The 72,089-nt window shown below is 50.6% G+C and overlaps 3 protein-coding genes across 3 annotated transcripts; all 3 read left to right on the plus strand.

Moving 5' to 3' along the window:
* The first annotated feature begins 103 nt into the window (after positions 1 to 103).
* LOC149272593 (solute carrier family 22 member 15-like) lies at positions 104 to 7,753 on the plus strand. Its single transcript, XM_089506915.1, has 12 exons — positions 104 to 190; positions 408 to 596; positions 1,720 to 1,852; positions 1,927 to 2,091; positions 2,179 to 2,308; positions 3,123 to 3,335; positions 3,718 to 3,858; positions 3,948 to 4,033; positions 4,492 to 4,612; positions 4,720 to 4,792; positions 4,955 to 5,152; positions 7,673 to 7,753. Exons 1-12 carry the CDS (start codon positions 104 to 106, stop codon positions 7,751 to 7,753), a joined length of 1,617 nt encoding a protein of 538 aa, XP_089363041.1.
* Positions 7,754 to 13,261: 5,508 nt separating this feature from the next.
* On the plus strand, positions 13,262 to 25,559 carry LOC149272594 (protein mab-21-like 3). The gene is made up of 7 exons (XM_089506908.1): positions 13,262 to 13,606; positions 13,792 to 13,932; positions 23,600 to 23,671; positions 23,766 to 24,057; positions 24,229 to 24,410; positions 24,823 to 25,017; positions 25,299 to 25,559. Exons 1-7 carry the CDS (start codon positions 13,262 to 13,264, stop codon positions 25,557 to 25,559), a joined length of 1,488 nt encoding a protein of 495 aa, XP_089363034.1.
* Positions 25,560 to 47,011: 21,452 nt separating this feature from the next.
* LOC149272595 (sodium/potassium-transporting ATPase subunit alpha-1) lies at positions 47,012 to 56,069 on the plus strand. Its single transcript, XM_089506916.1, has 23 exons — positions 47,012 to 47,023; positions 49,794 to 49,907; positions 50,063 to 50,122; positions 50,206 to 50,409; positions 50,487 to 50,600; positions 50,696 to 50,830; positions 50,910 to 51,027; positions 51,199 to 51,467; positions 51,542 to 51,740; positions 51,859 to 51,968; positions 52,070 to 52,204; positions 52,688 to 52,880; positions 52,983 to 53,158; positions 53,253 to 53,389; positions 53,547 to 53,697; positions 53,868 to 54,036; positions 54,115 to 54,269; positions 54,363 to 54,486; positions 54,572 to 54,717; positions 55,383 to 55,513; positions 55,598 to 55,699; positions 55,802 to 55,893; positions 56,041 to 56,069. Exons 1-23 carry the CDS (start codon positions 47,012 to 47,014, stop codon positions 56,067 to 56,069), a joined length of 3,075 nt encoding a protein of 1,024 aa, XP_089363042.1.
* The last annotated feature ends 16,020 nt before the right edge of the window (positions 56,070 to 72,089 follow it).

Here is a 72,089-nt window from a genome sequence, read left to right on the forward strand (position 1 = left end):
ATACCCTCATTATTGTTGTTTCTGCCCCCTTGCGGGGTATGTGGAGGGCAGTTACCTGCAGATTACGTGTTTGCAGGTTGAGTGTCGCTGGAGAGCCGCCATCATGGAGGTGGAGGGAGCCCTGAAACTGGTGGGCGAGATGGGCGTTTACCAAATGTACCTGAGCCTCTTATTGGCTGTCCTGCTGCAGGTGAGCGATCGGAGCTTCCTGATTGGGGGGGGGTTGCCCAGCGGGTGGTGTTACGGTCCATCTGTTGGGGTATTTGAGGGGCTGCGTACTTTAACTGCCCCAATTGTTGAGGTATTTCTAAGGGGGGGTAGTAACTCTGCCCTGCTGTTGGGGTATTTGCCCCCTTGCCCCCCTGTGTTTTGGGAGCTGATCGAGGTTGTTCTGGGTTCCGCCGCAGCTCTACGTTGCCACAGAAGCCATCCTGATCACCATCCTGGGTGTCACCCCACCGTACCGCTGGGAGGAAGACGGCCCGGGGGCCAATTCCAGCCTCTGGACCCCGGCGGAGAAACTCGGCCCCGGGAACCAGAGCCACAGGGGTGGGTACCCGCTCTTTGAAGGAAATTTCACGTCCATCGTGTCGGAGGTGAGGTGGGGCAGATGGGGCATTCGTTACTTCATGTTGGGTGTTTCTGGCACTATCATTTCTTTAGTACGCGGCGTGAGAGACAGACGCGCTGAGAGACTGCCCGAGAGCGCTGCCACCTGATTCTACATCGCCGCGCTTGGCGATGAGTGAGGACCAATTAAACCAGTCCAACCAATTAAACCAGTCCAACCAATTAAACCAGTCCAACCAGTCTCCCTGCCCAGAGCAAACAATCACATCCGCCTTCTACCCTAACTTTACTTAGTCTGTAGCTGCCAACCGTCCCGAACTTGCTGCCAGGACGCTTCGGGCGCCTGCATGGAGTGGCAGAGATGGAGTGGAGTGAAGTGGAGTGTTGACAGACACCCTATGACATCATGATGCTGCCTGTGTAGTATGGGTGGAGCATGGCATTACTGCCATGTGTGACATCACTCTTTCAGGTGATTGTGAGAGTCTCCAGCGTGGGATACACTGAGGGGGAGGGGTGACTGGAGAGGCAGATGGAAACGTCAAAGTAAATCGCCAACCCCCCCCCCCCACCTGGGAATCACAAGACCTAATAATACCCCCTCCCTCCGGAGTAGACACTGTCCCCTACCCCATGTGAGGTGCCGCAAGGTGTGATGGTGCCTATGGACTGGCCGAGAGCACGCACACCGCTGCCTGTCCCGTCCAATCCGCTTACGCACAAAAGGGCTCCCAGAAAGGACCCAGTCATGGGGTAAATTCCACCTGCTGTTCTCTCAACTCCACGCCTCAGGGGCTCCTCATGGGATCTCATACGTAATCCATAACTGGAGCAAAAGCTGCTAGTAAAAGCCCAAATGACATGAGGACAGCCTGGGGGGGCAGTTACCCCATTATCAGCCCTCCCTTATTGTGCACCGTTTGGGGCAACAAGACCTACAGATTTCCCCGAACTGAGATCGGGGGCAGTAGTGAAGCAGGGTAATTCAGCGCAGTCTGAGGCAACATTTTCAGTTACTGCCCCTTAGTAAGGATGCTCTTAATAAATATACCCCAGAGAGCCCCGAGACTAAGCAGGGCAAGCGCTGGTCCAGGAAACGCCAGCGTCATCCTGTGCCTCTTTCTTACCGTTGTCTTTATTCCCCCCCAGTGGCAGCTGGTTGGCGGCGCGGCGTATGAGGTCGGTGCCGCCAGCTCTGTGTATTTCGGAGGGGTCCTTGTTGGGGTGATCACCTTTGGCCAATTATCAGATCGGTTTGGAAGGAAGCCGGTATATGTGACAGGTACCGCGGGGAGCGGGGCAGGAGGGCAGGTTGCCGGGGCCCCTGGAGAGTTCTGATTGGCTGTCCCGTTACAGGTCTGGCTCTGGATATAACCTTCTCTCTGCTGAATGCTCTGTCTCCTTCAATCCAACTGTTCCTGGTCACGCGTTTCGCGGTCGGGGTGATGAATGGAGGGATGTCGCTGGTGGCCTTCGTCCTGCTCAATGAATACATCGGCGCCACCTACTGGGCCCTTGCCGGTAACGTCTCTACACCCTTTCGCCCCCCCCCCCTCACGTGGCCCTTTAATGGGCTCTGTTAATAAATGCGTGTTTCCCGTGTCTCAGGGTCTCTGGCTAACCTGTTCTTTGCTGTGGGAATCGCAAACTTTGCCCTCATCGGGTATTTTATTCGCTCCTGGAGACTCCTGGCGCTGATTGTCAACATTCAAGGCGCAGGCGTGTTCCTGCTGTCGCTGTGAGTATCCGTGTGCCACACATGTAACTCGCTCCAGGATTAGTTATACGGATGGAGAGTATATAATATATAATATGAGGAATATACAGGATATAACGGGTTATAAGGAGGGGATTCATTATACGGCCGGAGAGTATATAATATATAATATGAGGAATATACAGGGATATAACGGGTTATAAGGACCGGATTAGTTATACGGGGGGAGAGTATATAATATATAATATGAGGAATATACAGGGATATAACGGGTTATAAGGACGGGATTAGTTATACGGCTGGAGAGTATATAATATATAATATGAGGAATATACAGGGATATAACGGGTTATAAGGACGGGATTAGTTATACGGCCGGAGAGTATATAATATATAATATGAGGAATATACAGGATATAACGGGTTATAAGGGCGGGATTAGTTATACGGGCCGGAGAGTATATAATATATAATATGAGTAATATACAGGGATATAACGGGTTATAAGGACGGGATTAGTTATATGGCCGGAGAGTATATAATATATAATATGAGGAATATACAGGGATATATAACGGGTTATAAGGACGGGATTAGTTATACGGCCGGAGAGTATATAATATATAATATGAGGAATATACAGGGATATAACGGGTTATAAGGACGGGATTAGTTATACGGCCGGAGAGTATATAATATATAATATGAGGAATATACAGGGACATATAACGGGTTATAAGGACGGGATTAGTTATACGGCCGGAGAGTATATAATATATAATATGAGGAATATACAGGATATAACAGTTTATTAACCCGTGTTTCCCCTGTATAGGTGTATCCCGGAGTCTCCGCGCTGGCTGTATGCGCAGGGCCGGCTCCGAGAGGCGCAGGACTCTCTCATGTTCCTTGGACGCAGAAACTGCAAGAAACCTTGCGCCATTTCCCTCACTCCGCGGAGGAAAGATCCCACTCCAGCGGCTAATGTCCTCACCGTATACCGTCACGCAGTACTGCGGCACCGCACGCTCGTCATGATGTATGCTTGGTATGTTATATGCCCCTTCTGCCCCAGCCTCACAGCGCCATGTGTTAAAGCTCTGAGTGCACATAGGTGTGCGAGTCTTGACGGTCCTCGTCTTGGTGCGGATCGTCCTCCATACCTGCGGCATCCGCCTGCAATAAAACTTTCATTCTAACGTTATAGGGACCCCTGTTTAATATGAGGAATCCATCCTGGGGCCCCTCGGGGCCATACTGTAAGAGGTTGCCTGGGGCAGTTATTGGATGAGGCCAGTGGTTGAGTCTCAGGCGGTGAAAGGATTTCCGCTCTTTCTTGCTGTGAATGGGAATATTTCAGCGAGTCTCCGTGTTACGTGTTGGTATGTTGCACTTTGCGTGTGCGCTGACCCCGTGGTGTCCCCTGGCAGGTTCGTCTGCAGTCTGGTGTATTATGGACTCACTCTCAGCGCCGGAGACCTCGGGGGGAACGTTTACCTGAACCTTGCGCTCTCCGGTTTGGCTGAGATTCCTGCCTACCCCCTGTGCATGTACCTGATCAACCACAGACGGTGAGTGCTGGTGTGAGCGCGCCTCGGCATGCGCGGTCCAACGAGCCATTTCATGCGTCCAGGCAGTAACGTCATGTATTTCCCCTCAGCTGGGGCCGGAGGAAGTCGCTAGCGGGGTTCCTGTGTTTCGGGGGATTATCGTGTTTGGTTGTCATGTTTTTTCCAGAGAAGAAAGGTAATCGCTGCGCAGCCTGATCTACCCCTCTGCACACCATGCATCCTGCGCTAATCCTGCCCACCTTTATATATATATATATATATATATATATTTACAGACACAACTTCCATCCTGCGCTAATCCCGCCGTGTGTGTGTGTGTGTGTATATATATCACCCGCTGTACAGGGCAGCCTTTACACAAAACCCGAGAAGAGGTGCAGCAGCCAGATCACCGCGCATGGATGGCTGTTTTGTCCTTCATGGCTTAGGGAAGCAGGAGAAATACTAACAACATGAGTTATGGTCGGTAAAGGTGATGGAAAACCCTTCCACTTATAATTAAGGGGGTGGTAGAAGTATTATTATATATATAATATATATATACACTCACACATCATGCATCCTGCGCTAATCCCGCCCACCCCTTATATATATATATATAATTATACACCCAGCGTGCTGTTGCCCCTGCAGGTTCCGGGGCGCTCCTGGTACTGAACAGTCAGATGTTGTCTCTTCTCGGTAAACTCAGTATTAGCGCGTCTTTCAACATCGTGTATATCTACACCTCGGAGCTGTACCCCACCTCCGTCAGGTAAATGCCCCCTTTTGTTAACTCTTTGTTATTATGGAGATATTGATTATGTTGCAGAATATTCAGGGTGGATCTAACGGCCCCGCCGGGCCCCTGTGTCTCTCCAGGAACCTGGGAATGGGAGTCTGTTCCATGTTCTCGCGCTTTGGCGGAATTATTGCCCCGTTTGTTCCAAATCTGGTATGTTTGCGGCAGGAGGGGGTCGGGGGTCATGAGGTCACCCCGCAGCAGATACCCCGACGCCTTCGGCTCTGGCCACGTCAGTCTTGCTCTCGTTTGTGCGTCTTGTTGGGCCCTTCCGGGCCGCGTGGCCCCTAACCTGCTGTGTGTTGTCTCGCCTAGCGCTATGTCCAGCCGTCGCTCCCGTTCATCGTGTTCGGAGTTGCCGGCCTCTCCTCGGGATTCCTCAGCCTCCTGTTACCCGAGACCTTGCGGCGTCCTCTCCCCGAGACGCTGTCGGACCTGAGTGTCGGCTCGTACCGCAGGCTGGGAGAGGAGGAGGACGACGAGGTATCTCTGGGCCTCCTCAACGGGGACACGGTGCGTGGAACGGAGACCTTAACCCCCCCCCCCCCTGCGGAGAGACCTTAACCCCCCCCTGCGGAGAGACCTTAACCCCCCCCTGCGGAGAGACCTTAACCCCCCCCTGCGGAGAGACCTTAACCCCCCCCCGCGGAGAGACCTTAACCCCCCCCCGCGGAGAGACCTTAACCCCCCCCCACGGAGAGACCTTAACCCCCCCCCGCGGAGAGACCTTAACCCCCCCCGCGGAGAGACCTTAACCCCCCCCGCGGAGAGACCTTAACCCCCCCGCGGAGAGACCTTAACCCCCCCCCGCGGAGAGACCTTAACCCCCCCCCGCGGAGAGACCTTAACCCCCCCCGCGGAGAGACCTTAACCCCCCCCCCGCGGAGAGACCTTAACCCCCCCCCGCGGAGAGACCTTAACCCCCCCCCCCCGGAGAGACCTTAACCCCCCCCCCCGCGGAGAGACCTTAACCCCCCCCCGCGGAGAGACCTTAACCCCCCCCCGCGGAGAGACCTTAACCCCCCCCCGCGGAGAGACCTTAACCCCCCCCCCCGCGGAGAGACCTTAACCCCCCCCCCGCGGAGAGACCTTAACCCCCCCCCCCGCGGAGAGACCTTAACCCCCCCCCCGCGGAGAGACCTTAACCCCCCCCCCCCGCGGAGAGACCTTAACCCCCCCCCCGCGGAGAGACCTTAACCCCCCCCCCCGCGGAGAGACCTTAACCCCCCCCGCGGAGAGACCTTAACCCCCCCCGCGGAGAGACCTTAACCCCCCCCGCGGAGAGACCTTAACCCCCCCCGCGGAGAGACCTTAACCCCCCCCGCGGAGAGACCTTAACCCCCCCCGCGGAGAGACCTTAACCCCCCCCGCGGAGAGACCTTAACCCCCCCCGCGGAGAGACCTTAACCCCCCCCGCGGAGAGACCTTAACCCCCCCCGCGGAGAGACCTTAACCCCCCCCGCGGAGAGACCTTAACCCCCCCCGCGGAGAGACCTTAACCCCCCCCGCGGAGAGACCTTAACCCCCCCCGCGGAGAGACCTTAACCCCCCCCGCGGAGAGACCTTAACCCCCCCCGCGGAGAGACCTTAACCCCCCCCGCGGAGAGACCTTAACCCCCCCCCCGCGGAGAGACCTTAACCCCCCCCCCGCGGAGAGACCTTAACCCCCCCCCGCGGAGAGACCTTAACCCCCCCCCCCGCGGAGAGACCTTAACCCCCCCCCCCCCCGCGGAGAGACCTTAACCCCCCCCCCCCCCCGCGGAGAGACCTTAACCCCCCCCCGCGGAGAGACCTTAACCCCCCCCGCGGAGAGACCTAGATGTTTCTCTATACATTATACAGGGGCCAGTCACTGATTTAACTCCCCCTGCGGAGAGACCTTAACCCCCCCCCCGCGGAGAGACCTTAACCCCCCCCCCGCGGAGAGACCTTAACCCCCCCCGCAGAGAGACCTTAACCCCCCCCCCCCCGCGGAGAGACCTTAACCCCCCCCCCGCGGAGAGACCTAGATGTTTCTCTATACATTATACAGGGGCCAGTCACTGATTTAACTCCCCCTGCGGAGAGACCTTAAACCCCCCCTCTGCGGAGAGACCTTAACCCCCCCCCCCCGCGCAGAGACCTTAACCCCCCCCCCCGCGCAGAGACCTGCTCCCACGGTGTGTACAGACGAAAGAGGCTTCCTTACAGCACAGAGGAAAGGAGGTTTGTGTGGAAGGTGCTGGAGGAGCAGTTAAGATGTGGAATTGACTCCCTTACGGAGGTGGTTTGGGGTAAATTCCTGGTTAGGAGGCCGGTTCTAGCGGCTTTGAGCTGATTGCTCTCTCTGTTTAGGAGGAACGAATTCAGGAGACCTTAACCCCCCCCCCCCCCCGCGGAGAGACCTTAACCCCCCCCCCCCCCCGCGGAGAGACCTTAACCCCCCCCCGCGGAGAGACCTTAACCCCCCCCCGCGGAGAGACCTTAACCCCCCCCGCGGAGAGACCTAGATGTTTCTCTATACATTATACAGGGGCCAGTCACTGATTTAACTCCCCCTGCGGAGAGACCTTAACCCCCCCCCCCGCGGAGAGACCTTAACCCCCCCCCCCCCACGGAGAGACCTTAAACCCCCCCCCGCGGAGAGACCTTAACCCCCCCCGCAGAGAGACCTTAACCCCCCCCCCCGCAGAGAGACCTTAACCCCCCCCCCCCCCGCGGAGAGACCTTAACCCCCCCCCCGCGGAGAGACCTAGATGTTTCTCTATACATTATACAGGGGCCAGTCACTGATTTAACTCCCCCTGCGGAGAGACCTTAAACCCCCCCTCTGCGGAGAGACCTTAACCCCCCCCCCCGCGCAGAGACCTGCTCCCACGGTGTGTACAGACGAAAGAGGCTTCCTTACAGCACAGAGGAAAGGAGGTTTGTGTGGAAGGTGCTGGAGGAGCAGTTAAGATGTGGAATTGACTCCCTTACGGAGGTGGTTTGGGGTAAATTCCTGGTTAGGAGGCCGGTTCTAGCGGCTTTGAGCTGATTGCTCTCTCTGTTTAGGAGGAACGAATTCACCCCGTGGGGCTGAGCAGCGAGGATGAGGAGGAACTTTTTATCAAGGAAGCTCAGCCTGTGAAGTAACCGCTGAGGAGTCCTGGGGGCCAGTGTGATGGGCCGGAACCCCATGGAGAGCTTCTCAAGGGGCAAAATCATCATCATGACCCCCCAGGATCTGCAAAGATCATAACGGCCAGGAAGAGGTCAGACCACGGCCGTCGCAATCTGCCCCAAAAGAACGGGATCTTGGAATCGATGGGCTGAAGAAAATCTGGAATGCTGGGGGGCCGGGGGAATGGCCGCCGGGCCCCGTCTGATTAGGGTATCCTGGGGGCCCAAAGTAACGCCCGGATCTTGTATGGACTGGACAGCGGCTGGAGGATCGCGGAGGCCGGAAAACGTGTCCTGGATCCCATATAGAAACTTGGGCTCTGACTCGGGCCACAGTGCGCGTTAGCGGCCCCTCTCAGCGCTGAATATTCTGCCCCCGCCGGGGGTTGGAGCAGAGGAAGCGTACAGTTACCGCCCCCCCCCCCCCCAGGGCTGAATATTCTGCCCCCGCCGGGGGTTGGAGCAGAGGAAGCGTACAGTTACCGGCCCCTCTCAGGGCTGAATATTCCGCCCCCGCGGGGGGTGGAGCAGAGGAAGCGTACAGTTACCGCTCCCCCCAGGGCTGAATATTCTGCCCCCGCGGGGGTTGGAGCAGAGGAAGCGTACAGTTACCGGCGCGTTTCCTGCCGACCAAATAGGGGTTTTCTAATGAAATGAATTATTTATTAGTTGTATTTTTTTATCACTAAACTACCCCGGGCTGTGCCTGCCGGGGCATCTCGCTACCTCCTGTACATGAAAGTGCCTCTGGGCTGTGAGTGCGGCCCCCCAAACCCACCAATAAACTGATTTAAAATAAACCTTCAGACTCGCTGCTTTATTGGAGACCGGGAGGACTCGGTGTTACCCCGGAAGGGGTACTATCTATTAATGCGGGGGTGCTCTGTGTTACCTCGGGAGAAGTACTGAGAGTACTATTAATGTGGGGGTATGTAATATTACCCCAGGAGGGGTACTGTATATGAGAAACACGGGGCACTGAATGCTAATGCAGGGTGGGGGTACTAAATATTACCCCGGGAGGGGTATGAGACTCACGGGGCTGTGGCCGGGGCTTCTATAATGATCTCCTGGTTTCCCAGCCAATCCCCATCCTGCAGATCTGATCAATATCCCGGTGGGGGGGGGGGCATGGTACAGATACCCCGAGGGGCTTTATGTCTGGGGCAGTGACTGAATGGGCCGGTTTTGTCAGACCTAGGCACGTCCTGTACGGGGGGGGGGATCTGTCATGTTGGGGGAGGGTATGTCCTGCAGGCGCATTAAACTGGGGCAGAGGAACGGGGTCACCGGCTGCTGTCACGTTGTATCTGTCTGAACGTCTATATACCCCGTATACAGCACACAGGGGGGTTAATGCATCTGCTTGCTAATTAGGGCCCACTGACCCCACGGGGGGGGTACATCACCGTGAAGTATTTGCCCCCCTTCCGGATATCCTCTATTGTGGAATTTCCGTTTAAACTGATTTTAATATAAAACAAAACCCGCAGATTTGAAGTCTTTGATTTACTGAAAGTAAAGAGTTAATTAGAACCTGTAAGCGGGAAAAGTAATTGCCCCATGAACCTGATTGCTGGTTGGCTGGTTGGTTCACCCTTGGGGGCAATAACTGTGATAAGCAGCGCTTCGTTCGCTGGGGACAGAATGGTTTGGATTCCGCCGCGTTGGATCTGCCCACAGACTCGAGTCGGGACATCTGACTGCCCTCTACCGCTTCTGCTGGGAGGCTGTTCCACTTATCTCAACACCCATCACCATCACACCACCGGTCAGCAGCACCCTGTATGTTGATATTCCCTCATTTTATTAGCCTCTACCGCATCACGGTGGGCAGGGTGTGTGTGTTCGGTGTTGTGGGGTGTGTGTGGTGGGCGGCAGGTTGTGTAGGATAGGGTGTGTGTGTGTTCGGCGTGGGGTGTGTGTGGTGGGCGGCAGGTTGTGTGGGGTTGGGTGTGTGTTCGGTGGTGTGGGATGTGTGTGTGGGGTATGTGTGTTCGGTGGTGTGGGGTGTGTGTGTGGTGGGTGGGCAGGTTGTGTAGGGTGGGGTGTGTGTGTTCGGTGGTGTGGGGTGTGTGGGCAGGGTGTTTGGTGGTGTGTGTGTGTGTGTTCAGTGTTGTGTGTGTGTGGGTGTTTGGTGTGTGTGGGGTATGTGTGTTCAGTGTTGTGGGGTGTGTGTGGTGGGCGGCAGGTTGTGTGGGGTAGGGTGTGTGTGTTCGGTCGCGTGTGTGGGGCGTGTTTGTGTGTGTTGTGGGGCAGTTGTGTGTTAAACGTGCAGGGACGAGGCACTTGTTCCGTGTTTACAGTAAACGGCGCCCGGGGACGGCACTCGCGGGCGGGGGAGGTCACGCTGCGGCTCTTTCTCTCTCATATGGGGCCAGGAACGCGCAGGAGCTGCAGTGCAGGCGGGAGCCCCTCAGCAGACAAAGGGTTAAATGCAGGACAGCACTTCACCTGCTGCCAGTGAGATCCGGTGCACCAGGTAGGTGAACCCAGGGGCCCCAGTGGGGTCAGTGATCTGTGTAGGTGAACCCAGGGGCCCCAGGGAGTACATGCGGAGCGAGGTCTACCTGTGGGGTACCTCGGCCGGATAAATGCAAAGTAACGCATCTGGGGCATAAAACCCCCAACGTCAGAGTACAGAATCCCTGATACAGCCCTGAGGAGGGGGGTTTATGGGTAATTATTTCAGAGGATTTAAAGCAGGTAGAGGAGGTAATAGAGCAGCAGGAGACGCTCGCAGAATGCCGGGCTGTACAGCGGGAGGTGTTAGCAGTAGATAGGGATCGTGCCGTTGTACAGAGGACCGCTGAGACCTCACTTGGAGTATTGTGTGCAGCACTGGAGAGCGGATCTCCAGAAGGATATAGAAATGTTGGAGAACGTGCAGAGAAGGGCTACTAAAATGCTTCATAGATTACAAGATAAACCTTACCAGGACAGGTTAAAGGATCTTAACATATACACTGTACTATATACATATACTGTACTATATACACATATACACTGTACCATATACATATACACTGCACTATATACATATATACTGTGCTATATACACATATACATATACACTGTACTACATACATATATACATATACACTGTACTACATACATATATACATATACACTGTACTATATACATATATACATATACACTGTACTATATACATATATACTGTACTATATACACATATACATATACACTGTACTATATACATATATACATATACACTGTACCATATACATATACACTGCACTATATACATATATACTGTGCTATATACACATATACATATACACTGTACTACATACATATATACATATACACTGTACTACATACATATATACATATACACTGTACTATATACATATATACATATACACTGTACTATATACATATATACTGTACTATATACACATATACATATACACTGTACTATATACATATATACTGTACTATATACATATATACATATATACTGTACTATATACATATATACATATACACTGTACTATATACATATATACTGTGCTATATACATATACACTGTACTATATACATATATTCATATATACTGTACTATATACATATACACTGTACTATATACATATATACATATACACTGTACTATATACATATATACATATACACTGTGCTATATATACATATACACTGTGCTATATACATATATACATATATACTGTACTATATACATATATACATATATACTGTACTATATACATATATACTGTGCTATATACATATATACTGTACTATATACATATACACTGTATTATATACATATATACTGTGCTATATACATATATACATATATACTGTGCTATATACATATATACATATACACTGTACTATATACATATACACTGTACTATATACATATATACAGTAGTATATACATATATACTGTGCTATATACATATATACAGTAGTATATACATATACATATATACTGTGCTATATACATATACACTACTATATACACATATATACTGTACTATATACATATATACATATATACTGTACTATATACATATATACTGTGCTATATACATATACACTGTACTATATACATATACATATACACTGTACTATATACATATATACATATACACTGTACTATATACATATATACATATATACTGTACTATATACATATATACTGTGCTATATACATATATACTGTGCTATATACATATACACTGTACTATATACATATATACGGTGCTATATACATATATACAGTAATATATACATATACATATATACTGTGCTATATACATATATACTGTGCTATATACATATATACTGTGCTATATACATATATACATATACACTGTACTATATACATATATACAGTAGTATATACATATATACGGTGCTATATACATATATACAGTAATATATACATATACATATATACTGTGCTATATACATATATACTGTGCTATATACATATATACATATATACTGTAAGGGAATCAACAAGATAAAGGAAGAGAGTTTATTTAAAAGCAGACATAAAACCACAACAAGGGCACAGAGTCATAAGCTAGAGGGGCAAAGGGTTAACGGTAACATCAGGAATATTACTTTAGGGTAATGGACGCGTGGAATAGCCTTCCAGCAGAGGTGGTTGATGCTAATACAGTCAAGACATTTAAGCAAGCATGGGACAGGCATCAGGCTGAGCTGGATATAAGATAAGGGCCGGGACTGAGAGGTCGGGCGGACCGGACGCCGAATGCTTCTTATCTGCCGTCACTTTCTATTTTTCTATGTAAGGCGTAGAGCTGGAACGTTTAGAAGAGAGGAGGGTTGTTCCAGCTGTGTATGTGGAGTGGTATAGCGTACAGCGCTGTGTATGTGGAGTGGTATAGCGTACAGCGCTGTGTATGTGGAGTGGTATAGCGTACAGCGCTGTGTATGTGGAGTGGTATAGTGTACAGCGCTGTGTATGTGCAATGATGTAGTGTACAGTGCTGTGTATGTGCAGTGATGTAGTGTACAGTGCTGTGTATATGCGGTGATATAGTGTACAGTGCTGTGTATATGCGGTGATATAGTGTACAGCTCTGTGTATGTGCAGTGATATAGTGTACAGTGCTGTGTATGTGAGGTGATGCAGTGCACAGTGCTGTGTATGTGAGGTGATGCAGTGTACAGTGCTGTGTATGTGCAGTGATATAGTGTACAGCGCTGCGTATGTGCGGTGCTATTGTGTACAGCGCTGTATATGTGCAGTGATATAGTGTACAGTGCTGTATATGTGCAGTGATATAGTGTACAGCTCTGTGTATGTGCAGTGATATAGTGTACAGCTCTGTGTATGTGCAGTGATATAGTGTACAGTGCTGTGTATTTGCAGGCCGCTTCTACCACTGAATACCCCAGGAATGAAGAATCTCACAGAGGAGGCTCTGCAAGGCTTCCTGCAGCTATCGGTAAGGCTCTGAGTGATGGGAGTGAGGGTCATTCACACAACACCCATCACCACCATCCGCCAACAACACCCATCACCACCATCCGCCAACAACACCCATCACCACCATCCGCCTACAACACCCATCACCACCATCCGCCTACAACACCCATCACCACCATCCGCCTACAACACCCATCACCACCATCCGCCAACAACACCCATCACCACCATCCGCCTACAACACCCATCACCACCATCCGCCTACAACACCCATCACCACCATCCGCCAACAACACCCATCACCACCATCCGCCAACAACACCCATCACCACCATCCGCCAACACCCATCACCATCACACCACCGATCAGCAGCACCCTGTAAACACTACTCATCACCACCGCAATGGCTTTTGCCCAGCCGCCCATCTCAGGACCCCCTCTAGCGGCTATTAATGAAATAACCCTGACGCCACGGTAACGAGTCACCCGATTTCGGGGCCACTTCCTGTAATGTGAGGTACGAGGCGACCGAGCTGGAATGATAATGATTTATGCCCCCCCAGGGTGGCCCTCGGCAGCGCCGCGTCTCCAGGGCGGTGGAGGAGGTCCGGCAGGTGGTCCAGCAGCTGACGGCGGAGATCAGCGCGAGAGACTCGCGATTCCAGACCATCTCCAACTCGGGCGTTCACAGCGACAGTCTGAAGGTGAGACACGGGCAACAAGCAGGGGCAGAAAGCTGGCGGTGGGGGGGCATTGATGTCCCGGCAGATGGTGGCATCTAAAGCTGGTAACCTGCACCAGGGAGTGCCCATTACTTGTAAGGGTGGTCAGCACGTGGCGGGGGCTCTTCCCCGAAGAAAAGGGAGGAGGCTACAAAGATGGCGAAGTTGGGGGACGCAGGCGCTGACTCGGGGGGTAATTAGAGGATGAGCCAATGCATGGAGGGTAACTGCAGGGCTTGGTGGTCTCGGGGGAGGAAGCCGACGCTCTAGTGTCTCCTCACCAGAGAATGAAGATCCAGGGCTATGATGTCATACTCATACATGATGTCATACATAGTGTTATTGGGTATCACCAGCACTTAGGGTCAGTGGCGCTGCGACGGGGCCCATGCCTCTAGGGGGCCCGGGGGACCCCTGGCTCGTGTCGTCTCGTACCGGTTCAAAATTGTTTCGGCACAGGGAGGCATATCTGAGACACATCATGTGACCCCGCGGTGAAACCGAGGCTGCGTAGCCCACACTGTGCCAGCAGCCGGAGAGGCGAGTGGGGGCGGGCCGGATGTTTGTTTGCATATATATGTATAAGTGTGTGAGCATGGATGTGTAGGTGGGGTGAGATGGAGGGTGTGTTAGTGAGTATGAGTGAGTGTGTGCAGTTTGTGTAAGTGTGTTTACATATGTGTGTCAGAGTGTATGTTGGAAGGATGTGCATGGGGCAAAAAAGGCACAGGCAACTTGCTTTGGGCGCAATGATTGTCACGGTCAGGACTACTTGCCAAGCCGTGACTGTGTGGAGGGCGTGGGCATGAAGGGGTTAATAGCACCAGGCCTCTGGATTTACTAACTTGACCCCTTAACAAGGCATAAGCTATACCAAATTAACCCCCAAATCCTGCCTGTATCCCCCCAGGTAGTCTGCCACCACTCACCATTTTGATACCGGATTCGTGAGAAATCCGAATTAGAACCTTTATCTCTATATATATGTCAACCCACCCCGGGCAACTAACATATATATATATATCCTGTAAAACTTAATAACAATATGGTAACGTGTTATCGTCTCTTAGGGTTTGTGGATATCGATACTAGAGCCCAAAGACAGACTTGGATTATGAATATTTTAATAACAAAAAGACAAAGATTACACAGGGCCGGAATTACAAAAAACAAGACATACAAAATAAAAATAAAACAGCAAACAGTTCTTAAAAACAAAGGGACTTAAACACAGGACCCTCACTCACGAGTTTCTCCAATAAGTAGGCCTGTGGGAACTCCTTAAATCCAGATGGTTTCTTATGATGTTGTTCCGATCAGAGTATATCATGGAGTTCTGCTTTGAGGTCGCTGCTTTGTCCCTAAATCAGACTTTTGCAAGCAAACGCCCCTCTGACCACATGACTGATTATATGACACCATCCCCAAGAATCGGGTCCCATCTTTGATGTGCCAATAAGTTATGGTGGGGTAAAGGTGATGGAAACCCCCCACTTAAGATAGGAATGGAATTCCTATAACTCAGGGTCCTTATCTGTTAGGCCATGAATCACCACAGGGGTCCTTTGGGAAGATGACACCTCTAGCCAGAGCAGATACAGAGGGCATTCACAAAGAAACACATTAAATCAACCTCAGATTAACTCATTGAATGCCTAAACAAATAAACTAACCACCTCTGCTGGGTTACCCTTCCATGCATCCACTACGTTATATGAGTTACTCATGACACCTCCCCCTTTAAGATGGTGGACAGAGGAGGTCAGCACACGCTGATCTACTATGTCTGCCTAAATTCTAGTCTCCCCCTGACAAGACAAACAGTCAGCGTTCCCATAGAAGCTGACTTGTCACACCCGCCAGTAGAACAATACTGCTGTAGCACCGGACTCCATCTGAGCAACTTGCTAAACTTCCCCTCTAATCTATCCGCCTGAAGAGAAGGGTTGTGATAGATTATAACAGTGAAGTCACAACCATACAAGCATGGCTGTAACTCCTGCAAAGCACACACCATAGCTAAGCACTCTTTGCCAACCCTTGAATAAGCCTCTTCCTTTGGCGATAAATTACTCGGATGTTTTAAGGCCTCATCCATTTGTTTCTCTGCCCTGCTTAGGATTGCAAAACGCTGCCCATTCCCAAGCAAGACAGCAAACGGGTGTCCATTGTCCTGGGCTTCCTGTGTGGATCCCAGGCTCTGCGCTTCACCTACACTCACAGGGCGAGGGGTTTCTTGCTGACTGGTCAATGCAGCTGTCTTTTGATCAACCCGTACTATATTATCCTCTGTAGCTGTTGCCCCAGCATCTTGCTGGTATGCCACTACAGCTACAGGGGAAATATTCTGCCCCTCACACTGCCCACTCGGTAAACACACAAAAGGGATAACAGGGTGTGAATTTTCCTCCCCCTCCTCCTTATCTCCAGACTTTACAGCTTTAGGGGTCTTAGGCACGGTGGAGAAACTACCCCCTTCCTGCTTCTTAACCTCCAGCACTTTAAGAGTTAAATGAAGCATTTCCTCTGGAGCATGAAAGCAGGGTTTTGGCTGTTGACACACAGATACATCACATTCCATATATCCCTTGTTTTCCCTTTGAGGAAAGTCAGTAACTTTAATATCCTCAGACACCCCTACATCATGCATACTTTCTCCTGCATCCAGATCTAAGTGCTCGGGTGCTGTAGACACGGTTGGGCACACATCCCCAGTCCCCTTTAGTTTTTCAGGGATAATACCTTCTGGGCATACAACTTCTGAAGACACTTTGGCCGAAGTATCCCCAGCATGCCCGAATCCCTTGGCTACCTGATCACCTATAGTAACACTATGCTTTTCCGTATCAGGGGGCATTGAACCAGAAGAGCCACTACAGACTCCCTGTTCCTGAAACTCTGCCCCTCCAAAGGTCAAACCACACTTTTCCCCTAGAGCTTGCTCGCTAGGTGTGGTCCCTTGGTGCACATCCCCCTTCATCCCTTCAGGAGACAGGATCCTGGGTGCTGGTTCAGACAGGCATACCTCTACCTTCTGGGCTCCCTCCCAGCTACCCACTACTCCCAAAGTTTCAGACAGTACCTTAGGTTGGACAGGGCTCTCTACCAGCCCTCCAGGTTTGCAGGTTTCCTCAACTGGTGCATACTGGCAAACAAGCCGACCCAGATCCTTGCCCAGCAAAACATTAACAGGAATATCCTCGGATATACCCACCTCCCGCAAACCCTTGCCCACACCCCAATCAAGGTACACACGTGCCACTGGCACGGCAGGGCGCACCCCGCCAATTCCATGGATGGACATGGTCTTCCCAGGGATAAGATCCTCCAACTTTACCATCTCAGGCCGCACCAGAGTGCAAGCAGCCCCCGTATCCCTGAGTCCCATAGTCACACAGTCACCTACAGTCACTCTTTGTAGGTTCTCATCTTCATTCCCCTGAAACCTGGAAACAAACAAGACAACTGGGTGTTCCCCAACTGTTACACACTGCAAATTGTCTCCTTGTGCCTCCTTTGGTCTAGCCACAAATAAAACAGGTGCAGCTCCCCCAGCTGTACCTCCATTTCCATTTGTCCATGGAGATGGTCTCTTAGAGGGGCAGGTGGCACTCAAGTGCCCAATCTGGTTACACCGATAACACCGGCGGGTATCCCCCTGGCCCGATGTGGCCCCTGCTCTGTTGGCTAGAAAAGGTGTGGGTGATGGTCTCCCTGCTGGCTTAGGAGTTGGTGGCTGGTAGGCTGCTCCTTTCCAGGTAGATGGTCCTTGTGATGCTTGTACCCGCTTGGTTGTTGGAGTACGGTTGTTGGCATAATCGTTAGCCAGATCTGCCACCTCTGCCGTGGTTTTAGGTTTTCTGTCCAGAATCCACTCTCGGGCCTCCGGACTTCGTGTCCTCAGGAACTGCTCCAAAATCATCAGATCCTCCAGGGCCTCATATGTAGTAACTTGTAGGCCTCCAGTCCATTGCCGGAAAATAGTCCGAAGCTGTCCCGCATATTCGGTGCAACTGTCCGATGTAGCTTGCTGCATCTCTCGAAACATTTTTCTGTAGAATTCAGGGGTGAGGTTAAAACTTTTTAACAAGGCAGATTTTATGGCCTCATAGTCCTGATCAACTTCCATTGGTAAGGAAGCAAACACATCCAGGGCTTTCCCCTTCAGACGTGGGGTTAAATACTTTCCCCACTCTTCCTTGGGCAGCTGGTACTGCCGGCACACTTTCTCAAATCCTCTCAAAAACACATCCAAGTCAGTGTCCTTTTCCAGCATTGGAAAGTGTTCCAGGCGAGGTCGGTTAGCATATCCATCTCCGTTAACTATGCTTTGGGGAGACGGACTATATTGCTTTAACCGTAGAAGTTCCAGCTGGTACCTCCGCTCAGCTTCTCGTTCAGCAGCTGCCCGCTCCGCAGCTCTCTCAGCAGCCTCCCTCTCTCTCTCTCTTTCCGCAGCCTCCCTCTCTCTCTCTTTTTCCGCAGCCTCCCTCTCTCTCTCTTTTTCCGCAGCCTCCCTCTCTCTCTCCTTGTACTGCAGAATCAGGTTGAACTTTAGCTGAGGATCCACGCTCCCCAGATCTTTTAGTGCCACTTGTAACTCAGAGTCCATTACACTCAAGGCGTTAACTTTATCAGGAAAACATCCTTGATCCACAGGCTCTTCCAAAATCACATCTGCTCCAATGGCCTGCTCTGCACAAAGTTTATCATATTCCAGGAGATCCAAAATCAGCTGCTCTTTGCTTTTGCCAAAAATTTGTATATTCCTTTCTTGACAAACCAGCTCCAGAGATTCTTTTGGCTGTCGTCGATATGCCTCCATAATGCAGTATGGTAGAGAAAAATAAAAGGGAGAGGAACGAACTGTTTTGCACTGTATGTCTGTAATTAGGCACTGAGTAATGTCTTTGGGAAATTACACAAAACCCATGTAATTTCTTCTAGTACTAAAATCACCAAACCGGGCAATATAAATAGCACTAAAAAACTCTAGATATCCCACCTAGCTGCCAACAAGTTTGTCACGGTCAGGACTACTTGCCAAGCCGTGACTGTGTGGAGGGCGTGGGCATGAAGGGGTTAATAGCACCAGGCCTCTGGATTTACTAACTTGACCCCTTAACAAGGCATAAGCTATACCAAATTAACCCCCAAATCCTGCCTGTATCCCCCCAGGTAGACCTCCCCCGGGTTAGCCCCCCCATATTAAATTTTTTTACAAAAGATCATGGCATTTGTTAGATCAGGTTTGATCAACTGTTTTTTTCGTTAGATCTACTCTAAAATAGGCAATATTAACAATCTTTTTCAGGGGGGGCTAACCCGTAGCCAGCCCCCCCTCAACAAAAATTTCAACAAAATGTTACTGATTATGATAGCTCTACGTTAGATCAGGTTTGATCAGACAAAATTTTTGTTAGATCTAGTCTAATTACTGAGATATTGCATATTTAATGAGGGGGGGCTGGCCCCCCCTCAACTGAAATTTGGATTTTTTTTAATGGATCTTGGTAGATATTCGTTAGATCAGGTTAGATCAACTGTTTTTTTCGTTAGATCTACCACGCAGGAGGCGGTATTCACAATCCTATTTTGTGTGCGGGGGATGGGTACACATACGGTCTGGCCCCCCCTCAACTGAAATTTTGATTTTTTTTAATGGATCTTGGTAGATATTCGTTAGATCAGGTTAGATCAACAGTTTTTTTCGTTAGATCTATCACACAGGAGGCGATATTCACAATCCTATTTTGTGTGCGGGGGATGGGTATACATACGGTCTGGCCCCCCCTCAACTGAAATTTGGATTTTTTTTAATGGATCTTGGTAGATATTCGTTAGATCAGGTTAGATCAACAGTTTTTTTCGTTAGATCTACCACGCAGGAGGCGGTATTCACAATCCTATTTTGTGTGCGGGGGATGGGTACACATACGGTCTGGCCCCCCCTCAACTGAAATTTGGATTTTTTTTAATGGATCTTGGTAGATATTCGTTAGATCAGGTTAGATCAACTGTTTTTTTCGTTAGATCTATCACACAGGAGGCGATATTCACAATCCTATTTTGTGTGCGGGGGATGGGTATACATAGGGGCTGGCCCCCCCTCAACTGAAATTTGGATTTTTTTTAATGGATCTTGGTAGATATTCGTTAGATCAGGTTAGATCAACAGTTTTTTTCGTTAGATCTATCACACAGGAGGCGATATTCACAATCCTATTTTGTGTGCGGGTAATGGGTATACATAGGGGCTGGCCCCCCCTCAACTGAAATTTGGATTTTTTTTAATGGATCTTGGTAGATATTCGTTAGATCAGGTTAGATCAACAGTTTTTTTCGTTAGATCTACCACGCAGGAGGCGGTATTCACAATCCTATTTTGTGTGCGGGGGATGGGTACACATACGGTCTGGCCCCCCCTCAACTGAAATTTTGATTTTTTTTAATGGATCTTGGTAGATATTCGTTAGATCAGGTTAGATCAACAGTTTTTTTCGTTAGATCTATCACACAGGAGGCGATATTCACAATCCTATTTTGTGTGCGGGTAATGGGTATACATAGGGGCTGGCCCCCCCTCAACTGAAATTTGGATTTTTTTTTATGGATCTTGGTAGATATTCGTTAGATCAGGTTAGATCAACAGTTTTTTTCGTTAGATCTACCACGCAGGAGGCGGTATTCACAATCCTATTTTGTGTGCGGGGGATGGGTACACATACGGTCTGGCCCCCCCCTCAACTGAAATTTGGATTTTTTTTAATGGATCTTGGTAGATATTCGTTAGATCAGGTTAGATCAACTGTTTTTTTCGTTAGATCTATCTACTCACAATCTTCTTTTGATTTTACATATCCATGCCTGTTCATTTGCACATCAAGCCACAGGTGCATACCTCTCAACTGTCTCGATTAATGCAGTACAGTCACGATTTGGAGGCTCTGTCCCGCTGAGCTCTACCTCTGTTCCATGGAATTCGGGATTCATAATCCTGCGGGTCCTGATCGTGTTCTCTGGTGCCTGGGTCACCAGAAAACGACTACTGGACATGCTCAGCATTGTACGCATGCGCAGTAACACTGCCAGCTTCAGTGACAGCACTAGCGCGCATGCGCGGTAATGCTGACACTCTGATCTTCACAGTGAGTGATGGCAGCAATGCACATGCGCGCCAGCGTCCCAATTTGCAGAGATGTTGGGAGGTATGAGGTGATGTCATAAATAACAGACTCCACAGACACATTTAAAACACATTTTTCTCCGAATTTAGGCATTTTCTTGCAGTTTGCCTAACACAATGTATAGATAACTTTCAATATTTTTTTATTCTCTGCATTCACAGTATAAGCAATGTTTAGGTGATACAGTTGCTTTAATATTGGTGAACTAACCTGGCTGAGGTCAGCATATGTCCAGCCTGAAGATATTAGTTACATTTGAAAAAAATCAAAATTTCAGTTGAGGGGGGGCCAGACCGTATGTGTACCCATCCCCCGCACACAAAATAGGATTGTGAATACCACCTCCTGCGTGGTAGATCTAACGAAAAAAACAGTTGATCTAACCTGATCTAACGAATATCTACCAAGATCCATTAAAAAAAATCCAAATTTCAGTTGAGGGGGGGCCAGACCGTATGTGTACCCATCCCCCGCACACAAAATACGATTGTGAATACCGCCTCCTGCGTGGTAGATCTAACGAAAAAAACTGTTGATCTAACCTGATCTAACGAATATCTACCAAGATCCATAAAAAAAAATCCAAATTTCAGTTGAGGGGGGGCCAGACCGTATGTGTACCCATCCCCCGCACACAAAATAGGATTGTGAATACCGCCTCCTGCGTGGTAGATCTAACGAAAAAAACTGTTGATCTAACCTGATCTAACGAATATCTACCAAGATCCATAAAAAAAAATCCAAATTTCAGTTGAGGGGGGGCCAGCCCCCCCTCATTAAATATGCAATATCTCAGTAATTAGACTAGATCTAACAAAAATTTTGTCTGATCAAACCTGATGTAACGTAGAGCTATCATAATCAGTAACATTTTGTTGAAATTTTTGTTGAGGGGGGGCTGGCTACGGGTTAGCCCCCCCTGAAAAAGATTGTTAATATTGCCTATTTTAGAGTAGATCTAACGAAAAGAACAGTTGATCAAACCTGATCTAACAAAGATCTAACAAATGCCATGATCTTTTGTAAAAAAATTTAATATGGGGGGGCTAACCCGGGGGAGGTCCCAGGTAGTCTGCCACCACTCACGATTTTGATACCGGATTCGTGAGAAATCCGAATTAGAACCTTTATCTCTATATATATGTCAACCCACCCCGGGCAACTAACATATATATATATATATCCTGTAAAACTTAATAACAATATGGTAACGTGTTATCCTCTCTTAGGGTTTGTGGATATTGATACTAGAGCCCAAAGACAGACTTGGATTATGAATATTTTAATAACAAAAAGACAAAGATTACACAGGGCCGGAATTACAAAAAACAAGACATACAAAATAAAAGTAAAACAGCAAACAGTTCTTAAAAACAAAGGGACTTAAACACAGGACCCTCACTCACGAGTTTCTCCAATACACAGGACCCTCACTCACGAGTTTCTCCAATAAGTAGGCCTGTGGGAACTCCTTAAATCCAGATGGTTTCTTACGATGTTGTTCCGATCAGAGTATATCATGGAGTTCTGCTTTGAGGTCGCTGCTTTGTCCCTAAATCAGACTTTTGCAAGCAAACGCCCCTCTGACCACATGACTGATTATATGACACCATCCCCAAGAATCGGGTCCCATCTTTGATGTGCCAATAAGTTATGGTGGGGTAAAGGTGATGGAAACCCCCCACTTAAGATAGGAATGAAATTCCTATAACTCAGGGTCCTTATCTGTTAGGCCATGAATCACCACAGGGGTCCTTTGGGAAGATGACACCTCTAGCCAGAGCAGATACAGAGGGCATTCACAAAGAAACACATTAAATCAACCTCAGATTAACTCATTGAATGCCTAAACAAATAAACTAACCACCTCTGCTGGGTTACCCTTCCATGCTTCCACTACGTTATATGAGTTAATCATGACAATGATGGCAGCCTGTTTGGGGGTTATCGTGGCACTGATAAGGAGTTTGGGGCAAAGTGGGCGGTCACAAGCTGTTTGGGGTAAAGGTGGCACTGTGGCACATGTTGCTTGGTGAAGTTGGGGGGGCCCGGGGCAAGGGGACCTCTGCTGCCACGGGGCTGAAAGCGGGGGCTCCAATACCCCAAATCATTAACTCTGTAGGGTTTGTTCGCTAAAGAGGGAGCTTGCAGCAGAGTTGCAGCTTCATCTTACTATGAAGGTCTGAACCCAGTGAGCTTCTGCTCCCGTCTGGGATGTATTGCGGCGTTCGGCCTGCAGCTCTCCTACCAGCTGCCACCTCGGTGAATAATCCCCTCTGTGCCGCCGGCGGCCTGTAGCTTGCAGCCTTCTGACACCTTAAAGGCTAACGGAGCGGCGCCGGTTCCAGCAGCCGGAATCCGTGCAATCGCCGCTATCACCAGAGTTTCCTTTCCTCCCTAGACTGTCATTAACCCTTTCCTTTCTCGCCTGTCCTTTCTTTCTCTGCTGCCTGATGAGTCAGGACCAGCCGGATTTAGCGGCTCACTGGATGCTGCTGCTGCGGGGCAGGCGCTCCCTGCACCCCTGTATACAGGTACTTTCTGCCCCGCCTGTCAGGGGTATCACTCGTTGCCATTTATTGGGCTATTTGTTGGCTTTATGGAGACCTGAAGTGCCTCCTTCCCCAGGTTATGGCTCCGTCTCAGTTCCTGGTCACCGTCCCACTCCGGGGCCTGAGTGGTTTCCGCCAGAGGAGCACTCGCCGTTGGCGCTATTATACCCCAAGCGGAGTCCGGCTTCTCACCCCTGTTATGGAGCCGGAGAAGATGCACCAGTGGCTGGAGGTTGAGCAGTTCCAAAAGAGCACCCCCCACTGGCACGAGAGTGATGTCAACATCCAGGGGGACGTGGTGCCGGCCCGCGTGGTCAGCGTCTTCCAAGGTCTCCTCCTGAGGGCCATCTGCACCTGCAACCTGTCTGGTGAGTGAGTATCTACCCCAGGGGCAAAATCTTGCGGTGATTGTCTTTGGCCTGAGTGGTGTCCACTCACCACGAGCTCCTGCCCCCGTATCTCGCTTTAATGTGGGGTATTTTCCCGAGCGGGGGACGCCGGCTGCTATCTCCGGCTGAGTGTTTGTCCTCTGACCGCAGACAAGGTGAGCGTCATGGAGTCCATCGGCCCCGTGATTCGGGTGAATGTGGAGACCTCGGTGCAGCCCGTGGAGGTTGAGCTCGTTCCGATGATCGAGGTGCCCGGCTGCTGGCCCAAGAAAGCTCGATGGCCGCGGTTCCTGAAGCGGTGGCCCTCCAAGGACCGAGCTCAGTGCGTTAAGGTAAAGAGGGGGAGGGGCAACCACGAGAAAGGGGCAACCAAGAGAAAGGGGGCAACCACGAGAAAGGGGACAACACTCGCAACAAAGGCCAGGAGAAAGGTTTTCAGAGGAGACTGAACTGGCACCAACGGATTGCCTGCAGGGTCCGCATGAACATGGAGGCGAGCGCCACGGCTGCAGACCCTCATGACCAAAACGCCGTTAAACTGATAGGGTCTAAGAGACACCCATCAGGTACAATTTTAAATCAGTTTTTGCCCCCGGGGAGTTTAAGGGAGGTAAATCTGCCAGGATGGACCTCTAAATGGGGCAATTTCCATAAATAAATAAATGTGGCCGCGTGGCACTCGTTTGATGCCCCCCGGTTTTGCCCCTGCATCTCTGTTAATTCACCTTCTCTTTATTCTTGAAGTCCTTTGGCTTTGACCTCCTGGCGCGGTCTAATTACCACTGGCAGCTGTCTTTCCTGCGAGCCGAGCGCCTCCTGCTGGACGCCATGGATGAGGACGGCGGCTGTCGGGGGAAATGTCTGCGCGTTCTGCGCCAGATGAAGGAAGACGTTTGGTGTCCAGGAAACCGCCCCGTGATAACGTCCCAGCACCTCCAGGTCCCACCCCTGTCATTATCACTTGTGTCACCCTGCAGTGGGAGGGGCAGACTCTGATCCTCCCATAGCTCCCCTCTGTCACCCTGCAGTGGGAGGGGCAGACTCCTCCCTCTATAGCCCCCTTCTCCCTGTGTCACCCTGCAGTGGGAGGGGCAGACTCCGCCCTCCCATAGCTCCCCTCTTGCTGAGTCACCCTACTGGGAGGGGTAGAACCCACGGCCCATAGTGTTACCCCCGAGTGGGTGGGGAAAGTCTGTCTCACGCTGTTTATTTTCTGACAGATGGTTGTCCTGTGGGCCTGTGAGAGACACCCCGGCTCCAAGTCGTGGCAGGATTTTGTCCGCTGCTTCCTGCGTCTTGTTCGGCGACTTTTGAAGTGTACGAGGCAGCGCTTCCTTCGCCATTTCTTCGTCCGACGCGCCAACCTCCTGAAGTACGCAGACCCCGTGCAGCTCGACGCACTGGCCGACACGCTGAGCCGGTTCCTCCGGCACCCGTCCATAACCACAGCGGCCCAAGAAGGAAACTCCTCGGCCTGTTAGCCTCCTCGCCAACATCATGAGATCACGAACTTTACCAGTGATGTCACCCCACCTGTCTCACCGCTCCTCCTGGGATAGAGCTGGACCCCCACTCACCACGCCTCCGGGGAAGGGCCGGACCCCCACTCACCGCGCCTCCGGGAAGGGCCGGATCCCCACTCACCGCGCCTCCGGGAAGGGCCGGATCCCCACTCACCGCGCATCCGGGGAAGGGCCGGACCCCTGCTCACTGCTCTTCCCGGGGCAGAGCCGGACCCCCGATGAGAGCGTGGATGAGACGGGAGCTCCTGAGCCGTTATGTAGTTCATTTAGAGCTGCCATGTAGACCACAAATTGACTACGGAGGGTGGTACCTGCGCTCTGTGGGGTTAATTCACTGCCTGGATGGGATCATCTGGATAGTCATGTTTTTGTCGGATTGTTTCTCGGCCGCCATCTCCTCAGAAAGACCCCCCGGCAGCTGAATATTAAGCCACGTGTTCCTCGCAGTCACTTTTCACGCATCTCCTGTGAAAACATAGAGAATGGGCTTTTTAGACCGAGTCTCCTGTTCACCGGTCTGTGCCCCGCTTCCTCCACCATGGATCTCCATGCCCGGCCTCCGCTGCCTCCACTATTGGCCTCCATGCCCGGCCTCCGCTGCCTCCACTATTGGCCTCCATGCCCGGTCTCCGCTGCCTCCACTATTGGCCTCCATGCCCGGTCTCCGCTGCCTCCACTATTGGCCTCCATGCACGGCCTCTGCTGCCTCCACTATTGGCCTCCATGCACGGCCTCTGCTGCCTCCACTATTGGCCTCCATGCCCCTGCTGCCTCCACGTGACTGCGCTGTCCCCGATGTGTGCAATGGTGCCAGTCTGAGGGTTCTCCAGCCCCAGGTACCGCGTGTCCTGGCAGCGCCATCCAGTGCCGAAGGTCTAGTACCTGCCACCCCCTTCTGCCCTCCCAAGCTGAGCCCCCCTCCTGCCCCCAGCGTGGCCGGGATAGTTCCTTAGCCTCAGGTCTGGGCTGGAATTACCCCTATCGGGCAGCTTGTGTGCACAGTGAGCACTGACCCCATGTGGCTAATGTGACGTTGTTAGAGCGCTGTTGATGTTTCCTGCCTATCCCCATCTGCCCCACGTGGTGCCCGGGGGCTGTTTGAATTAATTTACAAATAAAATAATGTGATCCCAACTCTTGGGTTATGGATGTTAAAGGTCTGGGGCTCCTGCTGCTCGGCGCCGGGAGCTGCCCCGTGCAAGCAGGGTAATGGCAGCCAGGGGCAGGTAACGCAATGGGGGGCAGACATTGGGTATTTACAGCTTCTGATAAAGGTTCTGATAAGAGAGACGCAGCGGCTTCTGAGACTGAGCCGGGGTCCTGAACACAAGGTAGTGCCATAAAATGTATTTACCCCCGTTGGGGTAATTATACAGATCCTTGCCAGCAAATTTTTACATCTCGCGCTCTGCGTTCCCATCTCTCCGGGACGCCGGTAACTGACATTATGTGACCTCGCGGTAGAAGAGAGACAGCTCACAGAGACCGCGCAAGATGCATGAAGAAAGGGCTCACGTGACGTAAGGGGGAAAGCATCGAGGACACAAGAGCTGTGAGAGAGGGAGAGCTGTGAGAGAGGGAGAGCTGCGCGTCACCATAACTACATGCATCTTATTACTGGGCATCGCCATCACTACTTGCCTCTCATTACTGCTCGTCACCATCACTACCTGTGCATCACCATCACTACCTGCGCGTCACTATCTGTGTCTCATTACTGCGCGTCACCATCACTACCTGCGCATCACTATCACTACCTGCGCATCACCATGACTACCTGCGCGTCACTATCACTACCTGTGCATCACTACCTGCGTCTCATTACTGCGCATCACCATCACTACCTGTGCATCACTACCTGCGCGTCACCATCACTACCTGCGCGTCACCATCACTACCTGCGCGTCACCATCACTACCTGCGCGTCACCATCACTACCTGCGCGTCACCATCACTACCTGCGCGTCACCATCACTACCTGCGCGTCACCATCACTACCTGCGCGTCACCATCACTACCTGTGCATCACCATCACTACCTGCATCTCATTACTGCGCGTCACCATGACTACCTGCGCATCACCATGACTACCTGCGCGTCACCATCACTACCTGTGCATCACTATCACTACCTGCGTCTCATTACTGTGCGTCACCATCACTACCTGTGCATCACTATCGCTACCTGTGCATCACCATCACTACCTGAGTACATGTATGGGCTTTGTCGTTATGGGGTTATATAGTTGATTAGTTTGCCAAGAGATGAAGTATAAAGAGAGAACAGCAGAGGGCCGAGGACTGAACCTTGGGGGACGCCAACCGAAAGTGGAAGGGGTGATGATGTCTCGCCAGAGGAGCTGACAGAGAAGGAACGGTTAGACAGATATGAGGAGATCCAGGAGAGAGCTGTATCTCGAATGCCTGTAGAAGCAAGTGAGTCTAGAAGAAGGTGGCAATCAACAGAATCAAAAGCAGCAGAGAGATCCAGTAGAATTAGAATGGAGAAGAGACCGTTTGCTTTGGCAGAGAGCGAGGCATTGGAGAGCGTCGTTACAGCCGTTTCAGTAGAGTGAATGGGTTTGAGGGTCAAGGAGGGAATTAGAGGAGAGGACGTTAGTGAGGGGATTGTACAGAATCCGTTCAAACAACATGGAGGTAAAAGGAAGCAGAGACGGGCGGTAGTTAGTCAGATGGGATCTGAGGAAGGATTTTTTAGAATGGGTGTGATTAGCGCATGCTTGAAGGCCGTTGGTACAGATCCAGATGATAGAGAAAGATTAAATAGGTGGGTAAGTGACGGACCAAGCGATGGACTTTGTGAGGTGTGATGGGGTCAAGGGGACAGGTTGTTGGGTGAGAGGAAGGAAGAAGAGTGGTGATCTCGTCTTCAGTTGTAGGGAAAAGGCAGTTAGTATGGGAGGAGTGGAGAGAGTGGTGGGTGGTGTAGGAGGGGGTTGTAAAGAAGAGAGGTCTTCACATACCCATAAAATAAGCCGTAGCAGGATTTCTAAGCATTTGCTCAATATAAGCCGTACCCCAAAATAAGACGTAGTGATGGGCGTGGCTATGCAGCGAGGCATAGAGGGAGGAGACATAGAAAGTGAAAGTAAAAGTCTCCTCAGTGAAGTGAGGAGCAGGGGGAAGAAGTAAAGCTGTGGCTGCCGTTTTACTCAGCACTGTGGGTTTCTCTCCCCCAGCACCAACCAGCAACAGTCTGCGGGTCTCTCTCACCCCACAAACACCAGTAAAGCTGCTGCTCCCCAGCACTGACCAGCAACAGTCTGCGGGTCTCTCTCACCCCACAAACACCAGTAAAGCTGCTGCTCCCCAGCACTGACCAGCAACAGTCTGCGGGTCTCTCTCACCCCACAAACACCATGACCTTAGTATCGTCAACTTCGGTCCCATTCCCAATAAGACAAATAAACACAGTGTGTGAAAAAAAATTATTTAATCATTCGATTTTGGATAAAATTTGGCCACGGTCAACATAAAATATTCTCCCAAACCGTGACACTCCTTATATCATATTTCTTCAACGTGTTTATTAAAATCCATACTTAACCACAAACTTGGCTAAAACGCCAACCGTATAACACAGTAGATCTATAAGGCTGGTAAGGGCGTAAATCCTCCACGTCACCTGTAGAGGCTGCCGGCATCCAAAGCCCAGCAACCACACGCCAACCATCGTTTCACCTGAGCACGCGCCCAGGGAGTGTTCTGCACTTCCGCCCTTAGGCATGTGCACCACGAGCACAACCATACCTTAGACAGTTGTCTCAAGCACCGAACCAGCCAACCACATATTAACAATGACCACAACATAATACCAAACGCCACACACACAATAGACAGTAAATAAAAAAGAGGGAAGGGAGGGTGGGAATTTCGCCTACTTATTAAAACCTACGACCTCAACTGAGAATAGGTTCCCAAATTTATTTGCTTTTGACACCCCAGTGCCCTCCCCTTCTTCCTGTTGCTGAATATTCAGGATAGAGGGCAAAAGTTCACTCAGGGGGCAAACAGTTATACAGGATGCTTAAATGTAACAAGCACTTAACCCTTTGTTAGGTCATGGTGTGCTCCTTGTTCCTTACCTGGTCATGGTGCCCCTACACCTATTTCATGCTCCGGGGCTGTTCTGTAAAGCTGCTGCTCCCCAGCACTGACCAGCAACAGTCTGCGGGTCTCTGTCTCCCCGCAAACACCAGGGGATAGGGGAAAAGCTTCAACAAGCAGTCTGTCTTTGAAGTGGGTAGCAAGATCTTGGGCAGTGAGGGAGGTTTGGGGTACGGAGGGACAGAGAAGGTAATAATGTTAATAACGATAATAATAATGAGATTTACTCGTGGCCCCCGGGCTCCCAGCCTTCCCTTTTATTAATTTTCCAGGGATCTGTACGTTTTCGGTCTGATTTACCCCAGGAAGTTTCCCGTTTGGCCCCTACTGAGCGTGTCAGTCCAGGGATGGCCCCCAGAGGGCAGTCTTACCCCAGGAATCCAGCTCCATACTTATTGCCTTTAATGCATTCAGAGCCCCGAGCGATCGGATAAAGACTTTAATAAACACAGTGACTGAGCCCGTGGGCTGCTCATGTGCTTGGTAACTGCGCAGACGGTGTGCTTAGTAACTGCGCAGACGGTGTGCTTGGTAGCAGCGCCGCGCAGACGGTGTGCTTGGTAGCAGCGCCGCGCAGGCAGTGTGCTCAGTCGCCGCACAGACTATGTGCTCGGTAGTTGCACCACGCAGGCAGTGTGCTCGGTAGTCGCGCTGCGCAGACAATGTGCTCGGTTGTCGCACAGACTATGTGCTCGGTTGTCACACAGACTATGTGCTCGGTAGTCGCGCTGTGAAGGCAGTGTGCTCGGTTGTCGCACAGACTATGTGCTTGGTAGTCACTCCGTGCAGGCAGTGTGCTCGGTAGTCACGCTGCGCAGGCAGTGTGCTTGGTAGTCGCGCTGCGCAGGCAGTGTGCTCGGTTGTCGCACAGACTATGTGCTTGGTAGTCGCGCTGCGCAGGCAGTGTGCTCGGTTGTCGCACAGACTATGTGCTTGGTAGTCACTCCGTGCAGGCAGTGTGCTCGATAGCCTCCCAGGCAGTGTTCTCAGTAATTGCGTTGCGCAAACTATGTGCTCCCTAGCTGTGCTGCGTAGGCCATGTGCTTGGTAGCCTCGCAGGTGATGTGCTTGGTTGTCGCACTGTGCAGCTTTTTGCAGCCAGAAGGTACTAATGGCGCCATTTCACCGGGGGAAGGGGAACTGCCGGTTATATTGCAGAAGGAGGGGTAGCTGGCAGTTATATTGCAGAAGGAGGGGGAGCTGGCAGTTATATTGCAGAAGGAGGGGGAGCTGCCGGTTATATATCGCGGGAGGAGGGTGAGCTGCCGGTTTTATCGCGGGAGGAGGGGGAGCTGCCGGTTATATCGAAGAAGGAGGGGAGCTGCCGGTTTTATCCCGGGAGGAGGGGGAAATGCCGGTTATATCGCAGAAGGAGGGGGAGCTGGCGGTTATATCGCGGGAGGAGTGGGAACTGCCGGTTTTATCGCGGGAGGAGGGGGAGCTGCCGGTTATATCGCGGTTGGAGTGGGAACTGCCGGTTTTATCGCAGGAGGAGGGGGAGCTGCCGATTTTATTGCGGGAAGAGGGAGAGCTGCTGGTTATATCGCGGGAGATGGGGGAGCTGCCGGTTTTATCGGGGGAGGAGGGGGAACTGACAGTTTTATTGAGGGAGGAGAGGGAGCTGCCGGTTATTGAGGGCTTCAGTTTGCAATAAGTATAGTTTCATTAAGGTTGGAATTTATACCAATGTAGAGATAGTGGAACAGCACTCCAATATTGTTAGGGATATTAATGAGACAAAATAGGCAAAACCAATATTTCGTCACACACACAAAATAACGACGCTACCAAACATTGTAGGACCACATCCACAATATTAATTTAAGGAGATACCCTATATTTTATCTCCGATCCTAAATTCTTTCAGATCGCCGAAAATTATAATTCAAATTAGATAGATATCGCCACGATAGTCAATAAAAATATTTATTTATTGTGAATACAATTTATAAAATATCTATATGAGTCACACAGTGCATGATATAAAACACAAAGTTCTTAAAACATGTAAAAATTTAATCAATTCAAATACAGTATATTATCTATAGTTATCAATATGAATTAGTACTTTATGAGTCTAACACACAATTAATTTCCAGTCCACTCAGCAACCAAAAATTGATAATAATCCGGGCAGTAATAAAGATATCACTATTTCTCTTATATTAGTTTAACTAATAATGACAAATTAAAAAGTAATTTAATAATGTCTACGAGTATTAGTGAAGTTCCTAATAGATGCAAATAATGTCAAACTTCATCTACAGGTAAAAATACCTTTTCATTATTGTTATTATCACGGGTTATAAGCTGCAGTCTCACAAGCCGTCATATACAATAATGCAATATACTATTTCCCGGAAACAGGGAATTCTATACGAAGAAGACAAAATTCATCTCTATTCAGAATAATAAAACAATTATAATTACCACCACTTGTTGCTGTTGTCCCACCAGTCCTTGTAGAAATTAATCCAGGTTCAGTGGCAAGAAATTAAGTGGAAAAGAATATAACTTTCTACCAGTTATATAGGTTAGAACTCAAAATAACTCCAAGAGTGAAATATGGTGCCAGAATCTTAAGATTCCAATTCTCTGGGGTAAATTTGGTGAATAAGTCCGTCAGGGTCTGTCTGTTTCAGGGTGCGATTTTTTTTTTTTTTTTAATTATCCAAGACATAAGCTTAAAAACAGAGCTTATTATCATAGCCTCCACCTCTTGATTGGAATTCTCCAATCATAACGGTGGGTTTTACCAATTAAAATTAGGATTTCTACTCATATTTACACCGTTGTAATTTCTTAATTTACCTGCGAGAGACGCTCTGGTCTAAGAATTAACTTAAAACCATTACATATGTGTTTGGAATTTATCCTTGGTCACCCTAATCGCCAGGTGTTACTTCCTAGATAGTAACTCAGGCCTTGGTAGTCTTACCATGTATCCCCCATTCCAAGTTACATTTCTAAAGATATGCAGCGTCTACTCCTTAACTTTCTCATGGAAGATAACGTTAATTGGATCATATATACTGAAACATCTATATACATGAATACTCCTTTGTTCTCTATTATAGAGGGAACAAGGACAAAAAGAAATAATCACTACATGATTAAGTAAAATAAAATGGTTCTGACTCCATTTTGTGTTCATGTAAAGTACAGAATATATGGAATACATGTTTTCTATGATAAAATATCTGACAATATTTCGGGTGCTCGAACTGGGGCTCCACCAGCACCCCAAAATATCACAAAGTCACTCAGCACTCCAGTAGTTAAGTGAGGTGTATTTAATTCAGCAACACGGGCAACGATAAAGACCGTAAGGCCTCCGTTCATTCCGGACGCTGCGGCCAACAGGACAAAAACAGCACGTAGTTTGCAGATCTCCATTTCTCGCTCTCCCCTGCACTCTCCTCTGCACACTTCTGCGCGCTCTCCTGCGCACCCTCCTGCACGCTCTCCTGCGCACCCTCCTGCACGCTCTCCTGCGCACCCTCCTGCACGCTCTCCTGCGCACCCTCCTGCACGCTCTCCTGCGCACCCTCCTGCACGCTCTCCTGCGTACCCTCCTGCACGCTCTCCTCCGTACCCTCCTGCACGCTCTCCTCCGCACCCTCCTGCACGCTCTACTCCACACCTCCTGCACGCTCTCCTCCGCACCCTCCTGCACGCTCTCCTCCGCACCCTCCTGCACGCTCTACTCCACACCTCCTGCGCTCTCCTGCATGCGCTCTCCTCTGCACCCTCCTGCGCTCCCCTGCACGCTCTCGCCTGGAGATAATTATTTCCGTCTCTCGCTGCTATCTGTTCTTTGCGTTTCTCTCGTGCCGGATCTCTCTGTCCAGCAGGGTTTTCTATCGTCCTGTGGTCTCGCTCTGAGAGGGTCTCTGTCTCCTGTATGTCTCCGCTGGTGCAGCTGAGTCGGCTTTGCTGGGCCATCTCCCCTCCCCCTCCGCAGTCTCTCGGGCCCCTGCAATGCGCTGTTCTGGGGGGCCGAGTTCTCTGCTGACTCGGCTGAACACGACTGCAGAGTAAGAAATCTTCCAGGATCTGCCATCCAGCCGAGAACATCCAGCAGACATCCAACACAGTGAGAGGGCCGCGCATGCTGATCCAGCTAACCAGTATAACCAGTATCATACAGAGACAGCTAACAAGTATAACCAATATAATACAGCTATAATATACGGTATATAATACAGTACGGGGCAGGGGGTAATACAGCGTATAATATAGTACGGGGGAAAGGTAGGGGCTAATACAGTGTATAAAACAGTACGAGGAGGGGTAATACAGTAAATAATACAGTACGGGGAGGGGTAATACAGTATATAATACAGTATGGGGAGGGGGTAATAAAGTATATAATATAGTACGGGGAGGGGTAATACAGTATATAATACAGTACGGGGAGGGGTAATACAGTATATAATACAGTATGGGGAGGGGGTAATAAAGTATATAATATAGTACGGGGAGGGGTAATACAGTATATAATACAGTATGGGGAGGGGGGTAATAAAGTATATAATACAGTACGGGGAGGGGTAATACAGTATATAATACAGTATGGGGAGGCGGTAATACAGTATATAATACAGTATGGGGAGGAGGTAATACAGTATGGGGCAGGCATAGGGGGTAATACAGTATATAATACAGTACCGGGGAGGGGTAATACAGTATATAATACATTATGGGGAGGGGGTAATAAAGTATATAATACAGTACGGGGAGGGGTAATACAGTATATAATACAGTATGGGGAGGCGGTAATACAGTATATAATACAGTATGGGGAGGAGGTAATACAGTATATAATACAGTATGGGGCAGGCATAGGGGGTAATACAGTATATAATACAGTACCGGGGAGGGGTAATACAGTATATAATACAGTATGGGGAGCGGGTAATACAGTATATAATACAGTATGGGGAGGAGGTAATACAGTATATAATACAGTATGGGGCAGGCATAGGGGGTAATACAGTATATAATACAGTACCGGGGAGGGGTAATACAGTATATAATACAGTATGGGGAGGCGGTAATACAGTATATAATACAGTATGGGGCAGGCATAGGGGGTAATACAGTATATAATACAGTACCGGTGAGGGGTAATACAGTATATAATACAGTATGGGGAGGAGGTAATAAAGTATATAATACAGTACCGGGGAGGGGGGGTAATACAGTATATAATACAGTACCGGGGATGGGTAGGGGGTAATACAGTATATAATACAGTATGGGGCAGGCGTAGGGGGTAATACAGTATATAATACAGTATGGGGAGCGGGTAATACAGTATATAATACAGTACGGGGAGGGGTTAATACAGAATGGCAGATACAGAGTAATAGATTCCATTATACTTTGCCCCCCGTGGCCCACATGCTGCCCCTGCTTCACTTGGTTCCTGCCCCGTGTCATATATGCAGACAGGCCACAGGTTACATGATCCTGCTGCAGTCAGGTGTAGTAAAGCAGGTATAGACCGGCAGCAGCCAGAACAACCTGTACTGATCCGACTCCAACAGGAGGAGGTGGAGGAGCCTCCAGCTGCGGGAGAGCCTGCCGAGCACAGAGACCCACGACAACCGAGAGCCCCTGCCGCCCGTCACCCGAGAGCCCCACGCCGCCCATCACCAGAGAGCCCCACGCCGCCCGTCACCCGAGAGCCCCACACCGCCCGTCAGCCCCACGCCGCCCATCACCCGAGAGCCCCACGCCGCCCATTATCCGAGAGCCCCACGCCCCCCCATCACCCGAGAGCCCCGCGCCACCCATCACCCGAGAGCCCCACACCGCCCGTCACCCGAGAGCCCCACGCCGTCCGTCACCAGAGAGCCCCACGCCGCCCCGTCACCGGAGAGCCCCACGCCCCCCCATCACCCGAGAGCCCCACGCCGCCCATCACCCGAGAGCCCCACGCCGCCCATTATCCGAGAGCCCCACGCCCCCCCATCACCCGAGAGCCCCACGCCGCCCGTCACACACCAGGCAGAACGTCTATTAGGGCCACACCTGGAAACTCTGAGGGTTTGCCCCTGAGTTTTAGGGGTTTTGCCCCTGAGTTTTAGGGGTTTTGCCCCAGTTTCAGGGTGAAGGGGCAGATTCTCGGGGTCACACAGTCTGACGCCTCCCTATTTGGTGGGATCGTTTATAAGACTCCCGGTGAGTGTTTTTGCTCTCAGTATGTTATGGTTGATCTCCCTGCTTGAACTCAGGTGATTCAAATAAGTGTATCTTTAAATAATGAGTTTCCATGACGACCGATATTAGCGCTATTTAACACATTTGGCAAATCAATGCATAGAATCTGCATGACGGGCTATTAAAGGATTATTGTGACAGTTTCCAGGTATGATTAGGGAACCGGGGGTGGGGGGCATCGGCAGATTTCCCTCTGCCCCTCTCCAGGTATTCTGGTGGCATCTTGTGGGATGGGTCATGCGTAGACCACCCCACAGGCCCCAGGAGCCCCCGTATCACAGTGACCCCCATTACCCAGAATCCTCACTGCGCTCTTTACTGCCCATATGTGGGTCACCCGGCAGGCTGGGCGAGAGAGCGAGCGAGAGAGACAGCTCCTCCCTGACAGCCCTCTCTCTGAACCTGCGCCCTGATCAGTGAGGTCTGAACTGGTCTGTTCTGCTTCTATCAGCTCCTAAAACAAACGGGCCAGACAGGGGCCGACGAGAGACAGGGCGTGGGAAACGAGAGCATGAGAGACCTGCTGGGAGACAGCCTCTCTCAGCTTCTTGTGCTCAACAAGAGACTCCAGGGACTGACAGAGGAACAAGAGACAGTCGGCAGAGGGGTAGGGTGGGGGTTAATACAATGGCAGATAGAGATAGAGATAGAGAGAGAGGAGAGAGAGGGCTGCATCACTTGGGCAACCAACTGGGACAAGAGCTTTAATGCAGATAAATGTAAAGTTACGCATTTTGGGGAAATAAATGTGTAGCCCTTTAACGGGAGAAGTGAGAAGGATTTGGGGATAAACCGAGTGACGGAGCTCAATGTCCGGCAAGGGCCTTGAGATATTGCCCCATGTAAAAGGGGTATTGGCTCGGGGGGTATATAACTTTGCCTTTAACACAGGTGAGCCCTGTGCACATGCGCGGAGCCCTGTGGTGTGTTTAGCGCCAGCCGTGTGCAGGTTATGGGGTATTTCATGGACCCCGGCGGGGAGAACCGGCCCCGACTGGTGACAAGGACATTTATCTACTCCATAAATTCCTGTGCTGCGCCCTGGGGTCAGAGAACTGCAATAAAGGTTAATTATTATACCATCTGCCCTCCACGTTGGGCGACGGCGCATCAACCAATCCCGGAGCTCGATCACCCACCCTTTGCTACCTGCCCTCACAGCTACCCCGTTCTATCTGCCATAACCCACCCCATTCTACCCGCGCTAATGACTACTTTCCTACTATCTGCCCCAACCCTGGTGATTCCTCTATGAAGCAAAAGTGTACATTGCTTTTCTCTGAAAGATTTAAAATGCAGTTTAACGGAACCATTTCATGTGTTTGTAAATTTCAGCTTCTATCACGATTCCGGGGGTAGATGCATGGAACAGCCTCCCAGCAGAAGTGGTAGAGGGTAATACAGTGAGGGTATTAAACATGCACGGGGTAGACATACGGCTCCTGAATCTAAGACAAAAACCAATGTTGGGTGTATTACACAGTAGGTAAAAGTGCCGTTGTTAGGGATGGAGCAGCCACGCTATTAGAAGAATCGCAGGAGAGGGACTAGGAAGGGTGAGCTAAAGGAATACGGGAGTATGGGAGGCCGTCAGTGTGCTATGTTGTAAGCATCCTTAAAGAAGTGGGTCTTGAGGGATTTTTTGAAGGAATAAACGCAGGGAGAGAGACGAGGGCCGGATGGGGGCCGATCTGCCGGGAGACTCCATGGTTGAGACTATTGAGGTTTGCACCAATTCACCCAAAACATCCGCCGATCATCACAGAATAATCTACAGGATTATTCAATACAAATGGAAGTTGATGGAAGTTTGGAAAATGTATTAATCTATATTATTAATAATATATATTATTATCTCATCTATATTATAATCTCATCTATATTATAATCGAATCTACCGGTATATTATTATTATTAATCTATATTATTATTATTCAATATGATTAATCTATATTATAACCTAATCTATATTATTCTCTAATCTACCGGTATATTATTATTATTAATCTATATTATTATTATTCAATATGATTAATCTATATTATAACCTAATCTATATTATTCTCTAATCTACCGGTATATTATTATTATTAATCTATATTATTATTATTCAATATGATTAATCTATATTATAACCTAATCTATATTATTCTCTAATCTACCGGTATATTATTATTATTAATCTATATTATTATTATTCAATATGATTAATCTATATTATAACCTAATCTATATTATTCTCTAATCTACCGGTATATTATTATTATTAATCTATATTATTAATTTATATTATAATCTAATCTACCGGTATATTATTATTATTCTATATTATTAATTTATATTATAATCTAATCTACCGGTATATTATTATTATTAATCTATATTATTAATTTATATTATAATCTAATCTACCGGTATATTATTATTAATCTATATTATTAATTTATATTATAATCTAATCTACCGGTATATTATTATTATTAATCTATATTATTAATTTATATTATAATCTAATCTACCGGTATATTATATTATTCTATATTATTATTCTATATGATTAATCTATATTATAACCTAATCTATATTATTCTCTAATCTACCGGTATATTATTATTATTAATCTATATTATTATTATTCTATATGATTAATCTATATTATAACCTAATCTATATTATTCTCTAATCTACCGTTATATTGTTATTATTAATCTATATTATTAATTTATATTATAATCTAATCTACCGGTATATTATTATTATTCTATATTATTATTCTATATGATTAATCCATATTATAACCTAATCTATATTATTATCTAATCTACCGGTATATTATTATTATTAATCTATATTATTAATTTATATTATAATCTAATCTACCGGTATATTATTATCATTAATCTATATTATTAATTTATATTATAATCTAATCTACCGGTATATTATTATTATTCTATATTATTATTATTATTCTATATGTTATAATCTAATCTACTGCTATTATTAATCTATATTATTGTTATTCTATATTATAATCTAATCTATATTATTATTAATCTATATTATGATCTGTATTATAATCCTGTTATTAATATTATTAATCTATGTAGTAAATTAGTTATTAGTCTATATAATCTATGTAGTAAATGCTATATTATTATCAGGGGCTGCCCGAGTTGCTGGATGGTGGATTATCGCAAACACGTGGAATGCGAGGATTATTAGCGATTTGTTGACTCGCGCATGCTTTGAGGTTTTTGCCCCAGCCTCCGACTGATGGGATTTGTAACTCTTATTGTCTGTTAATTATACATCGCACTTCAAAAAGGTTTCACCTGAAAAAGAGACTTCTGAGCCCCAACACCAAATAAAAACTATGGGCTTCATCTACAGACGCTGGGAGCTGATCTCTCGCTTCATTGTTTGCGGGGAGGAGCGGCCGTCCCGGCTGCAGATCATCATCTCGGCGCATTGTCTGGGGCATTTATCACACGGGGATAGAGAATGCCCAGGGCGGGCGCTCGGCTGGGTTGTTTGTAAGAAGGGTAATTAAATAAAAGGATTGCACCTGCGAGAGTTTTAGCACTTTAACCCCGCGTGTTGATCCTCGCATACAATGCATTAAACTCCCGCCCCAGAGAGGTTATTTGCAGCTTTTGTCTTTATGATGCGGTGTCTGCAGACAGAGCAGCCTTAGGCGTTGTGGCGCCCTGTGCGGACTACTCCTCTGCCCCCCCCTCACTACCCCCCCTCTCTGCCCCTTCAAACTACCCGCCCTCTCTGCCCCTTCAAACTACCCCTCCCCTCTACCCCTTCAAACTACCCCTCCCCTCTACCCCTTCAAACTACCCCCCCTCTGCCCCTTCAAACTACACCCCCCCCCTCTGCCCCTTCATACTACCCCTCTGCCCCTTCAAACTACCCCCCCCTCTGCCCCTTCAAACTACCCCTCCCCCTCTGCCCCTTCAAACTACCCCCCCCCCCACACTTACCTTGTTGCCGGAGTCCTGAGGTGAGAGCGGGAGGCATCCGTCTTCTCGCTCTGCCGGAATTTCATGTTGAGCGCCTGAATAGTCCGGCGCTCAACATGAGATGCTGGCACCGCGACGGAGTCACGGAGAGAAAGGGGCGCCGAGCGGTTGTCGAGAACTTCACGAGCAACCGCTCAGCGCCCCTGACCGGGACTTAGATTAAAGCATCGTTGTTTTTTTTTTAAACTTTATTTAACATCAATGATGTTAAATAAAGTTTAAAAAAACAAACAAAAAAAAACCGATGCTTTAATCTAAGTCCCGGTCAGGCGCCCCTGCAACCATGGCGCCCTGTGCGGTCGCACACCCCTAAGGCCGGCCCTGTCTGCAGAACATACAATACTTGCCATGGAGCTGCCCCCAAATACCCTACATGAGTTCTGTCCCGAGATCCATAAAGCGGCAGAACCTGCTCAAACTACATTACACTATATATACTATATCACACGATAACACACTACATTATACTATATATACTATATCACACTACATTATACTATAAATAGTATATAACACTATATTATAGTATATATACTATAATACACTACATTACACTATATATACTATATCACATGATAACACACTACATTATACTATATATACTATATCACACTACATTATACTATAAATACTATATAACACTATATTATACTATATATACTATATCACACTACATTATACTATATATACACTATATCACACTATACCACACTACATTATACTATATATACTATATCACACTACATTATAATATATATACTATATCACACTACATTATACTATATATACCATATCACACTACATTATACTATATGTATATATATATATATATATATATATATACTATATCACACTACATTATACTATATATACCATATCACACTACATTATACTATATATACTATATCACACTACATTATAATATATACACTATATCACACTACATTATACTATATATACTATATCACACTACATTATACTATATATACCATATTACACTACATTATACTATATACTATATCACACTACATTATACTATATATATATATATATATATATATATACTATATCACACTACATTATACTATATATACTATATCACATAATATTACACTACATTATACTATAAATACTATATCGCACTATATCATACTATATATACTATACCACACTAATATATATATATATATATATATATACATATATATATATATATACTATATCACACTACATTATACTATATATACTGCGTGTGACGTGGCTGTGTGTCTTCGCCCGTCACAGTTTTCATGCAGGACTGACTGGGTTGGAATAATCTTTGCCTTTGGTTCTTCCTGAAGGTCGCCAGTGATCATCGCTTTCAGCATCTCCTTTATTGCCCCAAATACCTCTGTAAATGACAGGAGTCCTCCAGTGCCCCCTAGCCACAAGCCTCAGCGCAAGCGAAGCCATAAAGCTGGATACTGCTGAGTATTTAAAGACAATAAACTCTATCAAACTACATTACACTATATATACTATATCACACGATAACACACTACATTATACTATATATACTATATCACACTACATTATACTATAAATAGTATATAACACTATATTATAGTATATATACTATAATACACTACATTACACTATATATACTATATCACATGATAACACACTACATTATACTATATATACTATATCACACTACATTATACTATAAATACTATATAACACTATATTATACTATATATACTATATCACACTACATTATACTATATATACACTATATCACACTATACCACACTACATTATACTATATATACTATATCACACTACATTATACTATAAATACTATATAACACTATATTATAGTATATATACTATAATACACTACATTATACTATATATACACTATATCACACTACATTATACTATATATACTATATCACACTACATTATACTATAAATACTATATAACACTATATTATAGTATATATATACTATAATACACTACATTATACTATATATACACTATATCACACTACATTATACTATATATACTATATCACACTACATTATACTATAAATACTATATAACACTATATTATAGTAAATATACTATAATACACTACATTACACTATATATACTATATCACACGATAACACACTACATTATACTATAAATACTATATCACACTACATTATACTATAAATACTATATAACACTATGTTATACTATATATACTATATCACACTATATTATACTATATATACACTATATCACACTACATTATACTATATTTACTATATCACACTACATTATACTATAAATACTATATAACACTATATTATAGTATATATACTATAATACACTACATTATACTATATATATACTATATCACACTACATTATACTATATATACACCATATCACATTACATTATACTATATATACCATATCACACTACATTATACTATATATATGATATCACACTATATCACACTATATTATACTATAAATACTATATCACACTATATTATAGTATATATAATACACTACATTATACTATATATATATATATATATATATATATATACTATATCACACTACATTATACTATATATACTATGTCACACTATATTATAGTATATATTCTATAATACACATTATACTATATATACTATATCACGCTCCATTATACTATATATACTATATCACACTACATTATACTATAAATACTATATCACACTATATTATACTATATATACACTATATACCACTATACCACACTACATTATACTATATATATACTATATCACACTACATTATACTATATATATATATATATATATATATATATATATATATATATACTATATCACACTACATTATACTATATATACTATGTCACACTATATTATAGTATATATTCTATAATACACATTATACTATATATACTATATCACGCTCCATTATACTATATATACTATATCACACTACATTATACTATAAATAATATATCACACTATATTATACTATATATACACTATATACCACTATACCACACTACATTATACTATATATATACTATATCACACTACATTATACTATATATGCAATATATCACATTACATTATACTATATGTACTATATCACACTACACTATATGTACACTATATCACACTACATTATACTATAAATACTATAGCACACAATATCAATACATTATACTATATATATACTATATCACACTAGTACATTATACTATAAATACTTTACCTCACGATACCACACTATATTATAGTATATATATATATATACTATATTACACTAAATTATACTATAAATACTATATCATACTACATTATACTATATTACACTATAGTATAATATATATATACTATATTATACTAAATATACCATATTACATTATATTATACCATATATACTATATTACACTATATATAATATACTACATTATATTATACTATATTACACTATACTAAACTACATCATACTATATATACACTATATTATACTATATATATATATATATATATGTACTATATTATACTATATAATTATATATACTATATTACATTATATTATACCGTATATATATATATATATATACTATATTACATTATAATATTATATAATAATATACTATATATACTATATAACATTATATTATACTATATTACACTAGATATACTACATCATGCTATATATATATATATATATATATACACACTATATTATATATACAGTCTATTTACAGTATATAACAGCATTAACCCTTTGCTGCACGAGGCGTGCCAAGCCGCACAGTACATCCGCGCTTATGGATACATCCACTAAAAGCTTGTCTAATAATAACGCTCTCCCAGCGCTGCAAGGCTTGGGGCTCAGGATCTGAAGCCCAGGGTTCTCATAAACACGCATTACACGGGTTCTGATGCTCAGGGGTCTCATAAACACGCATCACATGGGTCCTGATGCTCAGGGGTCTCATAAACACGCATCACATGGGTTCTGATACTCAGGGGTCTCATAAACACGCATCACATGGGTTCTGATGCTCAGGGGTCTCATAAACACGCATCACATGGGTTCTGATACTCAGGGGTCTCATACACACGCATCACATGGGTTCTGATGCTCAGGGGTCTTATAAACACGTATCACATGGGTTCTGATGCTCAGGGGTCTCATAAACATGCATTACACGGGTTCTGATGCTCAGGGGTCTCATAAACACGCATCACATGGGTTCTGATGCTCAGGGGTCTCATAAACACGCATCACATGGGTTCTGATGCTCAGGGGTCTCATAAACACGCATTACACGGGTTCTGATGCTCAGGGGTCTCATAAACACGCATCACATGGGTTCTGATGCTCAGGGGTCTTATAAACACGCATCACATGGGTTCTGATGCTCAGGGGTCTTAGAAACACGCATCACATGGGTTCTGATGCTCAGGGGTCTCATAAACATGCATTACACGGGTTCTGATGCTCAGGGGTCTCATAAACACGCATCACATGGGTTCTGATGCTCAGGGGTCTCATAAACACGCATCACATGGGTTCTGATGCTCAGGGGTCTCATAAACATGCATCACACGGGTTCTGATGCTCAGGGGTCTCATAAACACGCATCACATGGGTTCTGATGCTCAGGGGTCTCATAAACATGCATTACACGGGTTCTGATGCTCAGGGGTCTCATAAACACGCATCACATGGGTTCTGATGCTCAGGGATCTCATAAACACGCATCATCTAACCCCTCATCTCACGTTCTGCCCCCATCTCTATCCCACCCTGACCCGTGAGTACTCCCCCTCACCCCCGTCACATCACACCCCACCCTGGCCCTACGGCATTGCTCCGGTGCCCCTAAAACCCCCTTTGCCGCACACCTGGAAGCTTTCAGATTGTTGGTAGAGAGAATATTTGGATTTACCCCACTGCTCTTCCCCCGGGGGGTGGTGGTTTGGGGTTGTTAGTCGGGTATGTGGTATATCCACAGTGTTTGCACCACTGGATGGACAGGTCTGGGGGGGGGTTGATAAATCACTTTAAATACAATGTAAAGATCAAAGTGAGAAGATAAGGGAGATAATGAGAGCTCAGCAGAGAGGGGCAGCCGGGTAGAGTATCTATCCCCCCCCCCCCCCCGCGGCAGCCCCAGCGGTACCGAGTATCTACCCCCCCCCCGCCGCGGTACCGAGTATCTACCCCCCCCCCCCGCGGTACCGAGTATCTGAGTACTGATCCCTCCCTGCGCACCCACAGTATTGTGAGATTGACTACTTGTACATTGTACAGGAGCCCACTTTCTGCCCCGGCTCCTTCCACGCTTCCTGACCCTCCACTTTCTGCCCCGCTGACCAACCCCCGCTTTCTGCCCGGCTGCCCCTCTCTGCTGAGCTCTCATTATCGCCCTTATCTTCTCGCTTTGATCTTTACATTGTATTTAAAATTATTTATCACCCCCCCATGCAGATACACAGGGGGATAGGTGGGGTAATGCTCTGCAGATACACAGGGGGATAGGCTGGGTAATGCTCTGCAGAAACACGGGGTGATAGGTGGGGTAATGCTCTGCAGATAAACGGGGTGATAGTGGGTAATGCTCTGCAGATACACCGGGTGATAGGTGGGGTAATGCTCTGCAGATACATGGGGTGATGGGGGGGGTAATGCTCTGCAAATACATGGGGTGATAGAGGGGTAATGCTCTGCAGATACATGGGGGTGATAGGTGGGGTAATGCTCTGCAGATACACGGGGTGATAGGTGGGGTAATGCTCTGCAGATACACGGGGTGATAGCTGGGGTAATGCTCTGCAGATACACGGGGTGATAGCTGGGGTAATGCTCTGCAGATACACGGGGTGATCAATGCTAACGTCATTTGCAGGTGAGGCTGAAAGTGAATTAACAGAAAACGTAATCCATTTAAATCCCATCAGGACTGAACACCCCCCCCCCCCGCAGCAGCCACAGCAGTACCGAGTATCTACATGTATCTGCAGAGCATTACCCCACCTATCACCCCATGTATCTGCAGAGCATTACCCCACCTATCACCCCATGTATCTGCAGAGCATTACTCCACCTATCCCCCTGTGTATCTGCAGAGCATTAACCCACCTATCACCCCATGTATCTGCAGAGCATTATCCCAGCTACCCCGCTGTGTATCTGCAGAGCAGTACCTCACTTATCCCCCCGTGTATCTGCAGAGCATTACCCCACCTATCACCCCATGTATCTGCAGAGCATTACCCCACATATCACCCCGTGTATCTGCAGAGCATTACCACGCCTATCACCCCGTGTATCTGCAGAGCATTACCCCACCTATCACCCCATGTATCTGCAGAGCATTACTCCACCTATCCCCCTGTGTATCTGCAGAGCATTAACCCACCTATCACCCCATGTATCTGCAGAGCATTATCCCAGCTACCCCGCTGTGTATAACACGTCTTTATTCCCGTGTAGGAAGCGGGGGCAGTAATGCAGGGGGGTCCCTGCGGCGGGGCAGTTTTTATGCCTGTGTAGGAAGCGGGGGCAGTAATGCAGGCCTCCCCATCCTCAGATTATTGGGGTTCTTACACCCCGGTGGGGCAGGTTCAGGACATACATGTTTCCTGAGCTCAGTCACACTACATACATGTCATGTGTTCGGATGGGGGACGTCGGCCCAAGGGCTGCCCCATGTAGGGGGGGTGAGGTGTATAAACCCCCAGAGAATCGCCCCAAGGGGGGGTGGGCAGATACCGTGTATGAGGGTCCTGGGAGACAAGGCCCGCGCCCACTCCACGCGCGTCCACGTAACACACTCTCCGCGGCCCACGCGCGCTACCGGGAGGGGGCGGTATCTGGGATGTGGTCTCCTTGGTGACGGTGACGTCCGAGGCTGGGGACGTCACTGGCTGCGGGTGTATAAATACCCGAGCGGCTCGGCGTTGTCTTAGTGTCAGGCGATCCGTGGAGGGGAACTGGAGATATCGACAGAATGGGCTACGGGGTCAGTATACCGCAACGGGCAGCAGCAGGAAATACCTGCGGCGGGGGGGTGTATTATATTCGCGGGGAGGGTGTACCATGGGGTGCGTGTAATATGCCTGGGGTGCTAACCCCATGAGGGGGTGAGTCTGGGGTAGAAAGGTTCGCGTTTCTCCCGGGCGCGTACAGACCCCGCCGAGCGGGTGGCGGACCCTCTCTGTAGGTGGCTGTAGGTTTGTTCTCTCCAGGGGTAGGTTTTGCTTGGTTAACCCTCTGTTGCCTTCCCTTCTCTCTCTACCCGGTTAACCCTCTGCTGCCCGTGCTCTCCCACCCTCCGCATTGCGGTCTCCGGGAGCTGGCAGGCGCCCAGGCTCTCCAGCTGCTGCCAGTGGCCGGATGCCCTGCCCTATCACCCCGCGCGGCGTCTCTTCAGCTCCTTGGCACAGCAGCTGGCAGCGCCCCCCCCCCCGGCCATTCATTTTGTTTGGGGCTGAGGCTCGCGTCGGGGTATCTGGTGTGTGCCGGGGGTATCTTCTTACCTGGGCAGCCCCTGTCTGTGAGATACGGGCATCGCTGCCGACAGTATACCCCGTTTGTATCTCGCCCCCCCGCATTAACCCTTGTCGTGCCATTTCCTGCATGTTTTCAGCGGTTTGGGGTGAAGGCTGCGTGCTCCGTGTTTCCTCGCATGGTGCCGGCCCGCGTGTGAGCTTAGTGGCCCCCGGCCCAGTTTCTCTCAAGTTATCCTTCGTGGGGCCCATGTCTGTCTGTCTCGCGGCCCCCCTCCCCCCCATCGCAGTTTTTCCCCTCGGACCCCTGGGTTGTCTGTCCCCACGGTGTTTATCCCCCCCGGACCCCCCCCCCATCCGTCTGTCCCCCGCGGTGTTTATCCCTGGACCCCCTGTCTGTGCAGTTGTCCTTGAGGCCGGGGTTGGGGTCTGGAAGCTGTCCGCTCCGTGGGGGGGTGTTTGGGGCAGATGTCGGAGGCTCGCTAGTGCCCCTGATGGAAGCGGCGATGTGGTTTAGGGGCAGATAGAGCAGCGCGCCCCCCTGTCAAAAGAGGGCAGCGAATAAGAGATACCCCCTTAGGTCCTCTGGGGGGTGCTTCTTGGTGCCAATCAGGGCGTTCTGATGAAGCCGGAGACCCCCTGCCTGGAACGCCGGCTGACTGGTGTTGAAGGGTTAACCCCGCGCGGCATGTGGTGAAATGGCGGAACTTTCTCCCGTGTTCCCAGGGTGTATAACCCCACCCCCGTCGTGCGGGGGCTGGGGGCTGCCTGTTCCGGCGCCCCCCCCCCCCGTTACCCCGAGGATGTTGGGAGGGTGAATGATTCGTTGTTCCTGGGTGGGGGTGGCTGGTTGGAATGGCCTCTGATTGGCTGGGGGCCCCAGGGGCCATGTGCTGTTCATATGCAGCTGGGAGTCGCAGGATCTTGTTCTGTGGGTTAGTGGCCCCTGCGTGGTCTTGGCACGTATCCCGTGGCTGCCGCGGGGGGGGGGGCTAGTGTGGGCTGCTGGTTGCTGAAGTTGTTGCCCGCGGGGTGGTCTACGGCTTGTTGCTACCTGCCCGGTAATTGGCTGCTGCCATGTGACATCACCGCGGCGTTACCTCTGGATTATGTTGTAACCGATGTGAAGAAACCTGGCGGCTGCCGTGGGATCTCCGTGGCTGGTGCTGATCTGTGACCTTGGCCCAAGGTCGTGCTCCCAGCGGGTGACCCCCAGTGCCCGTCCTGTAGTAAAACAGGTCACTGGGTTATGAGGGTCTGTGTTGAGCCAGACCTTAATATCACGTCAGCGCGGTGTGTGAACCAAGTGATGCCGTTGGCAAAAACGTTGAACATGTTGTTGGGGGTGGGGGGCACCTGCTGCGTGGCTCAGGGGCCGTTCCATCTTCACCCACAAATTGCCAGCATGCAGCCAATAGGAACACGTTCCCTGTGTCATGTGATGCCATTATAGGACCTGGGGGGGGGTCTGGAGGTGTACACAGGGGGGGTACATTTGGTTGGCTGGAAGTGGTTATCTGGGACAGCTGGCTGCTGTGGTCTCTCCTTAACCCTTCAGTGACACTCTGCACATGGGGTTAATGGTTGCCCCACCTCTCCCCCACCACATCTCTTGTGGGTGCATTTCTCTCACTGTTGCCCCCTTAAGTTTCACCCCTCCTCCGCATGCCTGCTTTATCTGTGGGACACTGTTCCAGTGACTGACTCACAGGAGGGGGTGGGGCACACGGCGTTAACCCTTTAGTGGGTGTTCTTTGAGTGCCGTGACATTCTGAGACTTTGACCTGCTGGGGGGGGTTAACTGTAAGCTCTTGGGGCCGGAGCCAGTGCAGATACCGGGTGGAGGGGCATCTGCCGGAGGTTTCCATGGGAACTATCTGTTGTGTGCGGGGCCGGCTGGGAGTGTGCAGAGTTGGCTCGGTCTCCTGGCACGGGCCCCGGGCTGTTAAACCCCAGCGGTGGCAGCTGCCCAGACTTGGAGTTGTCGCCTTGTCAAGAGACTCGTGTGGCGCGGGGTGACGGATGCTTCTGGCTTCCTGTTTTCTTGGCGTCTGTGTCCCGGCGGCTCGGATCCGTGTGCTCGAGGCGTCTGCAATCCCAGCATGCACCGGGGGTCAGCCGGAGGGCGTGTCTGCGGCTCCCGGGTCCCGCTTGTAGTGGGGGAGTCTGATGCGGACCCTCCACGTCTATGCGCCCCTCGCCGGTGGCGTGGGGGTCTCTGGGGGTGGCTTAGCACTCATAGGGGGTAACGTGCTGTGGTATTAAGTGTCCGTCTCTCCGCAGGCCGGACGCGATAAGTATGAGCCTGCGGCTACCTCCGAACATGGAGCCAAGAAGAAGAAGAATAAGAAGGAGAAGGAGAAGGACATGGACGAGCTCAAGAAGGAAGTCTCCATGGTGAGTGGGGGGCCGAGGGGCCATCTTGCCTCCAGGCCGCGCTGCCTGAAGCCCTTCCGCTCTGGTCGTGGCCCGTTGCGTTGCTCCCCCGGGGGGAGTCTGCCGGACATGGCGCTCTGTTTAACGCTCTATCTCCTCTCATTAACCCCCCGCAGGATGACCACAAGATGAACTTGGACGAGCTCCATCGCAAGTACGGGACAGACCTGCAGCAGGTGAGTGTCCCTCGCGCCATGAGGTTAACACGGGCAGTTCCCAGCCTGCGGCCTGTCCATAACGCGGCGTCCTGTCTCTTTAGGGTCTGACCACGGCTCGGGCGGCCGAGATCCTGGCTCGTGACGGTCCCAACGCGCTGACCCCACCGCCCACCACCCCAGAGTGGGTGAAGTTTTGTCGCCAGCTCTTCGGGGGCTTCTCTATGCTGCTGTGGATTGGAGCCATACTCTGCTTCCTTGCTTACGGTATCCTGGTAGCCACGGAGGGCGAGGCTCAGAATGACAATGTAAGTTCCTGCCGGGTGGCCGGGGTGGCCGGGATGTCTGGTGGCCGGTTGTTCTGATCGTATCTTCTGTCCTCCAGCTCTACCTCGGCGTGGTTTTGTCCGCTGTCGTTATCATCACTGGCTGTTTCTCCTACTACCAAGAAGCTAAAAGCTCCAAGATCATGGAGTCCTTCAAGAACATGGTTCCTCAGGTACGTGTGGCCCCGCGGGCTCCTCTCGTTGGATGGGGGGTCTTTCACGGTCCACTTTTCGATTTCCTGCCCTAAACCCCGTCCTCTTCTCGCAGCAAGCCCTGGTTATCCGTAGCGGCGAGAAGTTGAGCATCAACGCAGAGGGAGTGGTTCTGGGCGACCTCGTGGAGGTGAAGGGTGGTGACAGAATCCCCGCCGATCTGCGGATCATCTCGTCTCACGGCTGCAAGGTGAGGGGCTCGTGCCGCGTGGCGGTCTCACGGTTGGGGTTTAGCGTCGGCGTGGTTTAACGCGGTCTCGCTGTTGCAGGTGGATAACTCTTCCCTGACCGGAGAATCGGAGCCACAGACTCGCTCTCCAGAATTCACCAACGAGAACCCTCTGGAGACCAGGAACATCGCCTTCTTCTCCACCAACTGTGTGGAAGGTAAGATGGCTTCCTGTTACAGAACAAAAAAACCCAAGTCAGGGGGACTCTGGTGTAGTCCTTGGCCAGACCCCACGGGTTGTGTTTTTGCCCTGTTGGGTATACTCCATACGTGGTGGCGGTGCATGTGTTGAGGAGATCTCGCTGACCCCGACTTCTTCCTCCCCGCAGGTACCGCTCGTGGCATTGTTGTGAACACCGGTGACCGCACAGTGATGGGTCGCATCGCCACGCTGGCCTCGGGTCTGGAGGGAGGACGCACTCCCATCGCTGTTGAGATCGAGCACTTTATTCATATCATTACCGGGGTGGCCGTCTTCCTGGGTGTCTCGTTCTTCATCCTGTCTCTCATCCTGCAATACTCTTGGCTTGAGGCCGTCATCTTCCTCATCGGTATCATCGTGGCCAACGTGCCGGAGGGACTGCTGGCCACAGTCACAGTAAGTTGGTGTGCGGGGGGGGGGTCGCCTTGCGATGTGTCTGGGAGTGAGTGTGACCCGTCTGCCCTCCCCAGGTGTGCCTTACACTCACCGCCAAGCGCATGGCCCGCAAGAACTGCCTGGTGAAGAACCTGGAGGCCGTGGAAACGCTTGGATCTACCTCCACCATCTGCTCCGACAAGACCGGGACCCTCACGCAGAACCGCATGACGGTCGCACACATGTGGTTCGATAACCAGATCCACGAGGCCGACACCACCGAGAACCAGAGCGGTAAGCCCCCCCAGGATGCCCGCTGCCCCTCTTCCGTTTCCCTTGCCGGTGCATGCGCGGACGAGCCCCATGTTTGTAAAGGTTTGCATGGCTCAGGCTGTCCTCTTCCCCTCCCCAGGTGCTTCTTTCGATAAAAGCTCCCCTACGTGGGCAGCCCTCTCCCGCGTGGCGGGTCTGTGTAACCGCGCCGTGTTCCAGGCCGGACAGGAGAACACCCCCATTCTGAAGGTGAGTTGCCTGTCGGTGGCCCCGCTGCCCCGGCCGTCCTTGCCCATATTGTACCCGGAACACCGGCTGTGCATGCACCGCTCACGCCTCTTTCTCCGCAGAGAGACGTTGCCGGCGACGCGTCCGAGTCGGCTCTGCTGAAATGCATTGAGCTCTGCTGCGGCTCCGTGAAAGAAATGAGAGCGAAGAACCCCAAAATGGCCGAAATTCCCTTCAACTCGACCAACAAATACCAGGTGAGGGGGCCGGGATCCGCCGGCGGGGGGGGGGGGTAAAGCGCTCTTATAATCTTCCTGTCTGTGTCTGAGTGTCGCTCGGCATGCGCTGTTTGTGCTCCCGCTGTGAGATAACGTGTGACGGGAGGAAGGGCAGGAGGTGCGCGGCCGACGGCTCGGCTTAAAATAGCTGTTAGCCGGGGACGGGAGGCCCCTGTCCCGCCGTGGGGGAAGGGTTAATGGCAGAGTGCGATCGGCTTGCCGGCGGCCGTGGCTCTCCGCAGCAGGGAGGGCTAATCCTGTTAGGCAGCTTTCTCCGCCGCTTTCCAGCCTAAGCCTCTTGCATTCCGGAGGGCTTATCCTCTCCGGCAAATCCCGGTGACGCCGCTGTCCGCTCTCCACTTTATTGCCCCTTCTAACCCCTTGTCGTCCTGGCAGGGGTTGCATGCCTTTGCCTGGGACGCCGGTGCCCGGTGCGAGTCTCACTTATTCTTCTGCCCACAGCTGTCCGTTCACAAGAACGCCGATCCCTCCGAGGGCCGCTACCTGCTGGTGATGAAGGGCGCGCCGGAGCGGATCCTGGACCGCTGCTCCACCATCTTGCTGCAGGGCAAAGAGCAGCCGCTGGACGAGGAGCTGAAGGACGCTTTCCAGAACGCGTATCTGGAGCTGGGCGGCCTGGGAGAGCGAGTGCTCGGTCAGTACACTACCGGTCGGTGCCGGTACACTACCGGTCGGGGCCGGTGGCTCGGGCTGAGACGTGCCGAGGCGACCACTCACTGTCCCTTCCCTGCCCCAGGTTTCTGCCACCTGTCGCTGCCGGACGACCAGTTTCCCGACGGCTTCAACTTCGACACGGAGGAGGTGAACTTCCCCACCGATAACCTGTGCTTTGTCGGCCTGATCTCCATGATTGACCCGCCTCGTGCCGCCGTGCCAGACGCTGTCGGGAAATGCCGCAGTGCCGGAATAAAGGTGCGTGCGCGGTACCCTGCATGTGTGCTGCGTGTTAACCGTTTGGAACCCTTGCCAGGATTGCTGTTTGTTGCAATAACGTTCCTCTCTGTAGGTCATCATGGTGACTGGAGACCACCCGATCACCGCCAAGGCCATCGCAAAGGGCGTGGGCATCATCTCCGAGGGCAACGAGACCGTGGAAGACATCGCTGCCAGACTGAACATCCCCGTCAACCAGGTCAACCCCAGGTACGAGCCGCTGGCCAGGGCGTGGGGAGCGCGTGGCCCCCAGGAGGATGGGCCCTGTACTCGGTGTCGATGGGCTGTGCCGTCTGGCTCTTTGCACATGTGTGTAGTATGCACTACATGTATGTAGTCTGGTAACCTTATCCCGTGTCTCCTGCAGGGATGCCAAGGCTTGTGTGATCCACGGCTCTGACCTGAAAGATATGACCGCCGAGCAAATCGACGACATCCTGAGATATCACACGGAGATCGTGTTTGCCAGAACCTCGCCCCAGCAGAAGCTCATCATTGTGGAGGGCTGCCAGAGACAGGTGCGGCCGGCGCTCGGGGGGGGGGGGGGGGGCACAAAATGTTTAGTGGCGTCTAGACGTGGGATGGGAGGTTCCGGCATAGAGTGGCGATATGGACGGGCAGTGGGAGCCCGTGGCTGTCCTCCCGCTGTGGGGGGGGCTCGTCTCACGGTGACGTTGGATTTTTGCAGGGTGCCATCGTGGCCGTGACGGGCGACGGTGTGAACGATTCTCCGGCTCTGAAGAAGGCCGACATCGGCATCGCCATGGGTATCGCCGGCTCAGACGTGTCCAAACAGGCGGCCGACATGATCCTGCTGGATGATAACTTCGCTTCCATTGTCACCGGTGTGGAAGAAGGTCGGTGTCCCGCCTGCGTCGGCCCCGTTGGCCCCGCGGCCCGTCTCGTGTAAATCTAACGGCTTTTGCCATTCACAGGGCGTCTGATATTTGATAACTTGAAGAAGTCCATCGCCTACACCCTCACCAGCAACATCCCCGAGATCACCCCCTTCCTCATCTTCATCATCGCCAACATTCCCCTGCCCCTGGGCACAGTCACCATCCTGTGTATCGATCTGGGCACAGACATGGTAAGTGGCGCCGGCCGGTGGGGTTTGGGGGTGATGGGCAGTGATGGTTGCCGGCTCTTCCGCTCCGCGCTCTGACGCACGGCTTGTGTTTAGGTTCCCGCGATCTCGCTGGCGTACGAACAGGCGGAGAGCGACATCATGAAGAGACAGCCGCGCAACCCCAAGACTGACAAACTAGTGAATGAGAGGCTGATCAGCATGGCGTACGGGCAGATCGGTGAGTCCCCGGCGTGTGCCCCGGTGGCCGGCGCTCTCCTACCCCGCCGGGCTCTCCGGCTCACAGTCCTCCTTCTCTGTTCCAGGGATGATCCAGGCCCTCGGCGGCTTCTTCTCGTACTTTGTGATCCTGGCGGAGAACGGCTTCCTTCCGTGGACGCTGCTCGGCATCCGGGTGAACTGGGACGACCGCTGGACGAACGACGTCGAGGACAGCTACGGGCAGCAGTGGGTGAGTGGTCCGCCGCCGTCTGTCTGTGGCCCCCTGCGGGCCGCCTGTCTCTGTCTGTGGCCCCCTGCGGGCCGCCTGTCTCTGTCTGTGGCCCCCTGCGGGCCGCCTGTCTCTGTCTGTGGCCCCCTGCGGGCCGCCTGTCTCTGTCTGTGGCCCCCTGCGGGCCGCCTGTCTCTCTGTGGCCCCCTGCGGGCCGCCTGTCTCTGTCTGTGGCCCCCTGCGGGCCGCCTGTCTCTGTCTGTGGCCCCCTGCGGGCCGCCTGTCTCTGTCTGTGGCCCCCTGCGGGCCGCCTGTCTCTGTCTGTGGCCCCCTGCGGGCCGCCTGTCTCTGTCTGTGGCCCCCTGCGGGCCGCCTGTCTCTGTCTGTGGCCCCCTGCGGGCCGCCTGTCTCTGTCTGTGGCCCCCTGCGGGCCGCCTGTCTCTGTCTGTGGCCCCCTGCGGGCCGCCTGTCTCTGTCTGTGGCCCCCTGCGGGCCGCCTGTCTCTGTCTGTGGCCCCCTGCGGGCCGCCTGTCTCTGTCTGTGGCCCCCTGCGGGCCGCCTGTCTCTGTCTGTGGCCCCCTGCGGGCCGCCTGTCTCTGTCTGTGGCCCCCTGCGGGCCGCCTGTCTCTGTCTCTGTCTGTGGCCCCCGCACACAGAGGCTGATCGCCGGCCCACTCTCTCCGCAGACCTACGAGCAGAGGAAGATCGTGGAGTTCACCTGTCACACCGCCTTCTTCGTCAGCATCGTGGTTGTTCAGTGGGCAGATCTGATCATCTGTAAAACCCGAAGGAATTCCGTCTTCCAGCAGGGCATGAAGTGAGTGGGGCGATTAATCGAAGCCGTTCTGTTGCCCCCCCGGGCTGTCGGCGGATCTGCTGACCCTCGCTCTTTGTTTTCCAGGAACAAGATCCTGATCTTCGGTCTGTTTGAAGAAACTGCTCTGGCCGCCTTCCTGTCCTACTGCCCGGGAATGGACGTCGCGCTGCGCATGTACCCACTCAAGTGAGTGAAGCCCCCTATGGTGTAGCAGTTTGTGGGGGGGCCCTCTGATGGCGCTTCAGTGTCTCCCGTTCCGTGGTCTGATCTCTGCTTCTTGTCCCCTAGGCCCACGTGGTGGTTCTGTGCCTTCCCGTACTCCCTGCTCATCTTCATATACGACGAGGTCCGTAAGCTCATCATCCGCCGCAGCCCAGGGGGTGAGTATCGCTGCCGTGGCCCCTGTGCCGTGGCCCCTGTGCCGTGGCCCCTGTGCCGTGGCCCCTGTGCCGTGGCCCCTGTGCCGTGGCCCCTGTGCCGTGGCCCCTGCCTGCAGGTTTGTCTGACTTGTCGTCTTCTCTTTGCAGGTTGGGTGGAGAAGGAGACCTACTACTAAACGCAGCGGCTTTGTCCCAACATTTCATGCCCCCCCCCCCCCCCCATCTGCCTGCTCCCACTCGCCCCCGCTACCCCCCCACACCTGTGTGCACCTGTCTGGCTCGGCCTGTTCCGTGGATGAGATGCATTTTGGCTGCGGCCCCTGCGCGGCCCCTGCGGAGCTCTCATTGTGCCTTCTTTGGTTCTGTTTTTGTAAAGGAGCACGAAGAGATGTTTTATAAATCTGCATTTTTACAAATAAAGGCGAGTTTGAATCGGTCTGCGTCTCTGCAGTGTGTGTCCGGGGGGGGCCGCGTGTGTCTGCTTTGTGCCCGCTTTGTGCCCGGGGGGCATGTGTCTCTGCCGTGTGTCCGGGGGGCCGGCTGTGTTAGGGGTGGCTTAGTCCGGGGCAAGCGTCTGGGTGTTAATGCCACCTTGCTGTGTTTGGGGTAAATCTGGCCTCTTTCCTCCCGGTGCTGTTAATGAAACCCCGGGGGGGGGGGGGGGGGCGACGACTCTGTAAACGAACGGAGGCTTTCTTGTGTGCCCCCCCCCCCCCCCCATCTCATGAATCTCCCCATCACAGGGCGGGCATCTCCTGGTTTATAGCCGCGGCCCCCGGCTCGGAGACGCTCGGCCCCCGGGGCTCCCAGACGTTCTGTCAGCAGATTCTTAGTTAAGTAAACATGGCCCCGGGTCTCACGCCGGCCGCGCTCCATGACGCCGCTGTTTAGAGAGGCGCCTGTGAGAGACTCGCTGTGACTGCTGAGCGAGAGACGTCTCGGGTGTTTAGCACTCTCTAGGGGGGCCGATGCTCCCATCGCTTTTATGGGGCTGTAAAGAGCTTTAATTGGGTTCAAGAAGCAACCGGTGGAGCTGTCAGGTTTGCCCTTTGGACGCGCTGCACCCGGCCCTCGGGGGCCGCAGTGATGTCAACCCTCCGCCCGTTAATTCCCTGAACTCGTGTGCAGCGCGTCGCCCCGTGGAATGATCCCGATGCGGCCCAAGCTCTGCGTTTTGGGGCCCGTCTGGCTGTGGCCCCCGTCGGATATAAGGGGGTCTTCGGTGTTTCCATTATGTGTAGTTACTGCGGCTACCGGGGTGCTTCTACCCCCAGAGTTCAGGGACCGGCATCCTGCCCTGGGGGGGGTGTCTGGGGTTGGGGGGCTGATCTGGGGGTAATGAGGAGTTTGTCTGGACAGTGTTGCCCCGCAAGAAGCCCCCCCCCAGTCTCTGCTCCGGATCCGCTACACAAATCCCATCAGTCTTATCTGGAGCCGAGAGCCAATGAGATTAACCGGGGGTCCGGCCACCAAGACCATGCGAGGGCCCCGTAAACCGCCCGTTACGGCATCTGAGCGGTAATTTGAAAGCTAAACTATAAATCCTGAAGCAAACAGTTATTCCTCCCCAAACGTGCGGTGAAAGCGTCCGGCGTGGCCCCTGCCTGCGCTCACGGAATATCTCCGTGTCGGCAGCTGCTGAACATGCGCAGCAGGAATCCCAAACAATTTACAAGAAAAATCTCCAATTTAAAAAAAAAAAAAAAAAAAAGTCCTCGAATCTCCGCGATCGTCATAGAAACCCGGAGAGCCCCCCAGACGTCTCCCTCTCTCCTCTCTTCCCAGTCTCTCTCTCATCTTTCCCCTTGTGTCTCCTCTCTTTCCCCCTCTCTCTCCTCTCTTCCTCCTCTCTCTCCTCTCTTCCTCCTCTCTCTCTCTCCCCCGTCTCCCCCGTATGATTTGTGACGGTTTGCTGGTTTTTCCGGTTAGAACCGGTCGGCGTCTCCAGTTCTGTTATTTCTCTGAAGTATCATTTAAAATGTAAACTGAAAACATATCAACACACGGAACATGCGCAGATATCGGGGGGGGGCCACCTCGCCCCGGCTACCAACACCCGCTACCGTCTGCCTGCACCGGCTACCAACACCCGCTACCGTCTGCCTGCACCGGCTACCAACACCCGCTACCGTCTGCCTGCACCGGCTACCAACACCCGCTACCGTCTGCCTGCACCGGCTACCAACACCCGCTACCGTCTGCCTGCACCGGCTACCAACACCCGCTACCGTCTGCCTGCACCGGCTACCAACACCCGCTACCGTCTGCCTGCACCGGCTACCAACACCCCCTACCGTCTGCCTGCACCGGCTACCAACACCCGCTACCGGCTGCCTGCACCGGCTACCAACACCCGCTACCGGCTGCCTGCACCGGCTACCAACACCCGCTACCGTCTGCCTGCACCGGCTACCAACACCCGCTACCGTCTGCCTGCACCGGCTACCAACACCCGCTACCGTCTGCCTGCACCGGCTACCAACACCCGCTACCGGCTGCCTGCACCGGCTACCAACACCCGCTACCGGCTGCCTGCACCGGCTACCAACACCCGCTACCGGCTGCCTGCACCGGCTACCAACACCCGCTACCGGCTGCCTGCACCGGCTATCATCACCTTCCGCCGGGAAACCGACTCGTCTGTTATAATAATCACCACGTCGAGAACACAATCCGGGAGCGGCATCAAACGAGATGTGGCCCCCGGGAGCCAGAGAGCCTGGCAGGATTCGGCCCCCGTCTAGTCGCCCGTTTCTCCTGCTGTAACGACTCAAACCTTAATCAGCCGTTGGTTTCATCGTAGATTCAGGAGCCGTATGCCTGCCCCATGCATGTTTAATACCCTCACTGTATTACCTGCTACCACCTCTGCTGGGAGGCTGCTCCACTTATCCACCCCCCTCTCCAGTCCTTGTGGAGGGAGCCAACACAGACGCGCCTGTTACCCCAGCACAGTTTATACTTAGCATACGATGGTGGCCGGCTGGCTGATATTCCGCTGCGGCCCCCGGGTTTAGACGGTTGATCCCAGAATGCTTTGCTGGAAGCGGAGGCCGCAATTATTCACAAATTCCGAGTGTTTTCTGCCCCAATAAACAGCCGTCGGCACCCGATACGGGGCAAAATCACGCCGGTTGCTGTGGCGACAAGACCAATTCTACAACTGCAACTGAATCGCTTCGTATTGATGACGCATGGAGGGAAAGGGTTAACAATACCCTGGGGTAGATTATACTTGAATAAAGCAGCAGGAGGGGCATGGGGTATCAGTTACTCTGGGCCCCTCCATTCGCTGGCCCCATACACCGGTACCGGCTGCACCCCCCCAATGGGGGCGTGACACAGAACCTGGTGAACACGTCACACGCGTGTCTCCAGCATGTAACTCTCCGCGTGGTCTCTGGGTGAGGGGGGCAGATTCTCAGGGCCACGCGGTCTGGAGACGGTCCCTTCCTATTACCCCCCCCCGCGGCTGCGATCATATCTAAGCCCTCGGGAAGTTATGGTTCATATCCCTGCTTGAATGCAGGTGACTTTATTAAGTGTATCAAGTCAAGGTTTCCATGGCGACCAAAATTACAGCCATTTAGCGAATCGCTGCACACGGTATCCACGATGGGCTATTAAGGGGTTAATATTTCAGAACGTTCCGGCTCTGCCATTGGCTGTGTTTGGTTGAGCTGTTTTTTCCTCTGCCTTTTGTGGCTGTCCCCGGGGGCCGCATCATGCTGGAAGAAACGGCGGTCCCCGCGGCCCCCGCAATCATAACAAGGTGCGGCGCTCGGTGCCTGCACGGCCCGAACTTTTCCACCAGACGCCGGAGCCGGAATCTGCTGGCAGAAAGAGCCAGTAACTCTCCACCATAACCTGCCCCCCGGGGGCAAAAGCGCCAGCCGCCCATTAACTCCTCAGGTGCAGGGCCGGAGCACAAACCCCCGCCTGCTAATCCTTATCCAAAGCCACGCAATAACTGGTCCGCGGCTACCACAAGCCACGGAGTACCTGCCCCCCCCACGAAGTACCTGCCCCCCCCACGAAGTACCTGCCCCCCCACGGAGTACCTGCCCCCCCACGAAGTACCTGCCCCCCCACGGAGTACCTTTTTTCTGTCATGAAGTGGTATTTGTCCAGGTGGCCCCTGAGGGCCGCTCCCAGGCTGCGTGCCGGTACCCGGGGAACTGGTTCTGCAATAAATAACATCGCGTCCCAAAGCCCGGCGAGGCCTCAGGTTACAGCGGCCCCGGAGTCTGTGGCCCCGATGCAAATCAGTAGCAGCAGCTGCCAAGGGTGTACCTCCTAACAGTCCCATTCCTCGTCAGACAGTCCTGACACTATTGTCCCGCTCCTGAGCGCTCCAGGGGTCTGTAAAATCAGTGGGTGACTCGGCATGGATTCTGCCGCCCAGCTGAGGTATTAATTAATCTGTGGGAGCCTCCAGTGGCTTCAGCTGCTAAGGGGGCCCTTGTTATTGCTGCTGCCGGGTGGCGCACCAACCCCCCCCACTAACTCACCAACCCCCCCCCGCTAACTCACCAACCCCCCCGCTAACTCACCAAACCCCCCCCGCTAACTCACCAAACCCCCCCGCTAACTCACCAACCCCCCCGCTAACTCACCAAACCCCCCCGCTAACTCACCAACCCCCCCCCTAACTCACCCCCCATCGCTAACTCACCAACCCCCCCCCCGCTAACTCACCAAACCCCCCCCCAACTCACCAAACCCCCCCGCTAACTCACCCCCCATCGGTAACTCACCAACCTCCCGTCCCATAACTGGGAATTATTAGTATTATTTATCTATATGGCGCCACCATGTTCCACGGAGCTGTTGGTCCCGTTTGAAGGGTCTCCGGGTCACGCGTGTTGTATGTTCACGGCTCTGTTGGTCCCGTTTGTTGCGTCTCCGGGTCACGTGTGTTGTATGTTCACGGCCCTGTTGGTCCCGTTTGTTGCGTCTCCGGGTCACGCGTGTTGTGTGTTCACGGCCCTGTTAGTCCCGTTGGTTGCGTCTCCGGGTCACGCGTGTAGTATGTTCACAGCGCTGCGTGTGCTGCTACATGAGCCGGCGGCTGGGATTACACGGAAAATCCTTACATAATACATGAGCGTCACATGCTGCCGTTAACCCCGTTGCTGCCAGAAACCCCAGTCAGAAACCTGGGTGTTTGTGGCGGGCCTCTTCGCTTCACCTGGGGGGGCAACAAGGGCCACGGATCCGTTTTGCTGTCCCATGGGACAAGTCAACAGCGGTGACCGATGCAGGGATATAGCAAAGCTCTGCTTGTGCCGTGGGTCCATGGAACTGACTCCCAGCAGAGACCTCCTCCAATGATAAGTGATTTGGCGGTAGATTTCTTGTTTGTAACAATAAACGTTATCGCTCGTCCATCGCACCGTTACGGTGATACCGTCATACATGCGCGACCCATTATATTTTACCTATTTTACCCTAAATCACGTGTGCGATTTACCCCCATGACACAGATTCCCTCCGTGTCTCCTCACGGGCTGATCTCCTGAGACTGGCACAGAAAGGGTTACCGCCCCCCTTATTATGTAACACGTTCCAGCACCGCAGGGGTTAATGTACAGAAAGTAAATACTCCGGGGGTGGAAAGGCAGATGGCACAGGGGCACCAAACAGGTGTGAGGGAGATAGGGGGGAGAGAAGTAGTGATAAGAGGAGAGGGTGAGATATTAAGGAGAGAGGGGGAGCGATACGGGAGAGAGAGGCACTGATGGGAGGAGAGCGAGAGATATTAGGGAGAGAGGGGGAGCGATATGGGGAGGAGAGGGGGAGCGATACGGGAGAGAGAGGCACTGATGGGAGGAGAGCGAGAGATATTAGGGAGAGAGGGGGAGCGATATGGGGAGGAGAGGGAGAGCGATACGGGAGAGAGAGACACTGATGGGAGGAGATGGAGAGATATTAAGGAGAGAGGGGGAGCGATATGGGAGAGAAAGGCACTGATGGGAGGAGAGCGAGAGATATTAGGGAGAGAGGGGGAGCGATATGGGGAGGAGAGGGAGAGATATAAGACATACTATCAAGACCGGTGATAATCACTGCGGGAACCCAGGGGCCCGACTTTCCCTCTAAGAGCCAATAATTCCCGGCTAACTGCCCCCCGATCTAAGACGGGGCCGACGGAGGCACAGGGGCCGGGGTATCTACAGCAGGAAAGATGGGCAGATGAGACGGCCGATGGCTCTGGTCTGCATTTGCCCCGATCCCCAAGGCCGAGAGGGGTAATTGGGTGTCCTGTTGAACTTGCGGCCCTCAGTGATAGGGACTTCCTGCCCCCCCCGCCCCATGCATTCCTGACTGTAACCCTTTAAATCCCATGACAAGAGCACTTTCTAAAACCCCAGAGAAGGGGCAATAAAGGGGCAGGCGATCCCTGGATTATGTGACCCGAGGGCCCCAAGCCGGGGGGTTTAACACCAAAGCCCTTTTTATTACATCAGATTCCGGCACACAATTGCCTGGGGCAGGGCAATTATGGAAAGGGCATTTCCCATGATTTGTGATCGGTCCCTGCTTGTTCACAGGTGAGTGAAGCAGGTGTAGCCAGAAGGGCGAAGCAGTAAAAGGTAATTTCGTTATAACCCCGTCACCAAGGTCTTTCTTTTAATGATGCAAAGAAATGGGCCCCGGGACCCTGGGCCCCATTAACAGGACCCCGTTACTGGGTGCAGACGGAGGTGACTTTTCCAAGGTCACCCTGAGCCCTGCGGCCGGGGGGGCGGGGGTTAATGGGGTGAATTAGTGGCGGGTTGGCTCGCTGCACGCCTGGAATCTGCCTTGATTGTCTCCGCGGCCATGAAAAGCTCATTGTTCGGTTACTCGATAACCCGAGGGCCTCGGGACAAGGATTTACCCCGTGGGGGGGGGGGGCGGAGCTCCCCCTGCTGGCAGCCGTAGGTAGCGACGGCTCACCTGCGCACCTGTGACACCAACGGGGGTCCGTCTAATACGGGCATTGCCCCTCGCTGTGTGCTGCGGACTGGGGGTAGCAACGGGGGGGCAGCTCGGTGACCTTCATTAGGGGTTCAAGGGCAGGAGAGAATGGAGTCTTTATCAGGGGGCATTCCCTCCCCTGATCCCGTAGTATCTGTGAATAATTACCCCCCTGTCACTGATTACCCTGTCACTGATTACCCTGTCACTGATTACCCCCCTGTCACTTATTACCCTGTCACTTATTACCCCCCTATCACTTATTACCCTGTCACTTATTACCCTGTCACTTATTACCCCCCTGTCACTTATTACCCCCCTGTCACTTATTACCCCGTCACTGATTAGAAGTTTATTAATACTTAGATGGATTCCGGGATGTTTTCCAAGGACTTTCCTATAAACGGCTTTTGTATTTTAAGGAAATTAACTGCCCCAGGAAAGGGTAAGAGGTGTGTGACTGAACCCTCCATCACTGGGGCTCCTGTTCACTCTCAGCGTCTCTGCAGCAGAGCAGCTGCTGCTTTATATTAACCCTTTACGCTTCTATTAACTCTATCCCTGCTGGCACTGGTGATGTGGTGCCACCCCCCCGCCGGTCTCATCAGAGGACTTCAGAGACACACAAAATGTCGCCCTAAAGACTCAAACGTTAATCAGTTCTTGGCCTCCTCGCTGTATTGCCTTCTACCACTTCTGCTGGGAGGCTGTTCCACGTATCTACCCCCTCTCAGTAAAGTAAAACTTCCCTCCATTCCATCCCAGCCTCTGATCCTCTAGTGTTAGATTCCGGTCTCTTGTAACTTTTCATTAAAATAAACTCCCCTCCTGTCCTTTGTAAAAAACATCCTCTTGGGTAATTTCCTTGTTTACCCCAGTTGTAGTCTTTGCCCCATAATATAATGTTTTCTCGCTCTCTTATCTGAGCCCAATCTACTAGGCAACCCCCCCGACTCCTTATCATACTGCTTGTGGAAAAATATAGAATGGTTCAGTCTTAATTACCTAGATGGATTCTCTGACTAGTGAATGTCTATGGAGGAACGGACTTCATTAGCATCGCCATAAAGCATCAGCTCAGTGTGGGGTTATATTACTGTATACAGCGCTGGGGGGTTATATTACTGTATACAGCGCTGGGGGTTATATTACTGTATACAGTGCTGGGGGTTATATTACTGTATACAGTGCTGGGGGTTATATTACTGTATACAGCGCTGGGGGGTTATATTACTGTATACAGCGCTGGGGGTTATATTATTGTATACAGCGCTGGGGGTTATATTACTGTATACAGCGCTGGGGGGTTATATTACTGTATACAGCACTGGGGGTATTACTGTATACAGCGCTGGGGGTTATATTACTGTATACAGCGCTGGGGGGTATATTACTGTATACAGCGCTGGGGGTTATATTACTGTATACAGTGCTGGGGGGTTATATTACTGTATACAGCGCTGGGGGGTTATATTACTGTATACAGTGCTGGGGGTTATATTACTGTATACATCGCTGGGGGTTATATTACTGTATACAGTGCTGGGGGGTTATATTACTGTATACAGCGCTGGGGGTTATATTACTGTATACAGCGCGGGGGGTTATATTACTGTATACAGTGCTGGGGGTTATATTACTGTATACAGCGCTGGGGGGTTATATTATTGTATACAGTGCTGGGGGGTTATATTACTGTATACATCGCTGGGGGGTTATATTATTGTATACAGTGCTGGGGGGTTATATTACTGTATACAGCGCTGGGGGTTATATTACTGTATACAGTGCTGGGGGTTATATTACTGTATACATCGCTGGGGGGTTATATTATTGTATACAGCGCTTCTCTGACATTAATACTCTTGTCCGCCATCTCGTGGACATACTAAGCAATTGCATCCGTGTTCATGCGGATAATTTTATGGTGATTCGCATTCCTGCAGCGCCCTCTACTGGTTTACTATGTAATACACATTACTCAGTCCCAACTAATCAAAAGTGACAGCATAGAAAATCCATAAACGTTAGCACAGAAAGGATCCAGCCAGGGGTAAGGGTTGTAAAAGACCCTTTGGACTATTGAGCCACCGGTGAGCTGCAAGTCCCCCCCCGCAGCTACTCTTAGACCTACTAGCGTATCTTAAAAATGAAGCGCCCGTTTTCCTGTCGTATTTCTCCGTCTCCCTGTGGCTTTCTTCTGTCACCTCATTTCACTTTCCTCTCTTTCCTCCCTCTCACTCCCTTTTATCTTTTTACCTTCTTCTTCTTCTTCTTCTCCCCATCCATCTTCTTATCTTCCCCCTCTCCTTCTTTCTCTTCCCTCTCTCCCTTTCTTCAATCTGTCTCGTACTTCACTTTTTTTTCCTCTCTCTCCCTTTTCTCTTTCTTTGCTGCTCCCTTTTACCCTCCCTTATAGCTTCTTCTCTCCCCACATTTTTCTTCTCTTCTTCTGCCTCCCAACGCACCCTACCCACCACATACCCCAATACTCACTGTCCTGCCCCAACCTGTCTCCACGCACCTGCACTCTGATTGGACCTACACCTTTAGCCCTGTCCAGAATGACCAACGGTTGCCATGGGGACAAAGCTATTATATGTAGATATATATATATACCGTATTTTTCGCTCCATAAGATGCAGTTTTTTTCCTCCAAAAGTAGGATGAAAAATCAGCCGCGTCTTATGGAGCGAAGATGCAGGGAGGGAGGCAACGATATACCGTATTTATCGGCGTATAACACGCACTTTTTTAACTAAAATCCGGAGCTTAAACCCTACCTGCGTGTTATACGCCGATAAATCCGGGGTCGCAACTGAGGCAGGCGGCGGCGGCCGCCAGCAGAGGAGTCCTGGATTTCTGCCAGTTAGGGGGGGCCCAAGGGGTGCCGAGCGGTTGCTGAAGACAACCGCTCGGCAACTCTCGGGCCCCCCTGCCTGACAGATATACAGGAATCCTTTGCTGGCGGCGACCGCCGCCGCCGCCACCGCCGCCTGCCTCAGCGCTTCAACTCCTGTGTTGGAAGCGTTTGTCTCGGGTGCCGGCGCTTTACGCTGGGTGCCGGCGCTTTACGCTGGGCGCCGGCATATGACGTCAGACGCCGGCGCTCAGCAGTGAAGCGCCGGCACCCGAGACAAACGCCTCACGCTTCCAACACAGGAGTTTAAGGTAAGTGACCGGGGCGGGGGGGGAGATCCTGAGAAGGGGGGGTTAGGGAGTTAGAGGGGAGATACTGAGAAGGGGGGGTTAGGGAGTTAGAGGGGAGATACTGAGAAGGGGGGTTAGGGAGGGAGGTCTTACTGTGTGTGTCTTACTGTGTTTGTGTGTGTGTCTTACTGTGTGTGTGTGTGTCTTACTGTGTGTGTCTTACTGTGTGTGTGTGTCTCACTGTGTGTGTGTGTGTGTGTGTCTCACTGTGTCTGTGTGTGTCTTACTGTGTCTGTGTGTGTCTTACTGTGTCTGCGTGTGTCTTACTGTGTTCATAGCTTATTCAGTTATTGTAATAAATATTTTAGCCCATTTTTTAGCTCAAAATATTTTTTCCTTTTTTTTCTCCTCTAAAATCTAGGTGCGTCTTATCAGCAGGTGCGTCTTATAGAGCGAAAAATACGGTATATATAGGGAGTTAGGGTGACTGTACATCACTTATCGTACGGATAATTTTTTTAATCTTTACCCTGCGGATCTATGAATGGTTCCCAAAAACCTGCCCTATTGACCCCGTGTGCCGGGAGCTGAACAACGGAGCCCGCCAGATACCCGCACAGTTACCGGAGCCCACTACGTACCCGCACGGTTACCGGAGCCTCCCAGGTACCTGACCAATGGAGCCCGCCAGGTACCCTCACGGTTACCGTAGCCCACCAGGTACCCGCACGGTTACCGGAGCCCCCAAGCTACCCGCACGGTTACCTGAGCCCCCCAGCTACCCGCACGGTTACCGGACCCCTCCAGGTACCCGCACGGTTACCGGAGCCCCCCAGGTACCCGCACGGTTACCGGAGCCCCCAAGCTAGCTGCACGGTTACCGGAGCCCCCCAGCTACCCGCACGGTTACCGGAACCCCCCAGCTACCCGCACGGAAGGAGAAACTTCCTGTTACACAAATTGTAGTCTTTTGTAGTCTGAATATTTGGTTACAAACTTTACAAAGTTTTCTTCCTCTTTCTTACTTCCCCAAACAGAGGTCATTTTTGGGAGAGAATGTGGCTGATTGGGGTCTTTGTGCTCTGCCTGATATCCCCAGTACATGGTATGTGATAATATATTAATGTATGGGGGGCAGCATCGTGTGGGGCAGCTGGTCCCGATAATATACCTGAAGCAGGCACTATGAGGGCTGATCTATTGAAGAGGGTTCCCCGACTGCCCTGGGAGGCGCTCAGCTCACTCAGCAGCTCTTGGGGCTCGAAGGATCCTCATCGGATGGCTGAGCTGCCATGATTTCAGTTTGTATTCTAATCTTAAACCCCTTGGCTGAATTCCAATAGATTGGAGGAGAGGGGAGAGGGGATGGGAAAGGGAGAGATGGGGGAGAGAAGAGAGAGAGAGATGGAGGAGAGAAGAAAGAGAGGGGATGGGAGAGAGGTGGGGAGAGAAGAGAGAGATGGAGAAGAGAAAAAGAGAGAGGAGAGGGGATGGGAGAGAAATGGGGGGTGGGAAGAGAAGAGATAGAGAGGGGATGTGGGAAAGAAGAGCGAGAGACAAGTGATGGGATGGAGACATTTACATACAAAAAAGGGATTTAATAAAGGACAGGAGGGACATTTCGTTCAAAGGATGAGAAATGTTAAAAACAAGAAGCCAGAATCTAGAGGTGTGTAAGGGCAGTGTGTATGAGCAGTCGTGTGTAAGGGCAGTGTGTATGAGCAGTCGTGTGTAAGGGCAGTGTGTATGAGCAGTCGTGTGTAAGGGCAGTGTGTATGAGCAGTCGTGTGTAAAGGCAGTGTGTATGAGCAGTCGTGTGTAAAGGCAGTGTGTATGAGCAGTCGTGTGTAAGGGCAGTGTGTATGAGCAGTCGTGTGTAAGGGCAGTGTGTATGAGCAGTCGTGTGTAAGGGCAGTGTGTATGAGCAGTCGTGTGTAAAGGCAGTGTGTATGAGCAGTCGTGTGTAAAGGCAGTGTGTATGAGCAGTCGTGTGTAAAGGCAGTGTGTATGAGCAGTCGTGTGTAAGGGCAGTGTGTATGAGCAGTCGTGTGTAAGGGCAGTGTGTATGAGCAGTCGTGTGTAAGGGCAGTGTGTATGAGCAGTCGTGTGTAAGGGCAGTGTGTATGAGCAGTCGTGTGTAAAGGCAGTGTGTATGAGCAGTCGTGTGTAAAGGCAGTGTGTATGAGCAGTCGTGTGTAAGGGCAGTGTGTATGAGCAGTCGTGTGTAAGGGCAGTGTGTATGAGCAGTCGTGTGTAAGGGCAGTGTGTATGAGCAGTCGTGTGTAAGGGCAGTGTGTATGAGCAGTCGTGTGTAAGGGCAGTGTGTATGAGCAGTCGTGTGTAAAGGCAGTGTGTATGAGCAGTCGTGTGTAAGGGCAGTGTGTATGAGCAGTCGTGTGTAAGGGCAGTGTGTATGAGCAGTCGTGTGTAAAGGCAGTGTGTATGAGCAGTCGTGTGTAAAGGCAGTGTGTATGAGCAGTCGTGTGTAAGGGCAGTGTGTATGAGCAGTCGTGTGTAAGGGCAGTGTGTATGAGCAGTCGTGTGTAAAGGCAGTGTGTATGAGCAGTCGTGTGTAAGGGCAGTGTGTATGAGCAGTCGTGTGTAAGGGCAGTGTGTATGAGCAGTCGTGTGTAAAGGCAGTGTGTAAGGGTCCTGGGAGGGACATTAGCTTTTTTTTTTTCTTACATTTTTTTTTTACTGTTAACTGCACTTCCCATGATGCTCAGCCAGCATCATGGAAGTAGTATGTCTGGCTGAGCCTCATGGGAATTCAATTCAATGTGTTAGTTATTTTTAATGTGCATGACGGTGCCGACAGAAATGAAGCGTCTGTTAAGTGGCGATGCGAGTGCGGCGTTGTATTGGTGAAAAACAAACAAACAAGCAGTGTATTAAACATGCGCGGGTAGACATACGGCTCCTGAATCTAAGACGAGACCAGCGACTGATTAAGGTTTGAGTCTTTACAGCAGGAGAAACGGGCGACTAGACGGGGGCCGGATGGGGCCGATCTGCCGGCAGGTTCTGGGTTTCTATCTGCCCTTCTGCCCCATCAGACTGTATGAAATGTGCCATGGTATTTTTTTCTTATTTACTATAAGCGTCTGATGTCTCTTTGGGCTGAAGGTTTGAAGAGTTTGCCAGTAAAGGGAAGACTCGCGGCTCCTGCCCGTGACCCGTCGTGTCTCACAGTTTGCCCATAGGCAGCTGGGGTCCTGGGGGGATGCTTGAGAGTGGCCCAGGAGGTTACCCAGCGTCTATGTTTTGTATTATTCTGGCCCTTTTCAGTAAAAAAAGGAGCGATGCGGCCTGATTTTCCTTGGGATTCGATCACTAGAATGAAGGATACCTCGGTGGCCGAAGCCCCATTCTGCAGATATTTCGGTGCCCCCTCCACTGATCTTCCCCCAAACTGTGTTCTCTTTTATGCATTGAGGGGTCCGGGGAGCCCCAGGGACCCCTCAGGGGTAACAGGTCCAGACTGGCCATAGTGCTCACTGGGAAAATACTAAACACCCCTTCCACCCCGTCTCGGGGTAAGTCAGGTGGGTGACAGCGAGTGGTACCTGCTGGATACACAATGCTGAGTGCTGTGACGAGTGGCGCATGCTTCCCCGGGGCAGCAGCTGATCAGGGGCCATTTTACATCCCAGTCCGGTCATGACGGGCAAGTTGGGAGCTGAATAAAATCTTTACAATATATAGATAAAGCCGGGAAAGGATCCAACTGGGAACGTTCTCTGGTGTCGCCCAGTGCAGACATTTCACAGGAAAGTTTCAAAGTGGGATAACTGGGGAACAGTATATACGGTATTTAATAGACAGGTGTCTGTCCCGTGTCTGTGTGTCTGACCCGTATCTGTGTGTCTGTCCCGTGTCTGTCCCCTGTCTATGTGTTTGTGTGTGTGACGGAAGCCTCCATCACTGGGGCCACTGGAGAAGCCTGACTGCCAGCCTCCTCCCTATTGACTATGGGCCCTGGGTTTGTAAAGACTTCTGTGGCTACCCCCAGCAGTATCCTCTCATCACTGGCTGAGGGGATTATCTCCAGCAGACAGCCAGGATCTGCCACCAGGGAGAGGCCGCCATTCTTTCAGTTTAATGTTATATAAATCAGTCTTCGTTTGGTTTTACCCGACACGGAGTCTCGGCGAGGGACTGGGGAACCGAAGAAAGTGTGGTGTCCCAGGCTAAGGGAGCTCAAGACAGCGGAGGTAGTCGGTCGGACTAGCCAGCTCCGTGACAGTGTGTCTGTCCCATGTCTGTGTGCCTGACCCGTGTCCCTGTGTCTGTCCCGTGTCTGTAGGTCTCTCCCCACAGGGGGAGATTTCCGCAGCGTTGGGGTCCCAGGTCCTGATTCCCATGGAGATCGAGCTGCCGAGGGATTCTTCACGATGTGACGAGTTTACATGGAAATATAAAAATGATTTTAACGCATCACTCCTGGCAAAATCTAGAAACTGCAACGAGCCAACGATTCCGGACCCGAGACTGCGGATCTCCGAGAACGGGAGCCTGGAGATACCGGACGCAGCCAGAGAGGATTCTGGGATCTATACAGTGGAAATGCATGATTCTGGGGGCAAATTAATACACCGCGCAGACTACACATTATATATACAGGGTGAGTAACGCTCTGATACCCCGCGGCACCTCTAGCGAGTCTCGGTATCCTGGCTGGAAATACCCGCTTTAGTCGCCCCCCGCGAACCTCTGAGCCTCTAGCGGGTTCCTGGGCGATACCAGAACATCGGCCGCTGACGTTGATATCGTTACCCCCAAGAACATCGGCCGCTGACCAGGAAGTACTCCCATTTCCTAGGGCCGCTCACACATATTTATACCAAACGTTCCCCCAGACAGATGGGGGCCAAAGTCCCCGGAGAAAATAACATCAACAAGTAAAGGTCCCACAGACAAGGATTTCCCTCTCCAGGAGAACGCGACGGATTCCTTGGTGGCACCAGCAGCCGGGAGGCGGTAAAACAGATTGTTCTCTCACACAGGAGGGGGTTATCTCAGTAACCTAATGATAGTAAATACCAGCGATAGCCGATGCCAGGAGATCTGTACAATAAAACACAATGTAACCCGGTGCAAACCGTCTGAATAAATCTACTTCCAAAACAAGGGTATCCGAGCTCCACAGTCTTTAGAGTCTCTGGTAATTGGGGAAACGCGGCGCTCCGTACCAGGGGGAAGAAGTAGTCCCAGCGGAGCCCCTGCACCCACCTCCCCAATAACAGAACCCCTTCCAAGGCCAAAACCCAAAGTACGTAGGAAAGAGGCTGCCCTCAGGAGCCCAGGTCACAGAGGCTTCCATGACAACAACCACATACCATACTCTTTATTACCCCCTCTCACCCTGCTCCTAACTGCCCCCTCACTCCCCACTTTCTGCCCTGTGTCCTAAACACCACTCTGTGTTTCTCCGTTAGCTCCAGTGTCAGATCCGCTCCTGAGTGTCTCTTGCCGTCCGGATGGCAGAGTCTGGATCTCCTGCTGGGCCCAGAACGGATCAGATCCGGCATACTCACTGAGTGTGAATGGAAGGTTAGAGCCGGAGGTTTCTGGCTCCTCAGTGAGTGGGAGTGGAGTTAACATCACCGTGTCCTCAGCCCCCCCGTGGAATATCAGCTGCTCAGTGAGGAACCGGATCAGTGAGAGACATTCCAGCCTGATTTCCGAGTCCTGCCCCGGTGAGTGATGGGACTGGGATATTAATACCCCTGAGCGTGTGATACCCTCCCCTGCGGATCCAGTGAATTCCCATAAAGGGGCCCCCTGGACCAGTAGAGAAGGGGGTCATGACTGCTGGCTCATGCTCAGGGCATAAGTCAGGGTCCTTGTCATTGGTGGGTAGCTGCAACATTGTTGCAGCTATTAGGGTTATATTGGGGACAAGAGGTGAATCTTACCTCTTTCTCCTTTGTCACCGGCTACCTTGCAGACGTTCCTGTCAGCATTGCAGCGTCTCTGAAAAGAAGAAATCCGGTTCAATGGAAACTTCACAGATGCTGGAGTTGCTGCGAGCTTATGCTGTAGCAAACGGCGGATCATCTCTGCAGGACCTGCTTCAGCAA

The sequence above is a fragment of the Sceloporus occidentalis genome, unplaced genomic scaffold (genome assembly GCF_023333645.1).
Source record: "Sceloporus occidentalis isolate IW3139 unplaced genomic scaffold, rSceOcc1.0.p SCAF_434, whole genome shotgun sequence".
NCBI classification, from domain to species: Eukaryota; Metazoa; Chordata; class Lepidosauria; order Squamata; family Phrynosomatidae; genus Sceloporus; species Sceloporus occidentalis.

Coding starts and splice junctions, on each gene's coding strand:
- LOC149272593 (XM_089506915.1), top strand. CDS start 104: ATGGAGGTGGAGGGAGCCCTGAAACTGGTGGGCGAGATGGGCGTTTAC. Junction 191..407: donor TATTGGCTGTCCTGCTGCAG/GTGAGCGATCGG, acceptor GTTCCGCCGCAG/CTCTACGTTGCCACAGAAGC. Junction 2,309..3,122: donor GGCGTGTTCCTGCTGTCGCT/GTGAGTATCCGT, acceptor TCCCCTGTATAG/GTGTATCCCGGAGTCTCCGC.
- LOC149272594 (XM_089506908.1), top strand. CDS start 13,262: ATGGGAGTGAGGGTCATTCACACAACACCCATCACCACCATCCGCCAA. Junction 13,933..23,599: donor TTCACAGCGACAGTCTGAAG/GTGAGACACGGG, acceptor CTGATGAGTCAG/GACCAGCCGGATTTAGCGGC. Junction 24,411..24,822: donor ACCGAGCTCAGTGCGTTAAG/GTAAAGAGGGGG, acceptor TTATTCTTGAAG/TCCTTTGGCTTTGACCTCCT.
- LOC149272595 (XM_089506916.1), top strand. Junction 50,601..50,695: donor TCAAGAACATGGTTCCTCAG/GTACGTGTGGCC, acceptor CTCTTCTCGCAG/CAAGCCCTGGTTATCCGTAG. Junction 53,698..53,867: donor TGGAGGGCTGCCAGAGACAG/GTGCGGCCGGCG, acceptor GGATTTTTGCAG/GGTGCCATCGTGGCCGTGAC.